The 72,089-nt window shown below is 45.8% G+C and overlaps 1 pseudogene; it reads left to right on the top strand.

Moving 5' to 3' along the window:
- Positions 1-24,157: 24,157 nt before the first annotated feature.
- Positions 24,158-58,824, top strand: LOC138246822 (epidermal differentiation-specific protein-like; annotated as a pseudogene).
- Positions 58,825-72,089: the final 13,265 nt, after the last annotated feature.

The raw sequence follows: 72,089 nt of genomic DNA, 5'->3' as shown, positions 1-72,089 counted from the left end.
CCTGATTGCGTGATTTTGTCCATTGTCAATGGATGCTCCCTGTATCAACATACAAGTAGAATGGGCTGGGCTTCAATGTGGCATTTTGTTTACGGCTACATGTGGTAGTCCATACAACAATGTGTTTGGGTGTGATTGGCCTGTTACACCAATGTGTGTGTTACAGAATCAACAACATGCAAATGTATTCACGTCATGCATATGTATGTATATGTGAAAACAGAGGGGCATATTTATACTCCGTTTGCGCCGAATTTGCGTCATTTTTTTTTACGCAAATTCGACGCAAAACTAACTCCATATTTATACTTTGGCGTTAGACGCGTCTAGCGCCAAAGTTCATGGAGTCTGCATCATTTTTTTGCGTGGACACCTACCTTGCGTTAATGAGATGCAAGCAAGGCGTTCCCGTCTAAAAAAATGACTCCCAGGCCAAAAATGGCGCACAGGAGTGGGCGGGTCAAAAAAAATGACGTCTAGCCGCGTTAGCGTCATTTTTTAACGCCTGCTCAGGGCAGGCGTTAAGGGACCTGTGGGCTCGGAATGAGCCCACAGGTGCCCTCCCATGCCCCCAGGGACACCCCCTGCCAACCTTGCCCACCCCAGGAGGACGCCCAAGGATGGAGGGACCCACCCCAGGGACATTAAGGTAAGTTCAGGTAAGTATTTTTTTTTTTTTTTTTTGTGGCATAGGGGGGCCTGATTTGTGCCCCCCTACATGCCACTATGCCCAATGACCATGCCCAGGGGACATAAGTCCCCTGGGCATGGTCATTGGGCAAGGGGGCATGACTCCTGTCTTTGCTAAGGAGTCATGTTAATGGCGTCTGGGCGCCAAAAAAAAATGGCGCCCCATTTTTTGGCGCCCAAGCTCCATCTTCCCCTACGCCGGCGCTGCCTGGTGTACGTCATTTTTTTTCACGCACACCAGGCAGCGTCGGCGGCTAACGCCGGCTAACGTCATTGAATAAATAGGGCGCCCGCATGGCGCTTCAGAATGGCGTTAGCCGGCGCTAATTTTTTTGACGCAAAACTGCGTTAGCGCAGTTTTGTGTCAAAAAGTATAAATATGGCCCAGAGTATCCACATATGTATAGCAGTCAGTACTCTGCAAGAGTAATGGTATGTGATTGTGAATTGTGTTCACTTATGTCCTGTGTGTAGTTGTCTTACAGAGCAGACGACATACACAGCTCGTGCATTGTTGATGATAGCTAATGAATGTTATCTAGCAAATGTTACCCGACAACTGTCTCCATATGTTGATCTTGAGTATATGGTGACTTGTGTGTGGACTGCACATATGTCTGACATGTGTACATATTTGGCACGTACTGTGATTGACACACTCTGTAGGAGGCTGGCCTTGTTTGTAGTGGGTACCTTGGGTACTTACACCTTAGTCCAGGTCCAGTAGTCCCTTATTAGTGAGATGTAGTAGTGTTCTAGCAGTTTAGGCTGATAGAGGTAGCTATAGAAGAGCAGCTTAGGCTGAACTAGGAGACATGCACATCTCATGCAATACCACTTATAGTTACATGGTACTTATACTCAAGTAAAGCCAATACTCAGTGTTACCAAAAATAAAGGTATTTATTTGGGTGACACAGTATCAAAAATAATGCTTGTGGAGGTAAGTATTATACACAATATATACAATAGACACCACAATTAGACAAGTAAATAGTCATAGAACAGTGCAAACAATAGGGAATGCTATAGAATACATTGGGAGAAAATAGGTCTAGGGGCAACACAAACCGTATACTAAGAAAGTAGAATACAAATCACAATTGCCCCCCCTTGACAAGTGTAGTGTGTGCAGAATCGATGGGAGAGTAAGAATACAGTAAAGGTAAGTAAATTACCCCACCCAAGAGCCTAGAAAAGCAGGAGTAAAGTACTGCAAGTTTCCTTAGGACACACTACACCTCGTGATATGGATTATTGTAGTAACCAACCAAGTCTGCAAACAACAACTTCTGGATTCCTGGATCCGAGGACCTGCAAAAGAAGGGGACAAATTCCAGAAGTCAAAAGAAGTTCCTGGAAGGACAGGAGCCCCTGCCAACCCAGAAGAGGGTGCAAAAGAAGAGTCCCTGCTTAGTCGAAGACTACAGGAATGCACCCTAGGAAGCTCCCGGCGGGTTCCTGTGTGATGCAAAAGATGTCCCAAGACGTGAAGATGGATGCAGACATGATTTCGTGTTAGAAGTCAGCAACAAGCCTTGATTATGACAAAAGTGCGTTTTGCGTCAAAATGGCGCTGGCTGGACTCAGGAGGGACCTGGGAGCCTCACCTCTGTGTGAGGAGGAAGAGGAGGCTCTGAGCACTTTTGCGAGCCCTTAGGATGCCAGACAGCACCCACGGGAGTCCCAGGACATGGGGACAAAGGAGGTGCAAAACGCGGTTGGTGCAGCACAACAAAGGAAGGTCCCACACCGCCGAAGAACAACTTAGCGAGTTTAGCGTTGCATGATTGAGTGCTGGGGACCTGGGCCAAGCTGTACATGAAGGAATTTAGCAAATAGTGCACAGAGGCCTCAGGAGGTGAAGAAGATGCAGTACATAGGGGTACCATCGCTCTCAGGGAAGGCAAGGACTTACCTCCTCCAAAGTGCCTCAGCGGGACCTCAGGACAGTCTTGTTGATGGGGTCCGACCTCTGTGTCCTTAGGAGCGCGCTTGTCATTGTGAGAGGAGTCCAAAGGTACCAGTAGTCATCTTGGAAGGTGCATGCTTGAGCAGGAAAGTGACTATGTCACCCCACAGGAGATTTCTTCATTCCTTCTGGTGCAGGGTGAAACCAGGGAGTCCCCAGACCATGCACACTATTGAAACTGTTGCTGTTGCTGGCTGGAGCTGAAGTTGCAGAGGCAAAGTATCCCTTATGGATACTTTGTTGCTGTTACAGTGGTTCCTGGAGCAGGCTGCAGTTGATCTGAGGTCAGAGGATGAAGTAGTAGTTGCAGAGGATTCCTGAAGGAAACTTGCAAGCAGAATCTGAAGAGAACCCACAGGAGAAACCCTAAATAGCCCTGAGAGGGGGATTGGCTACCTTATCAGGTATGGACTTATCAGGAGGGGTCTCTGACGTCACATGCTGGCACTGGCCACTCAGAGCCCTCCAGAGTGCCCACACACCTTGCAAAGCAAGATGGCTGAAGTCTGGGACACACTGGAGGAGCTCTGGGCCCTAGGGTGGTGATGGACAGGGGAGTGGTCACTCCCCTTTCCTTTGTCCAGTTTCATGCCAGAGCAGCGGACACGGGGTACCTGAACCAGTGTAGACTGGCTAACGCAAGGAGGGCACCATCTGTGCCCTTCAAAGCATTTCCAGAGGCTGGAGGAGGCTACCCCTCCCCAGCCTGTAACACCTATTTCTAAAGGGAGAGGGTGTAACACCCTGCTTCCAGAGACAATGCTTTGTTCTGCCTTCCTGGGACTGAGCTGCTCAGACCCCAGGAGGTCAGAACCCGTCTGTGAGGTGGCAGCAGTTCTAGCTGCAATGCAAGCCTCAGACTGCTGGTTTGGCAGTACTGGGGGCCCATGGTGGAGCCCCAGGATGCATGGAATTGGCTCCCCAATACCAGATTTGGAATGGTCGGGACAATTCCATGATCTTAGGCATGTTATATTGCCACATTCGGAGTTACATTGTGAAGCTACAAATAGGTATTGACCTATCTGTAGTGCACACGTGCAATGGTGTCCCCGCACTCACAAAGTCTCGGGAAATGGCCCTGAACTATGTGGGGCACCTTTGCTAGTGCAAGGGTGCCCTCACACTTAGTAACTTTGCACCTAACCTTTAGCAAGTGAAGGTTAGACGTATAGGTGACTTATAAGTTACTTAGGTGCAGTGAAAATGGCTGTGAAATAACGTGTGCTTTATTTCATGCAGGATGCAATGGCAGGCCTGTGCAAGGGTTTGTCTGAGCTCCCTAGGGGTGGCAAAAGAAATGCTGCAGCCCATATATATCTCCTGGAACCCCAATGCCCTGGGTACCTAGGTACCATATACTATGGACTTATAAGGGGGGGGGCGCAGTGTTCCAATTGAAATTGGTAAATGAAGTCACTAGCCTATAGTGACAAATTTAAAAGCAGAGAGAGCATAAGCATTGAGGTTCTGGTTAGCAGAGCCTCAGTGACACAGTCATGCATAACTGACAACATACACATTAGGCCATAAACTATGAACATTGGGGTCTTGGCTAGCAGGATCCCAGTTAGACAGGCAAACACACTGACATATAGGTTTTTATCTATGAGCACTGGGGTCCTGGCTAGCAGGATCCCCTTGACACAGTAAAAATACACTGACACACACTCACAAACAGGCCAAAAGTGGGGGTAACCATGCTAGAAAGAGACTACTTTCTCACACACTCTGCCTACATTCCAACCATATCGTGGATTGAACACAATAATCAGTTCAAAGTCATTACATTTAGCATTGTAATAATAATTTTTGTGTGGTGGACCTGCAGCCCTAGTTGCATATGTTCTCATCCATTCTGATGTGCATTCCACAGACGTGTCTGTCCAAAGTGTGCGGTCCTGTGTACCCTGTGTCAGGATTGGGCCCCAGGGCAGTGGCATGACTGATTTCCATGAATGTACCTCGCAGGCTCCATTTCTCCCATTGCTTGTCATACCTGGCCTAATCATGATGACCATTGTCACCGATGATATCCCGCCCTTGTCACACATGCTCCATGCAGCAATTGCATCTTTCACACTGAGTTGTGTCAGTGGTTTGTTCAAACATTACAGTCTCACAATGATTTCACATCCACTACCTCATGTGTGGGCCCCTTGTTTACCTCCTATTTAGACCTGTTGTAGTTGAGTGTGATGAGCTATTGATGTACACGTTGTCAACATGGATGTAAATAATAGGTTGTGGTCCACAGACTGTGTCCTTCAGTTGTCACACTCAAGTGATGAGGCTTTTTGTGAAATGAGTGATGGTAGCAGTTCAATCTTATGCATCACTTGTGATGTTGCTAATGCACTCATCAGATTAGTGTTTGAGAGCATGCTCCCTGAGGTTAGACTCACAATCCTGTGGTATATGTTGTGTAAACTGAAGAGACCAAAGCCTGATTTAGTGAATAAGTAAGATGTTTATTGACAAAATCTACAAGGTGAGTTACGTGATTATTAAGTGAAGAAGTTTTCAATGATGTGTAGTTTGTGGTGTATCCCAGCAGCTGTGTTGTGCTGTTCTCCCTTATTTTCTTCTCCACCATCCTCCTCTTCCTCCTCCTCAGGCAGGTCATATAAGGGGACATATGTTTTCAGGATGGCACATGTCAAGATTATCTTGCAGACGATGTGTGGGGTATATAGAAGGCCGCCTTCTGTGATGTCCAGGCACCTAAATCTGAACTTCAGGATGCCACATGTCCTCCCCACAATAGTCCGTGTCCTACAATGTCCCTCATTATATGCACGCTCTGCTGCTGTGCTTGGGAAATGGCTGTATGCCATAACCAAGATCTGCTGCAAAAGATTAAAGGAGTAAGTTGTTGTTAGGGCGTGCAACAAGTAGGTCATGTGGCATTGCAGTTGATATTTAGAGCTGGTTGTGGCTCATATGTATTTGTCTTTTGAGTTCCTACCCTTGTGTAACGTTTCCACATCACTAGGTTGTTGGACATGACACTCTTGTGTTTGGCTCAAGGACCCTTGACACGTGATTTGGATTACTCATTGATGGTCATTATGTATGTAGCTTGCGTTGTGTAGTGCACCTGTGTCTCAGTGTGCTATCACTAGAAGGGACATGACACATCCTCACAAAACCGTGGGGTCAGATGTGTTGGCAACATAGTAGCACTACAGAGCCTGGACATCCCATACCTTTTAACATGTGTCATTGCAGATGATGTGTGACACTTAGGGCCTTTGAAATTGGTAAGTGAGAATGCACAACACGTCTCCAAAACTGGCTGCATTGTCCTACAACATTTCGACTATGGAAGAATGCCCCATGTGTGACATGTTACTTGGCAACCCTTTGTTGTCCCCTGCACCAGTTGCTCATGTGCAGCCGTGCACTGACACTACATACCTGCACTAGGGTACTTGGCTAGCTGCCTTGTGGATGTATCTGTGCAGGACGGTACACTGCCCAATACATATGCTCTTTTGATGGCCAATTGGTTCTTTCTGTGTGTGCAGCAGTATGCAGCATGCATTAGTGCCACAATCATCTGAGTTCCTAGCACAGTCTACTCCCTTATTGCAACATGCATACAGCACCTCTGGGGTGATGTTTATTGTTGGCACTTCCTCAGGTTTTAGGTGACAGCTACATGTGAGTCAGCATCATCATACTATGTATCTTGTGGTGACAGACCTGCAGCAACAAACTTTGCACATTGCTTCCACACTACATACAGCATGAGAGGGTGGCCAAATTACAATGTGGCTTCAAGTCATTATGCAATGGTCATCTGCCAAGTTGAACATACAGTGCAGGCCACGACAATGGAACTGTGGGCTGTAACATGGGTCCCTTTGTGTTCCAGAGTGGCAGCTAATGTTCGTGGCAGTCATGAGGTATCCAAGGGCGTGCATCTCATTGTCACAGGATAATCAACATTACTACTTGTGTCTCTCCTATCTTCCTAAACATTAATGTGCAGTTATACTGTCGAAACAGGCACAGTGCAGGCTATGTGATAGAGCTCAGCTACTTAGCAAATGTGTCCCTTGGCACAATGCATGTGAGGTCAGTGACGTCCTGTTTTCTTTTACTGAGTCCCACTATGGCATCCATGATCTGCACTGTCTGACAGTTACTCTGTGCCATGTTGGGCCATTTATTGTATCTGGTACAGACATGATAGTGTTGTGAGTCAGTTAGTGTTGAATGTGAGGTTGCGCTACAGTAGGTGTGGTACCACTTCTCACACATCTGGCACATGGTGTGTGATGGGCATTGATCTTGTGTTCCTATGTGTGTGAGTTGATGCATCAGACAGATGCCTCTGCACACTACAGGTAAGTTAGGTATGTGTTGATGAGTTGCAGTTGATATAGGCAAAGGTTGTGTGGTGTTCGATATTTGTTCTGGTAGTGATTTGCACAGCATAACTTGAGGCATCTGTGCCTATTCGGAAGTTACATGACATGGGCATGGTGTATGCCATTAACATGTCATGTGCTATTCTTTGTTTGGTGTACTGTCTGTGAAGTGTATGTAGTAGTCAACTTGTGGGCAATTGTATTGGTCTGTGTAGTTCTGCTGTTAGCAAAGGGTGCATGTCTGCACCTGTCCTTCCCATGGTGTGCCTGTCAAGTTGTGGGTGTGCTATGTACATGTGGGTGTATGTATAAGTGTTGTGCACTGATAGTGCTGTAGTGTAGCATGGTGCATATGTGTTATCACCTGCACATGTGTTTTACCCTGGCCATATGTTACTGTGGTGGTGTTTGTCTTGTGTGTCCGACAGGGTTTGTGTGTTGTGTGTATATTGTTAGATTTATTGAGTTACCCACAAGTAGGCCATTTCCAAATTGTCCTTCCTGGAATTGTTCATTGATCCTGCTGTGGTGGAATATCTGGGCGTCATGGACACTGCTAGGATACTTGGCCAAAATGTTTATGAATAGTCCCTGTGGTCCACTATGACCTGCACATTAATGGAATGCGTGTGCTTGCAATTCTGGTATCAGTACTCTGTTGCTGCAGGTGGTACGAGCTGGACATGGGTGCAGTCAATTGCACTGAGCACATGTGGGAAGCCATGGATTTGATAAACCCCTGTTTGTTCTCCTGCTGCTTTTGCTGGGTGTTGGGGAAGCTGATCTGGGGGGGGTGTCAGGAAGATTATAGCATCTAACAGCTTTGGCAGGAATGCAAAGAACCACGGCTGTGAGACACCAGCAACCAGTGTACCCGTTGTTTGGAAGGAACCACTTGCAAGCATGTGCAGGACAGCAAGCAGCTTTGTCATAGGTGTTATGTTGTGTGGGGTCTGCAGGCTGGCTGTAATGTGTAGCTCAATGTGGTGCAGCAGGTGTAGTATGGCTTGCTGGTTCAGTCTATAGGTCCTAATAATGTTCAGGTCCCTGAGGCCAAGGAGGGTTGTCCTGGTTCTGAAGACTCTCTCCTGCCTTCTGCGTTGCCTTTGTGGGCCGCGTTGTCGTGGTGGTGAGTGCAGAAGTTGTTGCTGTCCTCTGCTCTGTCTAGCACGTTGGATCATTGTTACCTCCATCTTCTCCTGTGAGTTGTATTGTTTCTTCTGTGTGTTCTTCTTAAGTAGTGGTGTGTTTGCCTCAGTTTAACGCCTGCCCTGACCCAGGTGTTACATTTTGACGCAAATCGGTGTTAACGTAATTCTTTGGGTCCGCCTCCCACCTGTGCGTCTTTTTTTGTCCAGGTAGATAAATATGACGCTAAGGCGTTTGAGTCATTTATTAGGTGGGAACGCCTACCCTGCATCTCATTGACGCAAGGAGGTTTCACGCATCATAAAAATGACGTTAACACCAATATTTTTACTCTAGACGTGTCTAGCATCAAAATATAAATATGACGTTGAGTTTGCGCTGAATTAGCATTAAAAAAATGATGCGAATTCAGTGTAAACAGAGTATAAATATGCCCCTTAAAACTTACTTCTTCATATGATACCAGGCCTTTGTGAAATTTTCAGATACATTTTACTAAAATAGCATCTTCCTAATCCAGGTTTTGAATGCATTTTATGCAATGTGTGAGAAATGGGGATGTTGATTGTCTGTGGTGTGAGCAACAGCCGAAGACCCCTGCAAAGAAAACCACAAAAGGTCACTAAATTATCTGTGCATTACCATTGATAGCTTGGCACAAAAACAGGTCAGGCTTCACTTAGAAGCAATACATGAAGTATTTACACAGCACACAAACATTAATAAAGTGTAAACTCTACACAAGAAAAAATCAACCCCAATTTATTAAAATGAAGAAATTATTATTAAACTATTTTATGCAAAAATGAAAAAGATCTAATCAGTAGAGGGGAAGTCATGAATTTTTAAAGTTTTAGTAAAAAGATCAAAGCACCAACTGCAAACATGTATTGAGCAAGACCATTTCAAAGTCAAAAAATATGGCCAACTGCGATGGAGAGCAGTTTGGACAGAAGTGAATTGGGCCCAGTCAGTGCTTACCTTTGGACTTACAAGTAATAAAAAGTGTTCTCACAATGTAAATTTCAGGTGAGCAAGGCTGTAGGGGGTGTCAGAGGACGGAGCATTGTCATCACATTGCCTTGGGTCGAAGCCCTTGGGATGTTTTCTATATTTGGACTTAGGGGCTGACTTATTGATATTGATAATTTTATAGAAAACACAAATGCCCAAAGGCATCTTGGCACTAAAACAACAACTGACTCATGTGATTCCGATGCAGGCAACCAAGATTAGCCAACCATATATTAAACCTTGCTTTCTGAGCAGGAAAATAGCCAGCTTTTAAGCAGTTTTCTGTAGCCTGGCCTCTCACCTGAACAGGCAAGGAGTTCCAAAGATGAGTTACCAAAAACATAAATCTTCTGCTTACTCCGCTAGATCTCCTGACTTTACCAACCCAGATTGCTCTAGTATTGGAGGATCTTAATGCTCCACTAGAGGTATACCAAGTAAAAGTTTCCTTAAAATATTCAGGAACAGCTCCATAAAGGACTTTGTGGACAAGACAGAGGGACTTGAACTTATTCCTCACCGGCAGCCAGCGTAGCTCTTTTAAAGTTTCTGAAACAGACTTGAATTTGGGAATCTTTTTCAAAAGTCTAGCTGCAGCATTCTCAAGACATTGCAATTTGTTCAACGAATACTGATGAGCTCCTAGGTATTACAGTAGTCCAGACTTGACAAGATCAGATCAGTTACCACTGTTTTCTGCAACTCAAAAGGAATATAAACCAGGATGTTCCCGATCTTATGCAGCAAATAGAAGCAGGCAGACACTAGTTTGTTTATTTGTGCAGTGAAAGACAAGCTTACATCAAATATGATACCCACGTTTTTTACAGTAGATTCTAGAGTTGGGGGGTCCCAAAAATTGAGGCCATGAGTTCTAGTTCCATGGGGGAAGGTTCTTCTCAAACAAAAGGACCTCTTTTTTTGTTGAATTGATCATCAGACTGTTTTGACTCATCCATTGCACTATAGCCTCCATACAGGTAAAAAACCTCAAAACTGTCTCCTCCCTGTTGTTAGCAATGGAAACAATGAGCTGTGTATCATCAGCATATGCAATGGGAGAAAAATCAAAGGAACAAATGGATCCTATCAAAGGAGCCACATAAATATTAAAAAGGGTTGGCGCAGTGATGAGCCCTGTGGGACTCCACAAGGCAAAGTAAAAGATTTTGATCTTAGTTCTCCCACAGCCACACATTGTTCTCTCTGCGTGTGAAAAGAGCGAAGCAACTTTAAGGCAGAGTCCAATTTCTTCCACCCACCCTGTAAGAATCTCATGATCAACGGTATCAAAAGCCAACAAATCTAACAAAATTAAAGTTGCCTTCCCTCCGCTATCCAGTAGAGTCCTCACTTGGTCAGCAGCCACCACCAAGGCCAATTCTGTACTTTGGTTAGGCCTAAAACCAAATTGTTCTGGATCTAACCCTTGCTTTATTTCCACATATTTAGAGAGGGTGACATTCGGAGGCTGGTCTGGTTTATAGTGGGTACCTTGTGGTACTTACACCTTGTGCCAGGTCCAGTTATCCCTTATTAGTAGAATAGAGGTGTTCTAGCAGCTTAGGCTGATAGGGGTAGCTATAGCAGAGCAGCTTGGGCTGAACTAGGAGACATGCAAAGCTCCTACTATACCACTTACATCACATAGCACTATATCATAAGAAAACACAATACTCAGAGTTACCAAAAATAAAGGAACTTTATTTTAGTGACAATATGCCAAAAGTATCTCAGAGGATACACTCCTTTAGGAGGTAAGTAATATACACAAATTATATGTACACAAACCAAAATCAGGTAAGTAACAGTAAGGAAAGTAGTGCAAACAATGTAGAATCACAATAGAATGCAATAGGTAGAAATAGGCCTAGGGGCAACACAAACCATATACTCCAAAAGTAGAATGCGAAACACGAATGGACCCCAAGCCTAGTGTAGGTTGTAGAGGGTAGCTGGGACTGTTAGAAAACACTAAGGGTGTCCAAGATACCCAACCCCAAGACCCTGAAAAGTAGGAGTAAAGTTACCCTACTACCCCAGAAAGACAGTATAGTCGAGATAGGGGATTCTACAAGAACAGCAACTGCCAGCAAAACACTGAAGTTGGATTCCTGGACCTGAGGACCTGTAAAGGAAGGGGACCAAGTCCAAGAGTTACGCAAGTGTCCAGGGGGGGCAGGAGCCCACTAAACCCCGGATGAAGGTGCATAAGGACTGCCTTTGGGTGGAAGAAGCCAAAGATTCTGTAACAACGGAAGATGCCAGGAACTTTTCCTTTGGTCAGAAGATGTCCCACAGTGTGCTGGAGAATGCAGAGTTGTTTCCATGCAGAAAGACCGCAAACAAGCCTTGCTAGCTGCAAGAGTCGAGGTTGAGGATTTTGGGTGCTGCTGGACCAGGATGTCGCCCCTTGGAGGAGGAGACAGAGGGGGCGCTCAACAACTCACAGGGCCCCTACAGAAGCAGGCAGCACCTGCAGAAGTACCGGACCAGGCATTTAGAAGATCTGAGGACAGCGTTCAACTCAGAGTCACAAAGGAGGGTCCCAAGACGTCGGAGTCCAACTCAGCGAGTTGGGCAATGCAGGACAGAGTGCTGTGGACCCAGGCTAGGCTGTGCACAAAGGAAGTCTTGGAAAAGTGCACAGAAGCCCGAGCATCTGCAGATCACGCAGTACACAGGATTACTGTCTGGCGTGGGGAGGTAAGGACTTACCTCCACCAAATTTGGACAGAAGGGCCACTGGACTGTGGGAGTCACTTGGACAGAGTTGCTGAGTTCCAGGGACCACGCTCGTCAGGCTGAGAGGGGACCCAGAGGACCAGTGATGCAGTCTTTTGGTGCCTGCGTTAGCAGGGGGAAGATTCCGTCGACCCACAGGAGATTTCTTCAGAGCTCCTGGTGCAGGAAGGAGGCAGGCTACCCCCAGAGCATGCACCACCTGGAAACAGTCGAGAAAGCCGGCAGGATGAGGCAATACAAGGTTGCTAGTAGTCATCTTGCTACTTTGTTGCGGTTTTGCAGGCGTCCTGAGCAGTCACCGGTCGATCCTTTGGTAGAAGGTGAAGAGGGAGATGCAGAGGAACTCTGGTGAGCTCTTGCATTCGTTATCTAAAGAATTCCCCAGAGACCCTAAATAGCAAGAAAAGGAGGTTTGGCTACTTAGGAAGGAGGATTGGCTACTGAGAAGGGTAAGCACCTATCAGAGGGGGTCTCTGATGTCACCTGCTGGCACTGGCCACTCAGAGCTGTCCATTGTGCCCTCACACCTCTGTATCCAAGATGGCAGAGGTCTGGGACACACTGGAGGAGCTCTTGGCACCTCCCCTGGGAGGTGCTGGTCAGGGGAGTGGTCACTCCCCTTTTCTTTGTCCAGCTTCACGCCAGAGCAGGGCTGGGGGATCCCTGAACCGGTGTAGACTGGCTTAAGGAGAGATGGGCACCATCTGTGCCCATCAAAGCATTCCCAGAGGCTGGGGGAGGCTACTCCTCCCCAGCCCTTCACACCTATTTCCAAAGGGAGAGGGTGTAACACCCTCTCTCAGAGGTCATCCTTGGTCCTGCCTTCCTGGGAACAGGCTGCCTAGGCCTGAGGGGGACAGAAACCTGTCTGAGGGGTTGGCAGCAGCAGTAGCTGCAGTGGAAACCCCGAAAAGCAAGTTTGGCTGTACCTGGGTTCTGTGCTAGAGACCCGGGGATGCATGGAATTGTCCCCCCAATACCAGAATGGTATTGAGGTGACAATTCCATGATCCTAGACATGTTGCATGGCCATGTTCGGAGTTACCATTGTGACGCTACATATAGGTATTGACCTATATGTAGCGCACACGTGTAATGGTGTCCCCGCACTCACAAAGTCCTGGGAATTTGCCCTGAACAATGTGGGGGCACCTTGGCTAGTGCCAGGGTGCCCACACACTAAGTAACTTTGCACCTAACCTTCACCAAGTGAGGATTAGACATATAGGTGACTTATAAGTTACTTATGTGCAGTGAAAAATGGCTGTGAAATAACATGGACGTTATTTCACTCAGGCTGCAGTGGCAGTTCTGTGTAAGAATTGTCTGAGCTCCCTACGGGTGGCAAAAGAAATGCTGCAGCCCATAGGGATCTCCTGGAACCCCAATGCCCTTGGTACCTAGGTACCATACACAAGGGAATTATAAGGGTGTTCCAGTGTGCCAATGAGAATTGGTAAAATTAGTCACTAGCTTGCAGTGACAGTTTTAAAAGCAGAGAGAGCATAAACACCGAGGTTCTGGTTAGCAGAGTCTCAGTGATACAGTTAGGCACCACACAGGAAACACATACAGGGCATACGTTATGAGCACTGGGGTCCTGCCTAGCAGGATCCCAGTGACACATAGGCAAAAACAAACATACACACAGTGAAAATGGGGGTAACATGCCAGGCAAGATGGTACTTTCCTACACTTAGGGACTGATTTATTGATATTGATAATTTTATAGAGAACACAAATGCCCAAAGGCATCTTGGCACTAAAACAACAACTGACTCATGTGATTCCGATGCAGGCAACCAAGATTAGCCAACCGTATATTAAACCTTGCTTACTGAGCAGGAAAATAGCCAACTTTTAAGCCGTTTTGTGGAGCCTGGCTTCTCAGCTGAACAGGCAAGGTGTTCCAAAGATGAGTTACCAAAAACATAAATCTTCTGCCTACTCCGCTAGATCTCCTGACTTTACAAACCCAGATTGCTCTAGCATTGGAGGATCTTAATTCTCCACTAGAGGTATACCAAGTAAAAGTTTCCGTAAAATATTCAGGAACAGCTCCATAAAGGACTTTGTGGACAAGACAGAGGGACTTGAACTTATTCCTACACCGGCAGCCAGCGTAGCTCTTTTAAAGTTTCTGAAACAGACTTGAATTTGGGAATCTTTTTCAAAAGTCTAGCTGCAGCATTCTCAAGACATTGCAATTTGTTCAACGAATACTGATGAGCTCCTAGGTATTACAGTAGTCCAGACTTGACAAGATCAGATCAGTTACCACTGTTTTCTGCAACTCAAAAGGAATATAAACCAGGATGTTCCCGATCTTATGCAGCCGATAGAAGCAGGCAGACACTAGTTTGTTTATTTGTGCAGTGAAAGATAAGCTTACATCAAATATGATACCCACGTTTTCTACAGTAGATTCTAGAGTTGGGGTCCCAAAAATTGAGGCCATGAGTTCTAGTTCCATAGGGGAAGGTTCTTCAAAAAAAATTGAATTGAATTGATCATCAGAATGTTTTGACTCATCCATTGTACTATAGCCTCCAGACAGTTACAAAACCTCAAAACTGTCTCCTCCCTGTTGTTAGCAAAGAAAACAATGAGCTGTGTATCATCAGCATATGCAATGGGAGAAAAATCAAAGGAACAAATGAGTCCTATCAAAGGAGCCACATAAATATTAAAAAGGGTTGGCTCAGTGACGAGCCCTGTGGGACTCCACAAGGCACAGTAAAAGATTTTGATCATAGTTCTCCCACAGCCATAAATTGTTCTCTCTGTGTGTGAAAAGAGCAAAGCAACTTTATGACACAGTTCAATTTCTTCCAGCCACCCTGTAAGAATCTCATGATCAACGGTATCAAAAGCCAACAAATCTAATAAAATTAAAGTTGCCTTCCCTCCGTTATCCAGTAGAGCCCTCACTTGGTCAGCAGCCACCACCAAGGGCAATTCTGTACTGTGATTAGGCCTAAAACCAAATTGTTCTGGATCTAACCATTGGTTTATTTCCACATATTTGGAGAGGGTGACATTCATATGTTTTTCAAACGCCTTTGCTACCAAGGGAAGACAGGATATAGGGATGATATGTCTCCACATCTTTAAGATCCAAGGTAGGCTTTTTCAGGAAAGGAAGGATTGAGGCTTTTTTTCGATGCCATATGAGAGGATCCTGACTACAAAAGATAAGTAACAGTGCGAGCGGAGGCACTACCCATTCCTTAATCTCATCCATGATTTTTGGAGGACACGGATCAAACAGAGCTTCTGATTTAGTCTGGTCAACAAGTTTAGTGACTCTGTGAATAAAGGAAGTCCTATTAAGGAGCAGGGCTCAAGCTGCCCCTTAACACAATGGGACAGGCAATCCTTTGAGATAATATCATTCAGCTTGCCATAACGTTCTTCAACTTTGTTTTAAAAAAGAATGCAAGTTGATCACAAAACCCTTGACCATTATCAGAGATGAAACTAGATGAACTAGATAGGTGCTCCACTTTAAAAAAAAAGCTCTTTAGAAGAGTATCTAGCCACAGGCATTTTCTCAGAGACAAATTTAGCTTTTTCAAACTTAATAATCTTGAATACACTATACTCCTTCCTTCACAGATTTTCTTGTTTTCTACATTTACGTTTTAACCCTGTAAGCTTCTGAGAGAACCACAGGGTGGAGGGTCTTACCCTACGGCTTCTAACTGATTTTACTGGGACATGCTCAGTCATTGCGGCTCCAATCCAATCTGCAAAAATCGCAACGGTAAGTAGGGTATTCTTAGTAAAAAGAGAGAAGATTGATTAAGTGTGTTCACCAAGTCTCGGATGCAAATTCTGTTCCAGCCTTTAATATTAACAAGAGGTGCAGACTTATTAGGCAGATTAATCTGATGAGATGACTCCAAACTGAAGTTTACCACCATATGATCAGACCAGGAAATTGGTATAGTCTCTTCAACCCTCAAACCTGGCATACTAGAAAAAATAACATCCAGAATGTGGCCTCCTTTGAGTGGAGGAATTCACCAATTGAGGAAGCTTAAAACAATTTATAATATCCAAGCAGGACTCTCTTTGCTGGTCATGTTGTCACAGTGAAATTTAAATCACCTAGGATAGTAAAATTTGGATAATGCATGAAAGGTTCAAACGTTTCTGCCAAGTTGGCCAGAAAGCATGCTTTAAGGCCCAGAGGTCTGTACATCAGCACACCAATAAAATGATTTGAAATTTCACAGCTAAAAAACAATGCCTGACCCCTACTAATGAGATCGGTTCACAGAGCAACACCTGGTGATGCCAAAAGATTATAGCCAGCACCCTCACCCAGTTTACCAAATCTGTCTAGTCTCTAATAGAGTAACCAGCCAGGTGAGCCTCCTCCACATCAGGGTCTGAACTCTCGTTGGCCCATGTTTCTGTTAGAAATGCCATATCTAGCGAGTGCTCTTCTGTATGATTGCAGAACTCAAATCTATGCTTGATGAGAGATTGTGTATTCAATAATGCACATTTAAGTCTTAATATTCTCCCTTTAGGCAAAGGCAGAGGACAAGGGGCCTCTGTTTCTACTTCAGGTGAAGCTGGTCTAAGCAAACCTGACAAGTTACTATCCGTGCAGTGCATAGTATCCATAGCTGATTCAGGGGAGAAGATGCTACATCAGGGGACCTACCCTTCTTTTCCTCCAACAACTGGTCTCTGGAGTACTTAAAAGGCCCCATTTGACCAGGGGTCCTGGCCCAGACTTGGTGTGGATGGGTGCAGACTGGCTCGTTATATGCTGAGTCAAGACCCAACATGGTGCCTAAGAATGGCAACAGCACTAAAGACGACTGGAATGCCAAAGCGAGAGAAAGGGCCTAAGGTAGAAAATGTGCAAGGTGTGCAAAGTAAGTAAACACACAGGAGGATGTAAAAACAAATACCCATTTGGAAAAAAAAACAATACCCTTTAAAAAGCAGCAAAAGTTGTTGCTCCTACTTGCACTTACAATCACATTAATCAACTGCAGATTTAGAGTTTGGCGGAGAGGTGGCGGATATCCCGTCCACCATTATTACAAGTTGCATAGGTAATAATCAAATTTGAATACGGTGGATGGGATATTTGTCATGATTGTGAAGGAGTAACCCCTCTACCACACTCTAAGTCAGGCCCTAAGGCTCCAAAATGGAAGTCAAAATTTTCCAGTGGATTGAGAGAGATGGCTTGCAGCTGAAGACAGGTCCATGGGGCCGGATCCCCTTTTGGCGAAGGAGCCACCAAACAGGATTTGCTGCTGTGGAGAAAAAGCCAATCGGACTGGCAAGGCACCTTGGTCTGATATGCGAGCAGGTTGGTCCCAGTCGCCTCATGGCTCTCAGGGCAGTTTTTAGTCTACACTTTTGCATTTTAGCTATCATGTCACCTTCAGCACCACTTCCAACTGTCAAGGACTTGATGGGCACCTCTTGGAAGGTCAGGAATAACTTGTATATGTGGGTCCAAGGTGAAGGGAGTCTTTTGTGTCCCTGAAGCACAGATCAGTAGGCCATCAAAATAGCCCTCTGGAGTCACCCTGGTAGTCCTGAGTTCAAGTTGAAAATTCAGTCCTTCTTCCCCAGGCAAGAGGGCAGCAGAGAAAGGCACTTCTTGGCAGAGTAGTCACAGTTCCAGAAGTGTATTGAAGAGTGGATATGAAGGTCCTATTTTCATACAAAGATGTCCTTCCTCCGGAAGGTTTGAGAAGATCCTAGAAAGGCTCTTTGAAGTGTATAACATTTCCTGACTCCTCTGCCCTTGTTCCAAGCTGGCCGCAGTGACAATGTGGAAGTGATAGGTCTTTTGGGTGAAGGAAGAGATATATACCATATTCAGTTGCAAGTGGGGCTGTGTCCACCTCCCCCCTCCATTCTGTCCGCAGATGCCCATTCAGGCACATTTAGGGCCAGATGTAGGAAACGTTTTGCATGGTGCAAACTGCGAAATTCGCAATGCACATTCCCATTTTGCGAGTCGGTACGGACTCGCAAAATGGGAATGCGACTCCCCTTCCTATTTGCGATTTGCATCGCTATGCAGAATTGCTTTGTGACCGCGAACGCGGTCGCAAAGCAATTCGCAGTTAGCACCCCTTTGTGAATGGCTCTAAAAATATTTTTTCAGAGCAGGCAGTGGTCTACTCTGAAAAAATGAAACCAAATGGTTTCATTTTCACAAGTGTATTGCAACTCGTTTTCCTTTAAGGAAAACGGGCTGCAATACCAAAAGAAAAAACTGCTTTATTGAAAAAGCAGTCACAGACATGGTGGTCTGCTGTCTCCAGCAGGCCACCATCCCTGTGAGTGCAGGGAATCGCAAGGGGGTGGTAAATTGCAACCCCCTTGCGATTCGCAGATGGTGTCAGGGACACCATCCTGCATATGGGATTGCGACTCGCAAATTGCGAGTCACTCCGACTCGCAATTTGCGAGTCGCAATCCCATTTCTACCTACATCTCGCCCATTGTTCCTCTATTGTGTGACTGTCTGGGAGAAAGTCACAAAGTCTATCAGTTGCACTCAGTCATGTGATCCAAGGTATGCCACAGACATAAAAAAGTTGAGGACAGAAAAATGGCTACTTTCTAAAAGCAGCATTTTGACAATTGTAATAAAAAACAACTTTACTATTAAATAAAAGTGTTCATTACAATTTCAAAGACACCACATATGACATAAAAATTACACCTTGTTAAATGTAATACAGAATATGCAATGTTATACTATAGGTGGGGTAAGCCTTATGGTAGTGAAAATCAAATTTAGGAGTTTTTCACTACCAGGACATGTGAAACTTAAAGTACATTTCCAACATTTTAAATAAAATGCACCCTGCCCTATGTGCTACCTAGGGCCTACCATAGGGGTGACTTATACACAATAAAAGGAAGGTGTAAGGCTTGGCAAAGGGTTTATATTGACAAAACTGAAATCAGGTTACAATGAAACTAGGTTCTGCAGGCTCACTGGTAGCATTTAAATTACAGGCCCTGGGTATGTGGTATACCATTCTACAAGTGACATGCAAGTACATTAACTATGTCAATCAGTGGTAAGCCAATCAAACCATATTTAGGGGAGTGAGCACAAGCACGTTAGAGTACTAGGGCCAACAAAATCTAATTTCAGCACCGACAATGGAGGTGAGTAGGCAAATTATTTTGGGGAAGACCACCCTAAGGCTGACAGGTCTAACACAATGTAAATGTATAAGGTAATGTTCCATTATCAGGAATGCATGTAACTGTTGTTAAAATGTAAGGTGCCCTAATACGTATGTTGTGCAGAAGCAATAAAGTAAAACATTAATTAAGTGAAATTCCATAATAGACAAATTTTGAACTTCTATACGATATTAATTAACAGAAATAAATACATATGGTCACATCATAATTTATGACCATGCTGATCTTACTCTAGATTTTATTTGCAGAGGACTTTGTTTAGGAACAATGCCTTTGGAGACTTACGGGCTTATTTAAACTATGGTGGGAGTTCTGTCCTTCTACAACAGTGTCTCTGCTATCATGTCAGAGACTAACATAGCCATTTTTTAGTTTCCTCTCCTGGTGCATTTTGATCTAAGAGCTAGGCTGACATAGATGGGTCACTTTTTGCAAAGATGTAATGCCGGGTAGGAGACTGCCATTTAAACACTTACATGGAAGCAATGATAGTGTGTCCGCTAGCCATTTTATTGACAAAACAATATTTGGAATATGTGGAAAGATATAAAAAGGACAAAAGTGCACTACTAAAATGACTCATTTGGCACTAATGAAAAACTACATATCATACAATGAAATTTGCTCATTCATTGTGAATCTATATGGAGCAGTTCATTTGCATTTTAGCACTGGCACTTTCTTTTGACCACAAATACTGTACTAATAGATTATGGGGGGTCATTACAACCCAGGCGTTCTTTGACCACCAGGGCTGTTTTGGAGGAAGCACCGGCAACAGGCTGGCGGTGTTTCCAGGGGAATTACGACCGCGGCGGAAGCGCTGCGGTCGCTCCGCCGGGACCGGTGGTTTCCTGCCACTTTAGTCCCGGCGGATTTAATCCTCCAGGGCAGCGCTAAGACCCCCCTCCCGCCAGCCTTTTCATGGCGGTTTGAACCACCATGAAAAGGCTGGCGGAAAGGGGAGTCGCACATCCACAACACCGCTCCATTTGGAGCCGGCTCCCGTGTTGCAGCCGAGATCCCCGCTGGTCCAGTGGAGATCTCATGATAGACCCCGCAGGAGTGCGGTTCAACCTTCGTGGGCGGCCTCAGCTGCCCGCCAAGGTTGTAATGAGGGCCTATATATTTTAATACACTCTTCCTTTTTCCACCCCCTTTGTAGTCATTTGCAATCCTACCTTTAGTAAAAATATGCAAGATTATATTTCATAGTTACTTTGATATTCTATTTATTATCTAGAATACCATACAGTGCAAAATAAAAAGTTTGAAAAACAAGGCCAAATAGCATTACAATGCATTCAAATAAACTGGATTTAAAGTGAAAACCTTGCTTCCATTTGAATCCCTGTACTAAATTACTACTTTGACTTCCTTCCCTATAGTAATCAACTGGTAGGTCAAACTTAGTAAAAACTGTGGCATTGCGTTATGGATCAGGTAATCTTGTTATTAATGGTAGAAGGTATCTCTTCTTGATTATTGTCCATTTCTGAGCCCAATGTAAATGCACACTCTCAGCTTACAGCCTTTCCCAGGCACTAAAAATAATGGTGTTGCCACAGGTAAATCAGTTGGCAAATAAGTTTAAAGATACTGATCAAAGTTTGTTTTCTTCCTTAGTGCATCGATTTTCCAGCTCCTGACGGGCCCAAATCAATGCAGCAGTTGCATCTACTATGGGAATGGAGGAGGAGCATAACAACCCTCTTGAACAAATGTGGGTTTGTGGAAATAGATCCACAAAACAATAGGCAGGTCACAAATATTCTTTGGCTCCATAAGATACCAGAGAAGGCAGCTTCAGTGCAGTTTCAGGATTTTGTGAAGCTGAATTGAGTTCCTAGAGGCAAATATTCAGGTTTCCTCCTGCACAGAGTAACAGGGACTGCCTTGATATATGTCCGGTCTACTGTTTCAAACATCATGGACTCCTGAGTTCGAGATATCAAACGTCATGGACTCCAAAGATTGAGCGCTTTTGACGTCGCTCAGTTTCTCAGACATTTTGGGCCAGATTTATCAAACATTTTATTGCGATCACAAAAATGCATTAGGGTATGTATCAAGTCCAATTTGCGATTTGGTAACTTGTTACCAAATCGCAGATTAGATTTGCGACTACATACCGATTCAGTATTAGGAAGGGGCTTGTCAAGGGCGTCCCTTCCCAACACTGAATCACAGAGGTATGTACGATTGTTTTGTGACTATGAATGCTGTAGCAAAACAATAGCAGTTACCATAAATTTCAAATTGGTGGTAACCCATAAACAAAAGGTGAAGTGGTCCATATGGGACCCCTACCCCTATGTTAATGCATGCGGAAAAAAAAATTAAGAGCAGGCAGAGGTCCCAAGGACCACAGCCTACTCTTAAAAAATGAAAAGAAAACTTTTCATTTTTCTTTTTTAAATGCATCCCATTTTCCTTTAAGGAAAATAGACTGCATTAAAAAAAATGCTTTATTTAAAAGCAATCACAGACATGGTGGTCTGCTGAACCCAGCAAGACATCCTCCCTGTGATTGTAGCCATTTGCAATGCGTCCCAAATTGCTACCTACCTCATGAATATTAATGAGGTAGGTCTGATTGCGAGCTCTTGCGAATCGCTATATGAAACTTCTGAAGTTTCAAACATTCCAATAGCGATTACTTATTTGTGATTCATAAAAAATCGCAATTTTGTAATCACTATTGGAAAGAATGACACATCTGGCCCTTTATGTCTTCCATGAAAACCCCAAATCTCTGATAGACTCGAGAGGACTGCGGGGGTCAGTAGCGTTGCTGATTTGGTTGGAGTCTTTTCACTCTGTACTTAAGGCATCAGTTGAAATAGAGCAGGCATCAACTAAATCTGAGAAGGATCAAACTGGGTCTGACAAGGATCATGCCGGTCCCCACTCCTCTTTAACGTCTACCGTCAGACTCTCCACCAGCTACTGTACAGCTTGAGTATCAGTTTCAAAAACTATGCTGAAGTCACTCAAAGAAGGGGGGCGTGGCTAGCCGGGCAAACATGGCGGACGCTTAGTTCGAGAGCTCCGTTGAGGCCTTAATTAATCCTGCTGTAATCGGCTACCCACCGGGAGCCAGGACTGCGATTTAGGGGCGGGGGATCTGGGCTTCCCGGCGGGGATCACCCAACCGGGTTTGGGAGAAGTGAGGAGGACACCGGGAGACGCACGAGAACCGGCACGAGCAGGGCCCTGGACCAGACCGGATCTGAGTTGCGCTACGCAAGTAGCGTCATGCCGAGGTGAGGAGAGCCTGACGGCGGGGAGTGACTCAGGCCTCGGGCTCCGCCGGGGCTGCGTGCTACCAGAGAGGTGAGGGGCTCCCCTGGCTCCTCCCCTGGCTCCTCCCCGGGGGCGGCGGCCCGACTACGAGTGCCTCTGGGAGGAGACCTATCGGAGCGGCCCTGGCACGGACTAAGCCGGAGGCCATATGAGACGGAGGTGCGCGGAAGAGTGCTACGGCCGGGCTGCGCTGCGGCCTTGACGCGAGTGGACACCTGACGCTGAGAGCTCCGTTGACCAGCTGGAAGGGGCTGCCTGATTGAAGGGGCTCACCCCGCTAACTTTGAGGCCGGACGGCTGGCTGTGGCTCTGCCCAGGGCCTGGGTGAGGGCTTGGGGCCGCGGGGTCGAGCTCGGCAGGTGACCTGTGGTGCATTGCTCGGTGGTGGCTGCGGGGCTGCCTCCCCGCCTGCCGGGAGAGCGCGGATCGAGCCAGGACCTGGCTGAGGAGAGAAACAACGGCCTGGAGGAGGGTGCCTCACCAGCCCAGCACAAGGATCGAAGGTAGGAACACTTCGCTTGATCGCTGAGCGCTATCCAGGTGACATAGGAAGCCCGCCTTGACTGACCGGAACGGAGTGTGGGGGTTGCTCCCGGTTCTAAGGACGCCAGAATCTGTGGTAACTGGACGGATGTGCTGGGGCTGGGCGCCCTGATATATGTACAAGTGACCTAGGGAGGACCAGCAGACAGGGTCCTGCTGGGATCTGCAGCCTGCGAACGCCTGTCGCTCCGTGGTGGTCGCTAGGCGCTTTTGGACCGGCGTGGGAGCACGGTTGCTCTCGGTGGTATCGGCGATCAGAACCGAGGCGATAATTACTTACCTCCAACGCTGGGCCTGGATGCGGTGCCCGGGAAGGATACGGCACTAAGGAGTGCACCCGCAGGGAATTGAACAATGCGGGCCCACGGGGGCTGGGCGTGGCCGGGGCCGGGGGGGAGAGCTGTGGTGAGTCCTGTGACCAGTGCTTAACGCAAGGACTACCTGCAATCCAAAACCCTGTATGGGCTCTACTGACTGAGTGTACTAACTGAAACCTAATCTTGCACAACTCAACACAAAGCTGTTGTCTTCTTCGGATTCATGTGCCTTCCTGGATCCTTCCCCCTGCTAAATAACTCATCCAGTTCCGACCGAAAACGGACCCGTGGTAGCAGCATAGACAAACTGTGCTTGAGGGGAGAACAAGCACACCTGTACCCCAACGGTGAATAGCCCACCGCTCTGTTCGACACCTAGCTCGCAGCGATACGGGTCCCGAATGTCTACCAAGGGCAAGACCAGAAGTAAAGCACTGCATCGTAACCCTACTAACGCATACCAAAAAGAGACCATGGGAGATCTCACGCAACCAACAGTACAGGCAACCCTCGAGAAGATCCTAGGGGCCATCGAAGACACACAAAACCACTTTACGGCAGGACATTAACCAAGTGGCAGTGGAGCTGGGGTTGCTGAGGGCAGACCACCACAAATTGGCAGACAGAGTGAAAGAAACAGAAACAACGATATCAGAACTCACTCCGAAGCACGAAAACCTCACAGCATAAGTTCTGCATCTGACAGACCGCGTACACCGCCTAGAGCACCATGTTGAAGATGCAGAAGGTAGGAACCGTAGGAACAACATATGGGTGGTGGGCCTCCCGGAGGGCGCAGAGGGGTCCGACATGGTGGAGTTCCTTGAAGGATGGCTGCGCACGGTCGTGGCACCGGATCACCTTATGCCCTTTTTCTCACTGGAGAGGGCGCACGAGTACCCTCAAGACTCCTGGCGCTGGGGAGGCCACCGCGAGTGGTGGTAGCGAAGTTAAAGCACTATAGGGACAGAGACTACCTGCTCCGGAGAGCCAGAGAAGCTGGGCCCTTCGCGGTGGAAAATGGAGAGGTGACGCTGTTCCCCGACTTCACTTTGGAGGTCCAGCTGAAACGTGCCTCATTCTTGACTGTGAAGAAGACCCTCCGTGAGGCAGGAATCCAGTACTCACTCCTCTTCCCAGCTAAATTAAGAGTGATCCTAGATGGCAAAACTACGTTCCTACAATCTTCAGGGGAAGCATGGGAGTGGTTGGAGTCGAGGGGCCTAGCGCAGGGCCGCAGTGGCCGGGGTGAACGGGCTGCTCGCACGGACCACAGAGGACGGAAAAGGCAGCGCAACAGCCACCAACGGAGCCAACAAAGGCCCAAAAAGAGCTGGCAAAAAAGGAGGCTCTGGTCGCGGCGGACTCCGTGTGTGGGAGTGCGCCCTCGCCAGACAATAGTGCAAAGGACTCGGATAGGGCGTCTGTGTCCTCAGAGGAGGGCTCCAGCTATACCGGAGATGCTCCTAGGGTGACTCCCCAAACGGCTGATGACCTGGCCTAAATATCTCCCAACCCAGCCCCGGGGGAGCTAGGAACTTTGCTGAAGATGCCTCGACAACCTCGCAACCACCCCCTCTACTGGTTTCTCGACCACTCAAATCAGAATGGCGAGAACTCTAATTGACTTGTTGTTATTACTGCATTGTTGCAATGTTTGCTGGGCAACCTACAGTTTGAGAGGTGCTCTGGGGTTTGGGCGTTGGGGTTTACAACTTAGTTCTTTGATGGTGACACTGGGGTTACGAATTATCCTCATTAAGCTCAACGAGAGGGGGGAGGAGTCCTGGCGCTGGAGGGAAGGAGGGAATTGGTCTGTTTACCACACCCCGAAATGGCTATCTATTCCTTCCTGACTTGGAACATTAGGGGTATGGGTTCGCCCTCTAAGAAGCATCGGGTGCTCTCGTACTTGAGACGGAGGGGGTGCATGTCGCTCTATTGCAGGAAACTCATCTCACCGCTACTGAAATAGACAAACTGAGGCGTAGATGGAGGGGTCAGATCTTCACCACTAAATATTTAGCCTATGCCAGGGGAGCACTGGTGTGGATAAGGGCGGGGGTTCCTTTTGAAGTTAAATCCACCAATATTGACCAAGAGGGCAGATTTGTGATAGTGGGGGCCTCCTCCATGGAGTCCCAATTACCTTATACAGTATATACGCCTCTAACCAGGAACAGATCCCCTTTTTGCAGCGACTGTCTGGTCATCTTACGCGTCAGTGTGGGGAAGAGCTGCTCATTGGAGGAGATTTTAATAGTGTAGTAGATGTGGACATGGACCGCTCCTCTCCGCCACTTAAGGGGGCAGTAACACATAAAATAGCCAATCACTCACGGGAATGGATGCTGGGTTGGGGACTGACTGATGCCTGGCGTGCTCAACATCCGACAGACAGGGACTATTCATATTACTCTAGCCTGCACCGATTACACACCAGGATATACAGGATTCTATGTTCCGCAAAGGTTGCACAGAATGTAAGTCACACTGAATACTTAGGGTGCACCCTGTCCGATCATAACCCCTTATTACTCATATGGAAGGCAACTGAGGACAGGCCCCCATCCCGTTATGGAGGTTACGACCAGCTGCCTTAGAGGATTAAGTATATCGAGAGACACTCCGTTCCTATCTCACAGACCATATCACTTTTAATACTGGGTCTGCGTCGTCAAGGGGCATAGAGTGGGAAACCCTTAAAGTGGCAGTGAGAGGCCACTGTATGAGTCAGACGGCCGGAATCCAGCGCACACTAGAAAGGGAACTGGTTGAGTTAGAAAAGATCATTCACGAAGAAGAAAAGAACAGTAATGGTACAGGAACAATGGGGGATAGACTAAAGGAGGCAAGGACTTCGCATTCCAGGAATTGAATAGCAGTTGAGGTTCCATAGCGCGCAGAGATATTGGGCCTCAGTGCAAGCAGAAGAGGGTAGATCTGTGAAAATGCTGGCGTGGCTGGTGAGGCCAGGAGGCGAGGGGACACCCATAGTGAATGTGCGAGATATGGAGGGGAAGCTTAAATGTACACCTGAAGAAGTTAATGGGGCCTTCCAAGAGTACTACACCTTTCTATACAGGCAACCAAATACGATGGGGTTAGAGCAGGTCCAGGCATATTTACACCCACTACCACCATCTACAATGACGGATAGCTATAGGGACAGTCTGGGGGGCCCGGTGACTCCAGAAGAGGTGCAGGACGCCATATCACAACTAGCGGCCGGGAAAACCCCAGGCACCGATGGTCTACCGATAGACTTCTATAAAAAGAACTCGACACTACTAGCTCCCAGACTGGTAGAGATATTCACAGAGGCATTCCAACAGGGCCTTCTTCCCAACTCAATAAGAGAGAGGTGCTAGTAGTCCCCCTGCCCAAGGGGGACACAGGCGAGCTCTCAGTGACTGACTTTCGCCCATTATCAATTCTAAATTGTGACTTTAAATTTCTCAGTAAACTCATGGCCAATCGGATCCTCCGCCATGTCCCCAGTCTAATACACCAAGACCAAAATGGATTTATTCCGGCACGGAACACCTCCTTGAATTTAAGACGCCTGTTTTCCATCTTGCACATGCCACACACTGAGAAACCTCCCGGGGCAACCCTCCTAGCAATAGACTTCGAGAAGGCATTCGACTTGCGGAGATGGGACTTTTTGCAGACAGTGATGCTCCGAATGAGACTGGGAACAAACTGGGTACGTTGGGTAGATCTGTTATATGCATCCCCTTTGGCAAGAGTGAAGACCGGAAGATCGGTCTCGGAAGCATACCCAGTTCATAGGGGCACTAGACAGGGATGTCCTCTGTCCCCACTATTATTTGCCCTAGCTATCGAACCCCTGGCCGACCGGCTCCGTTCAACTGGGTCGGGCAGAGGGGTAGAGTGGGGACAGACTGAAAATATCATCTCACTCTACGCAGACAATATCCTAATATATTTGAGGGGTGGTGAGACAGGATTACCCTGGGCATTGGAGGAATTGGACAACTTTGGAACCCTCTCGGGACTCCGTTTGAACAGAGGTAAGACCTTTGTCTTCCCACTGAGAACGGGCGGAAAGCGCCCATCAACATGCCCTGAGGATGTGGTGTGGGCTCCTCGCACCTTTAAATACCTGGGCATCCAAGTGTTCCATGACCTGAGAGACCTACACGAGGGTAACATAGGTAAGGCACTCTGCGCACTCCGGTCCTCAGTGAGATTTTGGAGATCCCTAAGACTGACCATATCAGCTAGGATTTCCCTGTCAAAGATGATTATGCTCCCATGCCTCCTTTACTTCTTTACCAACTTACCGGTAACGGTCGCCTCAACATGGTTCCACGAGTTAAACACGCTACTCAAAGATCTTCTATGGGATGGAGGCGGCAGGCGTGCCTCGCTTCCTGTCCTGTGAGGCTCACGGGGGCCTCAGTGTTCCGGATTTCGAATCTCATTACTTAGCCTGTCAGTTACAGTGGATTGCTAGATGGTTCGCAGGGGGAGGCCGTATAGATAGATACACAGTTAGCTGAGTGAAAGATGAAAACTGGATACTCATACATATGATTACCCGAGCGGGAACACGTAAAGAGGAAAGTATCCTGCTGAAAATTCCAATAGATTACTGGAAGCGATGTTCACGCCGAGTGGGAATAGGGGCAGCATACTCCCCGGCTCTTCCTTTGGAGTGGCTGGTACTCCACCCGTTGGACGGGTCAATGACTAGCGGTGGCCTGGGGACCTGAACGAGTAAAGGGGTGAAGACTCTCGTGACTTTTTCCAGAACGGATGAGAAAATGTACATAAGGTTAATCATACACCATAGCTGCTAGGCATCTGTTTATCTTCATTATGTTGCCATGTGCTCGACAAACCTCCTGAACTTTGATGATTGACCTTGTGCTCACAGCCTTGGGCTGCAATCTGCTTATCGCTGCCATATTACTTTTTCCAATTACAGTTCAGAGAATTGTTGTGCTTAATCAGTAACTGCCAGAACAAGTTTGTACAGGTCGTTGCCACCTCCTGCCAGCTGCATCTGTACCTTCTCCCACCACACGTGTATCCCTGAAATATTCTGAAGGCCATAGCAGAGGAGCTTGAATGTGCTAGGGGTGGAGTTGTCCTCTGACTAAGCAGTTTTGTGTGTATATAAGGTTGGGTGCCCCAGAGTGAAGGGGCAGCCTCCGTAGGATAGTCACTTGACTGTCCTGGGACTCTGTATTAGCTCAAGCTATAATCCATGTAATGAACTTCTCTTTATTCCTCCAGTTGGTGACTCCGTCTGATTTGTGAACTCCCTGCTAAACTGACCCTGAGGACAAGGGTGTCCCTCCACCGCTGGGAAGAGGACCCTGGGTGGGGGTCTAATCTTTCCTGGTTCCTCAGTTGGCGCCCGAACAGGGACTTGAGTCAGGCATCCAGGGGACCGACCAGGTGACGGAGGACTCACGATTGGATTTCCAAGGGAGGCACCCCACACCAGATTCTGAGCTTCGTTCTTTGTCGTGGACCTGCGGATCTCCACTGTGTGTCTTCCAGCCGGCTCGACTTCTCCTGGCGCTGTCTGAATTCAGGTCTATGTTTTCCGTGAACTACTGGAGTCCCCAACTGTTGGACTATAACAGAAGTGTCAGGTAAGGACGGGAATTGAAAGATTCCTGTCTAAAAATAGGTCTGTGAGTATTGTACGGTTTCTATCGCTCTTTGCAAAGATCGATGTCAGTGGTAAGACTGACCTCAGTTGTCATTTAAGTATATAGGAAGCAAAAGGCATATTTGCCACTCATTTGGTGTATTCAAACCACTGGTGTAAGATTTTTTTTTTTTTAAATACTGGAAGAATACCAGTGTTCAGTTGTTTTAGGAAATTGTGTTGTTGTCTTTGCAGTACGGACTCCCGTCTGGAAGAAACATGCCCGCTCCTCCGGCCGGGACTCCAAATCATGATATATATGTTAAATATGGCAGAGGTCCGATTATCTGGTCTGATATATGGAGAAAAAGAACCAAAGGTAGTTCTGATTTGCAATGGCCTATTCATGGGACATTTGATAAAGATAAATTAGACTATTTACAGGAACGTTTGTTTGTAACAAAAAGTAGACCAGGGATGTTTGATTCACTACGGACTTGGCAGAAAGAAGCAGACCAAAGACGTAGGAAGGCAGAGAAAGAATTATAGAGACATAAGACCAGGACTGTGACTGAAAAGGTATATGACTCTGACGTAGCTGAACATCAACAGAAAATTTTAGAACATGACGAAGGCTTCACTTACAAACTGATAAGTGTTACCCTTCCAGGACAGTAGTGGATAAGCCACAAGAGGAAGACCCCCTTTTAAACTATATGTTAGATAAACCCCCGTTATATACTCCACCAATATATCCTACACTACATCCTCAACCTGCACCAGGTGACCCTATTGTGCCACCCCCGGTTGGATCTCAGGCGAGTGCTCCGCCACCCACCACCACCCCCCCTGTCACCAGACCTATAGAGGATACACCCCGCCCGACTGTACCCACCCCTCGACTGGCCCCCATTTGGCCCACCCCTGACTCCTGTTCAGACACCACACATACCCCCCCCATCCCATGACCCCGCGAAAGCGCACCCTGCGCGGACACTTGTTCTCTAATTCACAAGAGGAAGATGTCATTGAAGAAATGACACGGAGGTGGATGACTAATTGGAATGACTATGGGGTCAGGGACATTGTCCACACTATGAAACAATGGGATAGTTTAGTTCAGTTACATGCAGCCACCCTTATGTGCAACATTATAATACAAGAATATGAGGATGATGGTTCCTCAGCTCCAGCGGGACTGATGAACCTCCGAAAACGCGCCTTTACTGGACTGCTGTTTGGTTCTGGTCTACATGATTATGTTGTTACTCTCCTCGCATATAGGAACCGCCTGTGGATGTGTAGTCCTTCTGTAAAGGCATCCATGTTTCCCAAGAGAGAGGTTCCACCGGTTTGGCGAGAACCGGTGACGGATGACGCTGGCCAAGTTATTACCGCAGGGCATTTTCAACAAATGTGGGTACACACCCCATGGAAAAGATCTGAAACATATACCCTAAAAGCCACCTTACCTGACCCCCGTAAGAACCCTGCAGAATATTATAAAGAATTGCAACAAATTCTTGAATCCTGTACTATGACATTGTCCGATATTGACATGTTAATGGCAGCAGTAGTCCCGCAGGAAGTATGGTCAAAAGTACGGAGGCACGACCATGCTGAACTAGGGGGCACGTGGGACCAATTGCAAGCAGCAGAAAGGGACAGGGTTGGGGGAGCGAAACCAGACCCACTTATATTGGCTCTCCCTGTGCGTATTTTGGATTTAATGAAGACCATACTTGCACCACACAGGATAAATTGGGATAAATTGGCCGCCTGTAAACAGAAAAAGGACGAGGGTGTTTCAGACTTTTATAAAAGGTTTGAGGGTGTCTTTTCTGATTACAGCGGCCAAGACATGACTACTGAAGGGGGGATAAGACTCTTTGTTGACAAATTTTTGGACAATTTATTACCAGACATAAAGGGATAATTGAAATTGTGTGAAAGTACGTGGCCAGTCTCTACTGCCACTGGAATACTGACAATGGCACAATATTATGAGAACAGGGAGATAGAAGAACAAGAAAAGAATGAGAAAAAAACGAAGGAGTTGAAAACGAAGGTGTTATTTCAGCAGGCCTACCCTCAGCCCCGTCAACAGCAGTCCAGATCAAGGTCACAAGGACCTCCCAATGACAGAAGGCAGTCCCAACGCCCTCCCCGTTCTTCCCTCTCCTACAATCAGTGCGCCTATTGCAAGCAGGAGGTCCACTGGAAGAATGACTGCCCCAATAAGGACAACTCTACAGGCCGTCCCATGCCCCCACTGCGACAGGACAACAGACCACGCAGTAGGTCTGGTCTTGCAGACAGACCCCGCCAGCAGGCCTCTCCGTGGTCCCACAGTACCCCCCGCCCGAATTATTTTGATGCTTCATCCCAGCGTCAATATTTTAATGATGATTATGATGCGTATGAAGGTCAGGGGTCCTCCTTTGACTAGGACAGCCTTCGACAGAGGGGGGTGGGACCAGTTTCTATTCCTGTTAGGCAGAATGGCCCTCACATTGAGGTACAATTAGACGGTACTTCACATGATTTTTTGGTAGACACTGGGGCCACCAAAAGTTCTGTTAAACGGGAAGAGGTCCAAGGTGTCCATCTGTCTGGCAATATTAACGTCTCTATGGGTTTTTCTGGTGTTCCGGTGGCTAACCCCATCTCCCAGCCGCTGCATGTTGCTATAGGTCCTTACACTATTAGCTCCCCTCTCATTCTTACTTCGTCCTGTAGTGAGAATTTATTGGGTTTGGACTTATGAAAGAAATTGTACGCCACCATTTATTGCTCTCCGGATGGAGTTCATGTCACTCTAGGTCCAAATATTTCCCCGTCACAATTTTCGTTAAAACCACTTCCACCCGAACTTCGAGATTTGCCAGACATTTCATGGGCCACACATAAGGACGATGTTGGATGTCTGGACATACCACTGTATGTCATACGCTTGAAAGCCAATGCCAAATTGCCTCGACTTCCCCAATACAAATTATCCCAACACATTTAACAACAACTCAAAAATATTGTGACCCAGTTGATTGATTTGGGTGTCATTGAAGAAAAGCGTGGTAATGATTGTAACAGTCCTGTCCTTCCTGTTCATAAAAAATTATCTGATGGCACCGCGTCTCCAGGACTCCGATTTGTTATTGATTTACGGGCGGTCAATAAGATTGTAATACCCCAGTTCCCTGTTGTTCCTGACATTACGACATTATTAACAATGATACCTGCCTCCGCTACTTGGTTCTCTGTTATCGATCTTAAGAATGCATTCTTTAGCATTCCCATTCATTCAGATAGTAGACACATCTTTGGGTTTTCACTGGGTGGTCGCAGTTTCCGGTTCTGTTGCGCTCCACAAGGCTATACTGAATCGCCTAGCATTTTTAGCCAGGCCCTCAAGGGTCAATTAGATGGCCTTGTTTTTCTTTGCTCCTCGACGCTGGTTCAATATGTGGATGACCTTTTAATAGCATCCACTTCAGAACAAAATTGTGAAACAGATACTGTAGCCTTATTGAAACATCTTGCACACCATCACCATAAGGTCTCCCTCTCCAAATTGCAATATTGTAGACAGGAGGTTATATACCTAGGACACCTCCTGTCTAAGGAGGGACATGCGTTAACGGCTGAGAGAATACAAGATATATGAGACATACCGGTTCCAAGGACACAGAGAGACGTTAGGGCCTTTATAGGTATTACCTCCTTCTGTCGTCAATGGATTCCTAATTATTCTCTTTTGATAAAACCATTTTTGCATCTCACCCACAAAGATTGTCCTGAAAAGATTGAATGGAATGATGATTTTCAGTTTGGTTTTGATGAATTGAAAAATACACTCTGCACAGCACCTGTACTGGGTACACCTGATTATCGTAAAGATTTTCAGTTATATGTGAGCGAGAGAAATGGATGTTCTCTATCAGTGTTAACCCAGGAGCATGGCGGCAAACAACGCCCCTGTGCTTATTTTTCGGCCCTACTGGATCCAGTGGCCCGTGCACTCCCGAGCTGTCTACGGGCAGTAGCCGATGCAGTGGTCGCAGTGCGCCAGTCGGCCGGGATAGTCATGGATTCACCCCGCACCCTGTTGGTCCCACACACTGTTGACGCATTATTGAACAAAACAAAAACACAGCATCTTAATAATGCACGATTAACTACTTATGAACTGACACTTTTAGCTAGTCATATAACATTAAAAAGGTGTAACACGCTCAATCCTGCCACTTTATTGGCAATTACTGAAAAAACTGAAGATTCTTATGATGACATACATGACTGCATTCTCCGGACGGAGGATGAAACAAAAGGGAGAGTGGACTTACAGGACACTCCACTGAGAGACCCTGATGGCATATTATACGTAGATGGCTCATGAATCAAGCTACCTGATGGCACTACCTCTGCAGCCTATGCAGTTACAACAGCTACCATGTTAGTTGAAACAGCTAGAATGCCACACAACTCTGCTCAGGCCGCAGAATTAATAGCTCTAACACAAGCCTGTGAGTTAAGTAAAGGACTTAATGTGAATGTTTACACGGACAGTCAGTATGCATTTGGCGTAGCACACAATTTTGGTCGCTTGTGGGCAGAACGAGGATTCCTCACTTCACATGGGACACGTATTCAACATGGGACCCTTATAACTAACTTACTTTCTGCCCTGGCGTTGCCCAAAACAATGGATATCATGAAGTGTAGTGCACACAAAAAGGTGACAGATGAAACTGGACAGGGCAACGCCCTAGCCGATCAGACAGCAAAAGATACAGCGTATGCAAAGACAGGACACATGTATGTGGTAGATAGTACAGAGAAGGTTTGTCCCCATGAAATATTTGGGAACACGGTAGAGAGTGTCAGGAAGATACAGGATGAGGCAACTGAACAGGAGAGAAAGGAATGGGAAGAATGGAAGGCCAAGTTAGATGAAAATACGCTGTGCTGGACAGATCTGTCACAGAGGGAAAGATGGATGTTACCCGATGCATTCGTTCTGCCAGTAGTGACTATGGCCCATGGTCCTGCACACGTTAGTGCAAAAAGTATTTGTGATTTGCTTGATCCGGTTTGGTCTAATAAAAATATCAGAAGAGTAGCTGACCAACTGGTTCAATCCTGCATGATTTGTTTACAACATAACATAGGGAAGGGTGCCTCAGTCCCCGCTGGGCATTTTTCACTACCAACGTATCCCTTTGAAGTACTACTAATGGATTATATTGAGATGGAAAGGTGTAACAACTTGAAATATGTCTTAGTTGTGGTATGTATGTTTAGTAAGTGGGTAGAAGCCTACCCTACTAAAGATAATACTGCCCTTACCACCGCAAAGGTACTTCTGAAGGAGTTCTTCTCACGGTTTCGGGTCCCAAGGTGTGTCTGGTCAGATAATGGGAGTCATTTTGTAGGGCAGGTGATGAAAAGGGTGTGTGAAGGGTTGGGCCTCCGCCAGAAGTTTCATGCAGCTAACCAACCCCAGTCAGCAGGACTAGTTGAAAAATATAATGGCACACTTAAATTGAAGATGTCAAAGATATGCGCAGAACGCGGTATACGGTGGCCGGACGCGTTGCCCCTGGCTTTAATATCTGTCAGGATGACGTCTCACTCTAGATCAGGGTTGTCACCCCATGAGATAGTGATGGGAAGGCCAGCAAATGTCTGGGGGGTCCCTCGACCTCACAAGTACTCAGAACTAGAACATCCTGTTTTGATGGACTATTTAAATGAACTCACTAATTCTTTGCGTTCTATTCACCAACAGGTGCGTGAAGCACTTCCATCTGTATCCTCTGATCCAGGCCACAAGATACTACCTGGAGACTGGGTCCTCACAAAGAATTTCCAGCGGAAAAAGAGTCTCGAACCTCGATGGAAAGGTCTGCGACAGGTCATCCTTGCTACTCGAACAGCAGTTAAAGTCGAGGGAGCTAAGAATTGGATACATGCATCCCACTGTAAGAAAGTACCCCTACTCGTACCCTCTGATGAAATAAAAAGTGGTGACCACCCGACGACTGAGGACCATTTCAGAAACACTACGCGGAGTGATAAAAAACAGAACGACTGTGTGCTGCAGGAGGTTCCCTCAGATTTTGGTCACACTGAACAATTGTTTCCTGACCATACCATACCACAGTCCACAAGATACAATTTCCGCCCACGAAAATAAGAAAATTAACAATGAACTGATTGCTTGTCCCCTGTATTAAGTCTGACGATAGCTGCAGGGCCATGATTTTGACTGTCGGGGTGGACCAGAGTGTGTCAATAGGACTGCTGGAATCACCCCACAGTGAAGCAACCACCAGTCACGGGTAGCACCTAGGTTGAACTGAACTGCTAGTGGGACTGTGAGAAACTGGGGCTGATTGCAGAGGCCCCCTAACTTTTTGCCCCCATTTTCCACTTTATGCTGGTGTTTTCCTGACTCTGATGGTGCCCTGGGTACTGCTAACCAGTCCCAGGGCCTGTGCTCTGTGTAAAATGGATATGCAAATTAGGCTAATTATAATTGGCTAAGTTAACCTACCTATAAGTCCCTAGTATATGGTAGGGCATGTAGGTTTAGGGACCACAGCATAGGTGGTGCACACCTAGGTGCATTGCTGAGGTGCCCAGTGTCATTTTAAAAGCAAGCCTGCCTTGCTGGCTGCTTTTAAATTAAAGTTATATGCAAATTCGACTTTGGAATTAAAGGTACTTCCAAAGTCTTAAACTACCTTATTTTTACATATAAGTCACCCCTAAGGTGTGCCCTATGTGCCCCTAGGGCTGGGTGCCATGTAACTATAAGCAGGGACTTTATAAAAATAGATTTATAAGCCCTGGTGAGGTAAAAACAGCCAAATTCGTTTTTCCCTCATTGAAGTAAATGGCCTTCATAGGCTAGAATGGGCAGACTTTATTTTACATTTTAAAGTCTCCTTAAATGTTAAATACCAAGAATTTGGTATCAAATTGATTGTTATAATAAATCCCACCACTTCCAGTTGTTGGATTTAATATAACTAGTGCAGGTAAAAAGTTTAGACTTTACCTAAAAAGTTGCCAATTTCAGCTCTGCATTGTTTTTGCTGCTGTGCTCTGATTGGCCAGCCTGCAGCAGCTTCTGCCAGGCTACTTTAATGAGGTGTGAAGTGGCCTGACTTTACACAAAGGAATGTGCTTGGGGGAGAGAATCTCCCCTCAGCAGATGGGGAAGCAGGAAGGGGGAGGGCTGCCAAACTGGTCTTCAAAGGCAGAGAAGGACATCTGGAGCACCCAGCAACACCCCCACATCCTGCAAACCCAGACAGCTAGGTGCCCCCTTGATTAGATTAGGAGAGGGCAGGAGAGGGGTGTGTTTATGATTTTTAGCCACACCAGTGGGTGGGCTCAGCCAGATCTCTCCTCCAAAAATCAGATTCATCCATTTTGGATTTTTAGAGACTGTTGCCTTCTGGGATGGATTTTTGCCACACTTCCCAGGAAGTGGTCATCACAGGGGGACGACCCTGTCCCTGATTGGAGAACCAGGGCCCCCCTGCTTTTCACCCAGGAGCAAGGATAAAACTGGCAGACCTGCACCCACGCCTCAGATCCCCACCAAATTTCAAGAAGAAAGAACTACAAGGAGAAGAAGGACTGCCCTGCTGGACCCCTGGCCTGCACCTGGACCCTGCACTCAGAAAGACTGCACCAGCTGCACACTTGGGCTTCACCACAAGAAGGACTTTGCCTGGCTTCCACTGGTTCAAGGAGGGACTCCCTGTTTGCTACAGGTGAAAAATTGCTAACCAGAGTCCCCTGCACCAACTCCTGAAAAAGTGACCAGCTGACCACTGCCCAGTGGCCAAAAAGGAGTTTGCGCCAGGTGCACTCTGGGAGTTGAAGTCCGCACTTCCCAAGGACCATCACAGAACTTCTGGACCCTTGGGGTGAGCTGTGGACCCCAAAAGAACCTTAAAAGAACATCTGGGTGAAGCCCCAGAAGTTTGGAAAAGATTGGAGAAATTTTAGAAAAAAGCTCCATAAAGTGACCGACTCGACGCGGAAATTCTAGCCGGCTTGCCTCAACCGCGACCCGGCCTGACTTCGTGGTTCGTCCCGGTCAAGAAAAACATCCGAAAAAGAGACTAAGTCCGAACGTAAAAAGTTGACCGGGACCTTCCAGCCATCGTATCCGAGAAGGGCTCCACGGACGTCGGATCAAGATCCAGGTTTACCCCGGTCGAAGGATTTTCATCTCGAAAAAACGACTAAGTCCGAAGGTAGAAATCACCACCGAGGAAACCGACTTCGCGTATCCGGACAAGGGCTCCAGGAGGTCGGATCCAACTGGCAGGTTCGTCCCGGTGAAGAAAAACTTCAAAATAAAGACTAAGTCAGAAGGTAACTTTTTAACCGAGGCTTCCCGCGACCTGTATCCGAGCAGGGCTCCATCGCGGTCGGCCTGAAAGTTTGACTTTGTCCCGGTCCTGGTGCAACCAGATGACCCGATTGGCGCTTTTTGTTTCTATGCGCTAGAAAATAATAATACTTTAAAAATTCATATCTCCGGTTCCCCTGAACCGATTTTAATCGTTTTTGTGTCATTTTAAAGATAAAAATATAAGCTATTTTTATAAATTGGTTTTGGATTTTTAAACTGTTTCCTGTGTTTTATTTAATTACTGTTTTGTGATATTTGAATGCTTTACACTTTGTCTCCTAAGTTAAGCCTTGACGCTCGATGCCAAGCTACCAAGGGTAGAGCTGGGATTAATTTACTGAGACCTAACTGTACTTTTGTGGAGGTTTGTGGCTTGTTGCTAGGTGTAGGTACCTACCTGCCCTACCAATAACCCATTTTCCAACATAATTGGAAGCAGCGACGGGATCCTGTACTTGTGTTCAATATCACGTTACAGTTTTAGATAAAACAAATTAAAAATCCTTTAAATTGTCCTAGTGCAAAAATTGTTTTTAATTTTTAATTTTAAATTTTTTTTTTTTAAATTAATTTGGATTAATTTCAATTATTGAATTTTTGTAATTTTTCAAAATTCTTGTTTCCAATTTTTGCAAAAAGTTTTTGTTGACACAAAACTAGGGAACCATGGAGCTTGATCTGGCTAGCCTACCCACACTGACAGTAGTCCAGCTTAGGGGGTTGTGTATTGAGAGAGGGTTGCCTGCAACCCCTGATCTCAGGAAGCAAATCCTGATTAAATCCCTGACAGCATGGGCTGAGGCACAAGAGGTAGAGACAGAGGAAGCTCCAGAGGAGGAAGAAAAAGAGGAAGATGCTAACTCTAACCACTCAGGGGAGGGAAGGCATCAGACCCCAAGTGAGGGAGAGGAGGAACGGTCCTCAATGGATACAGTCACTAGGGGCAGACCCAAAGCTAGTGGTAGGAAGAGGGTCCTTTCAGGAGGAGAGAACCCATCCATCAGGGAAAGAGAGCTGGAAGCCCAGCTAGCCTACATAGCTTTGGAAGCAGAGAAGCTGGCCCTAGAAAAGAAAAAGTGGGCATACAAAGAAAAAAGAGATGGAAGCAGCGATAAAGAAGCTGAGGTGTCCATGGGTGGGGGAGTTTGCCCCAGATTACCCAAGGGGGTGGTTCCTGCTTATGTAGAGGGGGATGACATAGATAAGTGGCTAGGGGCCTTTGAGAGGGCACTCCAAATGAGAAGGGTTAAGCCTCAATACTGGGGTTCCCTTTTGTGGGAGTTGGTCCCCAACTCAGGGAGGGATAGGCTTCTGACCTTAAGGGGGGAGGAGGCAGATTCATACCCTAGTATGAAAAGGTGCTTAGCCAAGAAGTTTGGTCTGACCCCAGAGCAATATAGAATGAAGTTCAGGGACACCCAGAAGGTCAGTACCCAGTCTTGGGTTGACTTTGTGGACACCTCACTAAAGGCACTAGAGGGCTGGATTATTGGCAACAAAGTAAATACTTATGAGGGGTTATACAATCTGATCATGAGAGAGCACATCTTGACCAATTGTATCCAAGAAAGGTTACGCCAGCATCTAGTGGACTCTAAGCTGACCAACCCTAGAGAGCTAGGGGAGGCAGCTGATGAGTGGTTGAGAACCAGGGTGGTTGTCAAGTCCCAGGGGGGAGACTCCAAGAAGGGGGGGACAGGTCCCCAAAAACCTAAGGAGGGAGGTGGTAAGCCCACCACAGAGACTCCCTCTGTACCCCAGAACCCGAAGAAGGAGGAGAGTAAATCCCACTCCCACTCTGACATGCAGAGACAGGGAGACCCAGGGTTAAAAAAGCTCTTGGACAGTAGGGCTTGCTTTGACTGTCAGCAGACAGGTCACTTCAGAGGAGATGCAGCCTGTCCAAAGAAGGTGGTTAGCACTGGGCTGTCCAGTGTAGCCATAGAGGAGGATTCCTCAGATGATGAAGTCCTCCTAGCATTGTGCTGGGAGACAGGACCAGATGGAAAGCTGGTGATCCCTGAGGGTGGGAGTAGGCACTTCCACCACATTCAAGTGAATGGGATCCCTACCACTGGCCTGAGAGACACCTGTGCCAGTCACACTGTAGTGAGTGACCGGTTAGTGACCCCAGACATGTATGTCCCAGGAAAGACAAAGAAAGTCAGGATAGCCACAGGGGAGGTCACCTCCAAACCTGTAGCCATAGTGCCCCTAGAGAGGGAGGGTATCCTTGACTGGATTAGGGTGGTAGTCAGTGCTGACCTTCCCCTAGATTGTATCCTGGGCAATGACCTCCCAGAGGTGAGTCTGGTCACAGATGGGGTGGTCGCCCAGGGCGCCCCCCCAACCCAAAGTCCTGGGGAGTCAGTCCCTACAGTTAGGAGACAGGGGTCCCCAAGAAAAGGAAAGAAGAAAAGGAAGGATAGGCCACTCTTAAAGAGAGTTCCAGGGAGCCAAAGGCCTTCTGCCCCAGTAGGGGGGGAGCCCAGAGTTGGCACTGGTGAGGCCTCACCTGACCCCAAGGAAGTCCTGAGTAGTCAGGCAGCTGTCCAGATGCAAGGTGTTGCCACTGCACTGACAGAAGGGAGAGTGGAAGGAGGGTGTCTGCCACAGGAGGTGGTAGCCCCCCACTCTAGACAGCAAGAGGGGTGCCAGGACCCCAAAGATGCCCCTAAAGCAGCTCAGCCACCTGTCAGTGGAGAGCTTAGGGTGTGGTTCTGGGTACTGACAGCTGTCAGTAGCCTCTGCTGGGTGCTAGCCTTCCTGGCAGCACTGTACTTGGCCTGGGAGGCAGACCCCAGGGCCAATAGCAAAGTAGGCCCCCTGACCCTATTGGTCATGGTGGGGTTGCTCAAGTGTTGGGTGACCTCTTTGGGTAAGCTAGGTGTTGCCCTAGCAAAGTTTGGAGTAGGGGAGGTGGGCACCTCACTACCCAAGTTGGCAGAGAGAGAGGAGGAAGACCCCCCTAGAGGGAAGTTTCAGTTTGAGTTGGGTCCTTTTACTGTTGGGATGGCTTCACTACCCAGAGGGAGTGACCCTGACAGGGGGATGTAAGGCAGAGTAGGCCCTGCAAAGGGACAGCCAGTTTTCTTCACTGTCTTCCTCGCCTAACAAGCCAGGAAGACTCTCCCAGGGTTGGGCTGAGTCTCCTGGGCGTGTGGGCTGGGGGGGGGTTGTGTGAGAAACTGGGGCTGATTGCAGAGGCCCCCTAACTTTTTGCCCCCATTTTCCACTTTATGCTGGTGTTTTCCTGACTCTGATGGTGCCCTGGGTACTGCTAACCAGTCCCAGGGCCTGTGCTCTGTGTAAAATGGATATGCAAATTAGGCTAATTATAATTGGCTAAGTTAACCTACCTATAAGTCCCTAGTATATGGTAGGGCATGTAGGTTTAGGGACCACAGCATAGGTGGTGCACACCTAGGTGCATTGCTGAGGTGCCCAGTGTCATTTTAAAAGCAAGCCTGCCTTGCTGGCTGCTTTTAAATTAAAGTTATATGCAAATTCGACTTTGGAATTAAAGGTACTTCCAAAGTCTTAAACTACCTTATTTTTACATATAAGTCACCCCTAAGGTGTGCCCTATGTGCCCCTAGGGCTGGGTGCCATGTAACTATAAGCAGGGACTTTATAAAAATAGATTTATAAGCCCTGGTGAGGTAAAAACAGCCAAATTCGTTTTTCCCTCATTGAAGTAAATGGCCTTCATAGGCTAGAATGGGCAGACTTTATTTTAAATTTTAAAGTCTCCTTAAATGTTAAATACCAAGAATTTGGTATCAAATTGATTGTTATAATAAATCCCACCACTTCCAGTTGTTGGATTTAATATAACTAGTGCAGGTAAAAAGTTTAGACTTTACCTAAAAAGTTGCCAATTTCAGCTCTGCATTGTTTTTGCTGCTGTGCTCTGATTGGCCAGCCTGCAGCAGCTTCTGCCAGGCTACTTTAATGAGGTGTGAAGTGGCCTGACTTTACACAAAGGAATGTGCTTGGGGGAGAGAATCTCCCCTCAGCAGATGGGGAAGCAGGAAGGGGGAGGGCTGCCAAACTGGTCTTCAAAGGCAGAGAAGGACATCTGGAGCACCCAGCAACACCCCCACATCCTGCAAACCCAGACAGCTAGGTGCCCCCTTGATTAGATTAGGAGAGGGCAGGAGAGGGGTGTGTTTATGATTTTTAGCCACACCAGTGGGTGGGCTCAGCCAGATCTCTCCTCCAAAAATCAGATTCATCCATTTTGGATTTTTAGAGACTGTTGCCTTCTGGGATGGATTTTTGCCACACTTCCCAGGAAGTGGTCATCACAGGGGGACGACCCTGTCCCTGATTGGAGAACCAGGGCCCCCCTGCTTTTCACCCAGGAGCAAGGATAAAACTGGCAGACCTGCACCCACGCCTCAGATCCCCACCAAATTTCAAGAAGAAAGAACTACAAGGAGAAGAAGGACTGCCCTGCTGGACCCCTGGCCTGCACCTGGACCCTGCACTCAGAAAGACTGCACCAGCTGCACACTTGGGCTTCACCACAAGAAGGACTTTGCCTGGCTTCCACTGGTTCAAGGAGGGACTCCCTGTTTGCTACAGGTGAAAAATTGCTAACCAGAGTCCCCTGCACCAACTCCTGAAAAAGTGACCAGCTGACCACTGCCCAGTGGCCAAAAAGGAGTTTGCGCCAGGTGCACTCTGGGAGTTGAAGTCCGCACTTCCCAAGGACCATCACAGAACTTCTGGACCCTTGGGGTGAGCTGTGGACCCCAAAAGAACCTTAAAAGAACATCTGGGTGAAGCCCCAGAAGTTTGGAAAAGATTGGAGAAATTTTAGAAAAAAGCTCCATAAAGTGACCGACTCGACGCGGAAATTCTAGCCGGCTTGCCTCAACCGCGACCCGGCCTGACTTCGTGGTTCGTCCCGGTCAAGAAAAACATCCGAAAAAGAGACTAAGTCCGAACGTAAAAAGTTGACCGGGACCTTCCAGCCATCGTATCCGAGAAGGGCTCCACGGACGTCGGATCAAGATCCAGGTTTACCCCGGTCGAAGGATTTTCATCTCGAAAAAACGACTAAGTCCGAAGGTAGAAATCACCACAGAGGAAACCGACTTCGCGTATCCGGACAAGGGCTCCAGGAGGTCGGATCCAACTGGCAGGTTCGTCCCGGTGAAGAAAAACTTCAAAATAAAGACTAAGTCAGAAGGTAACTTTTTAACCGAGGCTTCCCGCGACCTGTATCCGAGCAGGGCTCCATCGCGGTCGGCCTGAAAGTTTGACTTTGTCCCGGTCCTGGTGCAACCAGATGACCCGATTGGCGCTTTTTGTTTCTATGCGCTAGAAAATAATAATACTTTAAAAATTCATATCTCCGGTTCCCCTGAACCGATTTTAATCGTTTTTGTGTCATTTTAAAGATAAAAATATAAGCTATTTTTATAAATTGGTTTTGGATTTTTAAACTGTTTCCTGTGTTTTATTTAATTACTGTTTTGTGATATTTGAATGCTTTACACTTTGTCTCCTAAGTTAAGCCTTGACGCTCGATGCCAAGCTACCAAGGGTAGAGCTGGGATTAATTTACTGAGACCTAACTGTACTTTTGTGGAGGTTTGTGGCTTGTTGCTAGGTGTAGGTACCTACCTGCCCTACCAATAACCCATTTTCCAACAGGGACAAGCAATAAAGAGAAATGGATGTTATAGAAGAAGACAAGAGGAAAAAGAAGAAAATAAGTAATTTAAAAATACTATTGGGCCCACGTATCGCTTGTCTCACCATACCAATACTATTTTTGGTACTTCTGTCCTGCATTGGGTGGGTAATACATGATTCTGACTCAGAGGTCTCACCAACTACGCCACTGCCTCCAGAACACAGCCATGTTTCCTTACCACCCCATGAGGAAGGACGACGTAAGGAATATGAAAACAATACCTTCATATCTATGTTACATCAACATCAGCTTGCTGTAAATAGAACAAATTGTTGGATATGTGGCTTGCTACCGAGTTCCGTGCAAAGAAGGTTGCCATATATTTAATTCCCTTTTTTTTTTATGGCTCCTGCAGCGCTCAGTATGAACTATCAGCCATTTGGGCTACCTAAATGGATGTTACTAATTCCGGACTATTGGTCACCCACCTATACAGGTTATGCTGGCCCACTGGAACGAGAGTTTATGGAACAAATGAAGAAAAGTCAGAATATGCTGACCGACGAAATAGGTCTACTGACATATATTTTTTATCCTTTAATACCAGACCCCGGATTGGCCGAAGATTTTTTGTAACACAGGTCAAGGCTCCACTTTGTTTTCAGAAAAGTGGTAATAGAAGTGTAGGTGCCAGTAACTGTAATGCTACAGTAATGTTGAATGGAACTAATTGGCCTACCATGATACCATCGCGAAACTCGTATTTTGTTTGTGGTAATAATGCCTACACCTCCTTGGTACCCACCTGGACTGGCACGTGTTACATTGCTTGGTTACTACCACCAACTTACACAGCTGGCCCTCAACACCACAGGACTCTGAGAGGGGTAATATCTGCAGAAGATACCTCAGCACAAGAAGCATTGGACTACTTTAAAGGAGTCCTTCCATTTTGGGGCCCTATGATGAACAGTAGGGATATCAGACATCTCACACGAGTTGTGGAAGCAACAATAAATGAAACAGCAGGAGCTCTGAGTAACATCACTGCAGAACTCACTGCTGACCGCCTTGTTACTCTTCAAAATAGAATGGTTCTTGACATTATCTTGGCAGACTGTGGTGGAGTTTGTACTTTGATCGGATCGAGCTGCTGCCTTTCTATACCAGACAATGCCCCTTCAGTGTATAAAGCTATTCAAAGGTTGCACATGATAGCTTCCACAATACACCAAGACGAAGGAACATGGTCCTTGACCGACTGGTTTTGGGGCTTGATTTCTCAATGGGGCTGGAAGATACTAATATTCCTTTTTGTGCTTGCTGCTGTATTCCTCACCTGTTGTCTTTGTGTACAGTGCCTACCTGCTTTGTGCGGTTGCTGTATGGCATCCCTTGCCCCCTGGCCTGTTCGCCCTCCTCAACACACGAGTATGCTGTCCCTTGAGCAGGAGATAAAATACCTTATGTCCATTAACATAGACACTGAATGACGTTCAAACTTGCCTCACAATGGCAAAAGGAGGGATTGAGAAAATGTACATAAAGTTAATCATACACCATAGCTGCTAGGCATCTGTTTATCTTTATTATGTTGCCATGTGCTCGACAAACCTCCTGAACTTTGATGATTGACCTTGTGCTCGCAGCCTTGGGCTGCAATCTGCTTATCGCTGCCATATTACTTTTTCCAATTACAGTTCAGAGAATTGTCGTGCTTAATCAGTAACTGCCAGAACAAGTTTGTACAGGTCGTTGCCACCTCCTGCCAGCTGCATCTGTACCTTCTCCCTCCACACGTGTATCCCTGAAATATTCTGAAGGCCGTAGAGGACCTTGAATGCGCTAGGGGTGGAGCTGTCCTCTGACTAAGCAGTTTTGTGTGTATATAAGGTTGGGTGCCCCAGAGTGAAGGGGCAGCCTCCGTAGGATAGTCACTTGACTGTCCTGGGACTCTGTATTAGCTTGAGCTATAATCCATGTAATGAACTTCTCTTTATTCCTCCAGTTGGTGACTCCGTCTGATTTGTGAACTCCCTGCTAAACTGACCTTGAGGACAAGGGTGTCCCTCCACCGCTGGGAAGGAGACCCTGGGTGGGGGTCTAATCTTTCCTGGTTCCTCACGGAGTATTGAGATCATTCACGGACTTAACTGAAAGGAATAACGTACCGACTGGGCAGTTCTTATCTTATCAGCATCTGACTCACCGTATCAAGACACACTGGGGTACGATTAATGCAGAACCGGAGACACACAACATCTTGCATCTCCTCCTGACCCTGGGCGAGGATACCCACCTGGTCACTAAGTTGTACAGGACCCAGAATGAGTGCACACTGACCCCCCTTCAGTCGTTACGAGAGAGGTGGGAAAAGACACTTGAGAGTACCCTGACAGAGGCAGAGTGGAAGAGAGTCCTTGCATGTCCTAGGAAAGTATCTAGTAACACACGATTGAGGTACATACAATTTAATTACTTGCATAGAACGTATCTCACACCGCATAGGCTAAACATTATCTATGGGGGTGACTCCAGAACATGTACTAGATGCAATGAGCCGGATGCAGACCTGGACATGGCTCTGCCCGGGAATCTGGCGGTCCTGGGAGGAGGTCTTGCGTGAACTGGAGAAACCGTTGGGAGTCAGATTGGCGCAGACCCCATCGCTGTGCCTGCTGGATCTCCGTTCGGGACTAGCGGTGGGGACTGTAGCTGCCCGATTCTTAGATTTGGCATTAGCACTTTACAGGAGACAAATTGCGCTGGGATGGTAATCTCCCGGATGCCCCCCATTAGAGGTATGGCATCGCGAAGTCACGAGGTGGGCTAGAGACGAGCTGCAGGTCCTGGAACATGAAGAAATGAAGGGGCTGCGCCAGAAACCCATTGCCCCCCTATGGGAGGAAATCTTAGAAAGGTGGGAACACCAAGATAGCGGAGAAGAAATGCACCAGGATTAGCCAGGATGCCCACTAGCTAGGAACGGTAGAGCCGACACTTACACTAAAACGCAACACTGACTGCTGACAAACAGTTCGAGGATCTCCCACGCCAAGTAAAAAGTGGTCGAGGGAGGCAGTACTCGCCTGGTGTAGTTCACCTTGTCCCGGACTGGCCAAGACGACACCTCAGCGCACCCACCCACTAGATAAAAAGTAATCCCCCAACAGGTACAAATTAAAGTGAGTGAGACACAGGAGGTCTGCACTCACAGGGCACTCGGACTTAGCTCCACCCTAAAACCGACACTTACCCCATGTTAATCACCATCATGTATATAGTTCCACAGGAAACTGGTTAAGAAGTTATATAAACTGAAAGCACGCAAGAATAAATACTGTTTAGTCATTTTACAGATGTTTTAAACAAATCGGAACAGTATAACATCTAATGGAAATATCTGATGCTTTCAATTGTGTACTTTCTATTTGTATTGTCAATGTACGAGAATAAAATGTTAATAAAGTATCTTAAAAAAAAAAAAAGTCACTCAAAGAATAGGCTGTATGTCAGAATAACGACGACAGTAATATGACCCGGCATGAGAATTATGGTTTAAATGTTATTTACAGAAATATAGCTCCATTGACTGTATATTTCCGTTATTGACTCCAATGGGGCTATATTTTCATAAACAATGTTGAACGAACAATACACTTGTGAGGCAATATTTAGGCCATGACATTCTGGTAACGTGCCTGAATGGAGTTAGAGCCTACACCGAAGTGTTCACCACTATTAAGCAATGAATGACTGAGAGACAGCTTTAATATTTTTCAAACTGAGTTCCTGCTCATCAGTTCATCGGCTAGAGCACTAAAGCCTCACTATTTAATGTTGGGTTACAATAAAAAGCTGGTAAAAAGATGTGATCGCTCTTTTTTGGATGAGTATTTATGAAAGAAAGCCAGATTGAACAATCATACAATTATCATCTTCATATCTTAGAAAGATGCACCATCTTTGTATTGGAAGAGGATCAACCATTCTGTGAGCCTTTAATGGTGCTACAATGCTATAATGGCAATGCCTAGGAGGAAGGAAGTTCACAGGTCAATGTCAGCAAATTGCAAAGTCTGTAAAACATTACAGTGGGAACAGTTCATTGTTCAGCTAAGAAAGCCAGTATCTTTCATGCCTCACAGGACTTCCTCTGGCTCCTGGTTGCCACCTGAATCACATTTAAGAACAGCACACAAAACAGTGGTAAAGCCTCTCCTTATTTAAAACAAAGCCTGATTTCTGAATGACATCAGAGATCAATCAGTGAGTATCTGTTGGTGTCTAACAAGATCACAAGAAAAAGGGCTTGGGGAAAATCCTTCCAGACTATCGGTGCTCTTTGTGGAACTCTTTACCGACAGCTGGTACCATCTGGGATAGCTTAAAGACCCATTTGAGTAATTTCCTTCCAATCTTGCATTAACATCTAGACCCCATAGTGATTTATGTTCTCTATTAATTTATTAAATATTTAAAATATTTTTTTTTATTTTTCTTATTACTTTTATAGTGCTACAGCTATTGTTAAACTGGGTATTCTGCTGCTTAACTAAACAAAACTCTGACAAAGAGAAGTATATAGAAATCCGAATTTAGGAAATCCCTCAATCCTTAAATGCCTTGAGTTTCTTCATATCTTCAGGTGACTGAATGTACTCCTAATGTCTGGTGGTGCAGCATTCAAAGCATTGGAGGAAAGCACAGAAAAGAAACGTCCTTCACTTCTGGTCTTGATAAACTGTTGAATGTTGAGTAAGCAGTGAGAATAGGACCTAGGTTTCCCTGCAGGAGAAGGAGGAGCAAGATTTTGAATAAACCCAGGTCCAGCAGACGTAGACATGACATGCCATAAACAAAGCCTTCAAAAGATTACACCAATGCCAGCCTTACCGCTGGTGGCACCCTGTTTGACAATGCTTGTTGGCCCACCCCCAGTGACCACCTCTGCCGCTGATTCCCTTTCTACCACCCTTTAATAGTGCCCTCATGTCTCCATAACCACTCTCTCTCAGATGCATTTAATTAGTTTTGTCACACAACTCATTTCGGTGTAGGGTGTCAGAGCACTTAACATCGTAGACACATTACACTGAGACAATCAATTGTAAGGGTGTAAATCGGTGTATAAGAAATGTTAGATAAGATAGAGCACTAAAAGTTGTAGGGGACACGTGTCATCCATACTGGTAGGCTGTATGGTTTAAGAGTGCTTAGTCTAGAGAAGCACAAACTCAGAATTTAATATGTACCTTCATGGTTGGGGTTCTCTTTAATAATGAGAACTGATTTATACCCAAATGAACCCTTTTTGCAACATTAGGATAATAAAGAACTCGGGAACAATATAATAACACTCTAATCTATACCTTGAGGAATGCATGCAGTTCTTTGATGATAGTAGGTTACTATTCTATATTAGGATTTTAAGTTATAAACTATAAGCAACAAAAGGGCCTCTGTTAGAAATGGGGTTTCTGGTTGGCTAGGGTATGCACCTCAGCCAGCAGAACCTACCCACTCTAGTCAGAGCAAGAGAGTTACACGTCCAAGATAACCCCTGCTCACCCCCTTGGTAGCTTGGCACGAGCAGTCAGGCCTATCCCAGAGGCAATGTGTAAAGCATTTGCACAACACACACAACACACGTCAGGCACTATCTCCACCACAAAGGAAGCACAACACGAGATTATATAAAAATATACTGTATTGTACACATCGTAATTATTAGACCAAACATCACATATCAGTACTATTCTGCTACCTTACCAGTTGTCAGAACGTTCCACATCAGTTACTCTGCAAACTAGCAGTAGTCACATATAACACACAGGTTACTCAATATTCTGCAACATAAGCAGTAGTCAGGAAACACGGTTTTACACCACAACACTTGTCATAAGAATATCATAAATGCCCATAGTAGGAACATTAGAAAACATATGGCAAGTCATCAAAACATATTAGTATGTTATGCCCATGATAGGAACGCATTCATACCTATATAATGCATCAAACACAGGTAGGCAATATATGAATTCAAGTCTGTAGAAAGAACTCTGAATTAAGTATACAGTTCCTAGTAGGGAATACCTGATTTTTGGATGGGGCACTTCTAGTGCCTAGAAAATGAGAAAATGGGGCCCCGGTGCTCCTCTGTGCAAAAACGGGGGCCTCCCTTATCCTTGGGCTAGAGGAGGGCGGCACGCACCTCCTCTCTTTTATGGACGGGCCCCTCTGGGGACCCTTGATCACTGGGGGCACCCAGGCCTCAACTGGCCCTCCATAGGGGGGCCAACATCCTCGAGGTAATGGGAGAGGAGGGGGGTGCCATGCACCCCCCCCGATTTTGTAAGGGGCCCCTCCAGGTGCCCATGATCTCCTAGGGTCTCCCCCGGGCCTGTCCTGGCCATCCGCTGTGGGGGAGACCACCAATGCCAATATTGGCCCGCACGGGGCCACACCAGGAAGTCTGGGGTGTCGGGGAAGCAGGGGGAGCCTTCAGTGAGGCTTCCCTTCCCCCTGCCCGGCAGAAGTCATCCAGAAAGGGGACTCGTGGGGCAAGGGAGCCTCCGATGAGGCTTCCTTCCCTGCCCACCGGCTCCCACAGTACTCGGGCGGCCCGTCCGGCCGTCGGGAAGGGGGCAGGCACCAAAGTCGGTGCCTGCCAGTGCCCCGGAGGCGCTTCAGAGAGCACGCTTCACCCCGGGGGTACGACAGGAGCGCTCGTGCTCCATGTGTACTGTAAAAGGATTCTTCTGATGCCCCAGGGACACAGAACAGCGCGCTCACTCACGCTCAGGGCAGCAACGTCCCCCGGGCAGTAGCAGTGATTTCTTCGTGCAACAAAGAAATAGCGCTTTTAACAGCGTGAAACACCAGCAAGGGGGAGCGCTTCTAAGCACTGAGAAAATCCCCTAAAGGAGCGCTTTCCCAAGCGCTTAGCTCCTGAGCACGGTGAAGCACCCCTCGTGCTTCAGGGTCAATGCAGGGGTCAGGGGCCACAGCACCCTGCCCCTCAGGAGCAAAGTTGTAAGAAAAGGCCCAAAGGTGGAGGGCCCAAAAACAGGCCAGCACAAGGAGTATGCAGCAAGTGAAAAGTCCTCTTCAGTGACCAAGCAGGTCACAGGTCAGCACAGCAGCAGTAGTCCATGGCAGTTCCTGTCCTTCCAGCATTTCTGTGTCCAGTTCAAAGATGATTAAGAGTCTCCAAACTGTGGGGAACATTCCACTGTACTTGTACTCAGTCCTTACAATGTTTTGCAATGGTAGGGAGAGGAGGCTCCAGCCAGTTACAACTGGTTCTGGGAGTGCCCCCTCTCTCCATTAGCACAGGCTCCAAACATCAGTGGGGGGATAACAACCCTATTGTGTGAGGCCAGGACGCAGCCTTTACAAATGTAGGTGTGCCCCGCCTCTCTCTTCTCTCAGCCCAGGAAGACTATTCAGTATGCAGATGCACCTATGTGACACCTCCACCCTCCCTGTGTACAGGCTGTTTAAAAAGTATGCACAAAGCCCCAAATGTCATTCTGCCCAGATGTGGATTGGAGTGAAGCTGCAAAACACCAGAGTCATTAGCACAGATAAATGCGCACTTTCTAAAAGTGGAATTTCTGTAATAGTAATAAAAAATACACCTACACCAGTAAGCAGCATTTATTACCACCATCATAACCATACCAAACACCGCTATGCTACCCCTCATAAATCAGACAATATACCTTATACATAAGGTAGGGCATTTCTAATGCAATCCTATGAGAAGGCAGCACTCACAGCAGTGAGACACCAAGTTAGGCTGTTTGTCACTACCAGGACTGGCCACGCAACCTGGCACATGTCCTGCCTTCTACATACATGGCACCCTGCCCATAGGGCTAGCTAGGGCGTACCTTAGGGGTGACTTACATGTAGTAAAAGGGGAGTTCTGGGCCTGGCAAGTAAATTTAGATGCCAGGTCCCTGTGGCAGAAAACTGTGCACACAGGCCCTTCGCTAGCAGGCCTGAGACAGGTTTGAAAGTCTACTTCAGTGGGTGGCACAAGCAGCGCTGCAGGGCCACTAGTAGTATTTAATTTACAGGCTCTGGGTATAGAGATACCACTGTACAAGGGACTCACAAGTAAATTAAATATGCCAATTAGGTGTAAGCCAATCATGCCAACTTTAGATGGGAGAGCACTTGCACTCTAGCACTGGTCAGCAGTGATAAAGTGCTCAGAGTCCTAGAGCCAACAGCGAGAGGTCAGAAAAACCAGGAGGAAGGAGGCAAAAAGACTGGGGATGACTCTGCATAAGGAAAAAAGTCCAACAGACTCTCTGATAAAAGCAGTAATCCACTGACCTATTTGCATGATATGCACTTTGTTTCATGTTCTTTGCAGGAGGCATATTAACCCCCTCCTCTACCTCAAAACTTCCACTAGAGAAAACTCTGAACTCTCTCCAGACAGAAGATTAATCACTAGAGTTATCTTGTTTTTTTTATTGTTGCTTGAAAATTGCAAGGAACGCTGCAGCAGGGGCTTTTAAAACTATAATATACTTGTGAATAAAGTGCCCTTTCCCAAAGTCAGCATCGGGTCGGGTGCGGGTGCACAGGTCGCACTGTCCTAAGCCGACCCTGCATCACACATCATAAAAGGCAGCACATTTAAGGCTGAAAGATAAAAAGACGGTTGTATGATTGAACCACGCATGTTGGAACAATGGATGCCTTAACAACGCGGTAGGAACTACAAATGTATTGTTTCCACGCATGCCTTTACCACTCATGCCTTTACAATGAATTCCATTGTAAAAGCATGCTTAGTAAAGGCATGTGTGGAAACGCATGTGACACAGCATGCGTGGTTCTGTCATGCAATCCCCCACCAGCCCTGAGGCCCAAAACTACCACCACTCTTAACACCCAAACTACCCTGATGAACCTTTAAAAAAACAATTTTAACCCCGCCCCCACCCCTATTAACTAAAGAACCCTGACCCACCCGCCCTGAATCCTAAAAAAAAAAACTAACCTGACCCCCACCCCATAAAAGTAAACTACCCGACACCCCACTACCTGCCCTGAGCCTTAAAAAACCTATCTCAACTGCCCGACCCCTGCCCCTAAAAAGTAAACTACCCCGACTCCCCACCCGCTCTGAGCCCTAATAAAAAAACCTACCCCAATCCCTCCACCCCTAAAAATTAAACACCCCACCTGTCCTGAGCCCTAAAACCTTCCCCCTAAAAAGTAAACGTCCTCGACCCCCACCCACCCTAAGCCCTAAGTAAAACTATCCCAACCCCCTACCCAAGTCCCAAAGAAACTAAATTACCCCGACCCCCTCACCCTGATCCCTAAAAAAAAATACCCCTGCCCCTAAAAACTAAAGTACCCCGACACTCTCCACCAACCCTAAGCCCTAAATTCACCCTACTGCTAAAAACTACCTCCCAACCCTTCCCCAACCCCACTTACCTCACTGCATCCTCTCCCGATCCTTCTTCCTCTTCTCTCTTTCCATCCTTCTTTAAACCTTCTCACACCCATTTAAAAATAAACTACCCCACCCCCACCCTAAGTCCTAAATAAATAAAATACCCAACCCCCCTACTCCTGCCCATATAAAATAAATAGCCCAACCCCTCCATCCTAAGCTCTTAAAAAAAATACCCAAACCCCCACCCCAGCCCCTTAAAAAAAAAGAAATAGCCCATCACAAACCTCCCGCCGACCCCATTCCCGTAATCCCCCCCTGCCCCAGACTCACTTACCTCACATCCTCCGTGTCCTCTCCCGAACAATGCATGTTTTTTTCTGTGCCTTAACTACGCATAGGCGTAGTTCAGCACATGCGTGGTTAAGGCACAGAAAAAGCCATGTGTTGTTAAGGTCAGTGTGGTTATGCATGCTTGGGAAACATCTGCATTCTTAAGGACACGTTGTTAAGGACGTTTCCCTTAAAATAAATATGTCTTTTACTTAAGACTAGCATGAGCCTGGCAGTCAAATGCCATATGACTTGAAGTTTGTGAATCAAGTCAAGTGGTACTGGCAAAGTTTCAGGAGACCCAGCCGCTGCAGGAGGAACAGTATTTGGGGTTCAGGGAGGAACTCAAATCCATCAATACCACCCTGGTCACCATTGTAGGGGTGCTGAAGGAACTCGTGAACACCAGGAGGGACACTATGGCATCACAAGGGGCCCCTGACACTAGCCTGGAGCAGCGTAGATTTACATTAATCTAGCATTCAGGAAATTAAAGAATTAACAACAGTTTTCCTAAAATAAGGTTGCAAAGCCAATGTCTTTCTTAACATCTTATGTAGAAAGATGTATCTAGAAACCAGCTAATGTATATGTTCAGAAAAAACTGAGTGCTGAGCCCCTTAGTTAAAGTAGGCAGTTCAGCTCCCTAAGGCTCCAGCTAAATGCTCTAGAGCTCTTTTCTGGAATTCATAATGTACTGTAGCATTGCTGTGTGCTAATGCTGAAGGCTGGCCATACCTCCAGGATAGTGAAGGGTCACCCACAGTGCTTCAAAACAGTTTGACCAGCTGTTCATCATCTACACAGGAATATGCTCTTCATGGCTGTGATGAACCCTTTCCATCCTTTATGCATCACTGCTTTCATAGACTGAGTGGCATATTTACTAATCATTCATGCAACACAGGGCAGCAAGTAAAATTGCTGTGCTGCATTGCGTGAATGTGAAAGAGCATACATTCTCCATATATACTGTGTGCTGCCTAGTGGCAACTCAGGCACCCTTTCAACATAGTGCATAGTTTAGTAGCTTTAGTAAATCTGGGAATGCGCCAAAATCCATGAGTAGATGCATTTGAAGGTCCATGCTTCACCCATGGAACACTTCCCAAATTTAAATGTAAAATAATGCAGTGCAAGCAGATGCATTGTGTTACATTTCTTTACAAAGCTAAGCAAGGTAACGCAAATCATGCCTTGCATGGCTTTGTAAATTCCAAAAAATCCATTGTGTTCTTCATGCAGAAGGGCGATGCAAACTCTAAGTAACTCTAGGCCTAAGTCCTACATGGATATTGTTGGGGAATCTGCCAGTTAGTAACTCAGAAGTAGCCTGGTGCCAAATCAAACTTCTCTAGCATCCCCAAATAGTGGGGCCTATCTTCCCTGATGGGCCTGGGTCTATCAAAAGTCCTCATAGAGGAAGTTCTTTGTTTCTGCCTAACCCCTGTACAGTGCTACATACGGCCATCTCCTCACATCAGAACATTAAGCCTTTGTTTTATCTACGCAGGATTATGGAACCTCAAATTCCCTCTGTAATTGACAGGACATTTACACTGTCCAGAATGCTGTGGGTCACCTTTTGATGGCAACTAGCAGGTTGGTGTATTCTACATACCTCTTTAAGCAATGATATTTGGATTCCAGTGACAATGCATGTGCAGATCAAGGGTTTTTTCCTTCTCCATAAGTTCATCTATGGCAAGACTTCCATTTTCATTCTCAGAATATTGTCTCCTACCGACTAAATTCATCTCTAGATCAGAACCTGCGCTATTTGATATCACATTCTGACCAAGAATGGAGATATGGCTATTTTCTAGGTTTTGACTCCCCCTGTTTCCTTTTGCAACCTCAGCAGCTTTCAGTGGCATAAAGTGCTCTACAGATAATATAAAGAAATATAATAAATAATATGGTTTCTGGACCTGATGGAAGACAATAAATACAGTTGTGATGTAGGATAATAGCTTATTTCTCCCAGCTACTCTTGGAGGATGAGGAACGTGGGTGTGCTGTGGTACAAGTTAGCACCAAAAGCAGATATACTTCCCCAAGGTGGGTAGTTTTCATATACACATTGAGATCATGGCTAAACCTTAATATCTGCAAGGAATTGCATTGTACTGACTTACATATTATATGACTACTCAATTTGAATGCATGGTTTATATAGTGTCACTTTATAGTGTGACCTGTCAGGGAAGAGTTGAGGGTTCATGGATGTAGTACAGTGAGGTTTTTCAGTCATATCACTGTGAACTTGTGAGTGTACGAGGTAAAGAACACAGACATGAGAGAGATGCTTGCTCTGCAAATACTTACCATCTCATTCGTAATTGAGTGGGAGACTATTGTACTTGTTGTTCTTGGTTGATTTGTTGTAATGTTGTAATGCATACATGGGAAGTGTTGGTTGTATGTGAAGTTTAGGAGATGTGCTAGGATCATGATATGGTGATCATCTTGTCATGCATATGTAAAGTGTGCGGCAAAGAAGTGTAAGATAGATGGATGCACAGGCTACATACCACCTTTCTTTAAACTTACCTGGACAGGAGCAGGTCATCTATTTCAACTCAGACACTGTCCTGAATGCAAGACTGCTATCGATGATCTTTAGTCTTGCCAAGAGTGCTGGCCCTATGTTTTAGTCCTCAAAGGTGTGCTATGCTCACACCAACCGCAAGGGAAAGCTATCCTGCCCAATGAAAGAAAGTGACTCACTGGTTTATGAGTAAGAGGGGTCGGTCGATAGACTTTCCTAGGGAGATCATAATAATCAGAAGAACACCAGGGATTTGGTCGGAAAAAGGAATCTGCAGGGTGGTGTCGTGATGATGTCGCAGTCGTACAAAGGTGCCACCCAGGCTCGCTGACGTCAGTTTCTTTTCACAGCGCAGAGCCATGAATAACACTGGAATTGGTGCGCCAGCGCTAAGGGCCTGAATGGGGAATTCCTGAGCCTAGAAATCAGTTTGCAAGTGGGAAGGACGGGTGGGTCAGTAAGGAATCTGCAACTAGAATATGTCTCTACGAGATAAATCATTACCAAAGGTAAGTAAATTGTTCATCTGACAGAGACTTCTAGTTGCCGATTCCTTACCTTAGAATAGATGCCCAAGCAATACCAGGTGGGCTGAGAATCAAAATCTTACTAAGAAGTCCTGCAGGACCGAATAGCCAAAGTAGCCGTCTCTGCGGACCTGACTGTCCAGGCAGTCATGTCTTGTGAACGTGTGCCAGGGGTCACAAGGGGCAAGCCAGGGGTTGCAGTAGCGACCCCTGGCAATCCCTAAATGACCTCCATGAGCACAATGAACTTTATTGCATTTTGCACCCTGTATGCCTATGGCAGAAAACGTTTTCTGACCCCTATGAGAATACTTTGGGCAAGATGTATCAAAATCACATTTTGCATTCCCTAAATAGCGAATTTTAAGAAATCGCTCTTTAGGGAATGCAAAATGCTATGTAACAAAATAGTGGTTCTCTCATAGCAATTCCTACAGAATCGCAATCGCTCTTAGGGAATCACTATTAGGGTTTGCGACTCTATTCATTCCTACGCGCCTCAATGCCCGTAGGTGTGAATGGTTTTGCATTTCCTAATTTGAGATTTCCTATTAGGAAGCTGCAAATTAGGAAATGCAAAACCAAGTGTGCCAAGGGTCTAAGGCCCCCATTGATGCACCACATAAAAAAAATATGCACATGTAAATGCCCCTGGGGCATGTGTGCGCTACATGACACTTTAAAAAATACATTTTTAATGCATTTCTTAAAATTGCACTTGGTTACAATCAGTTTGGAGTTCATATTAATAGCATTTCCTAAATGACCAATTCGCATTTAGGAAATGCTTATTACATGTGCATAGGGAATCGCAAACTGGAATGCCCCAATTGTGATTTCCTATTTAGGGGATTGTAAAGTGTGATTCCCTATTTGGAATCGCAATTTTAGCGAATTGCAAAACATTGTGATTCCCTAAAAATGGGACTTCAATGCCTTTCATACATTGTGAAAGGTTATTTTGCATTCATAAACGGTTAAATTTACCGATTTGCACCGTTTATGAATGCAAAATATTTTGATACTTCTGGCCCTAATTTTCATAGGGTGGCTTTTGAATTGCTGCAAAAACTAAAAAAGTTGGAGATGTGTGTTGTCGTGGGAAACTTTGTAATCTCGCCCCGAGAATAAGAAAGAGATATCCTGAAGTATAAATCTCCCCATTTTGTTTGTTAACGTGGGTCCTGTAGGTTGGGGGAACTTTGTGCAGCATCCTCTCTGTATCTCAGATGTGTTATGCTCAGGACTGTTCTGTTTTATTCTTTGTAGTGTATTTATATTACATATTTTTATGGAATGTTTTATGAATGTTACTGTTTATTGGAATTGATGTTATATTGATTGAATGTTTTCTTTCTGTGTACTTTTATGGTCCTTACATTGTTGATGTATTCTTCTTTGCCAAACTAAGATTGAGTTACTGAGCTTTCTAATAGAATATTTGTTCGCTTTCCATTTCATACAACTTTATTAACTAACACACAGTTTAGTATGTTGGTGCTCCAGAGTAGCTTGCACTTACTTCTGCGCTGCTTGAGAGAGGAGAAAACAGAGACATGTTATGATTATTTGAACTAATTTTGTTTTATGTAATTTTCAAGATTACATTGACTGCAGATGACAATGCTATTGACACATACTGCGATTATGTTATGAGTAGGTAGAAGCATTTTTGTTTTTGTTACAGTGTCAAAGCCAAAAGATTCTGGCTCATCCAGTGACTTCTTCAGACTGTTCCTTTTGGGCTTGTTCCGTTCTTCACTGCTAATGAACCTTGGAAAAATGCAGCAGCAAACTTCTTTATCCGTGGTGTCCTGCAATTATTGGGAAATTAAGCTCCTATTCTTGAAAACCATTGCTCAAAATGTACAGCAGAATGCATCATTCTTGGTGATGAAAGCTTTCTTTTGATAAAAAAATAACCGTGCTGCAAATTTGCATAAAATCCTGCTTTATCACCACTAACTGATAACTGGCTTTTAATTTGTGTTACAGCATCAAAATAGGGACCACACTGAAACCTCCATAGCTGTTGACCATGGACTCAATCACTATCTGTAACGGGTGTTTGTTTGTTGGACTCAATAGGACGTTTACTGCAGATGTTCTAAATCTGGTGAATGAAAGCTTCAATGACTGCACCTCCTCTGTGAAGATCGTCGGGCAGCCCTGGATCTTGTATGAGCATCCACACTATGAGGGACGGTGTGTAGCCTTAGACGAGGGAGAATGCTTAAGGTTTGGCTCAGGAGACCAATCTAGTGTCTGCAAACATGCATGACAAGATGAGCTCCACAGGGTCCAGAGTGGAGCATGGCTTCTGTATGAGGATGTAAACAGAGGTGGCAGGTGCATTGTAGCCAGGGCAGGTGAATATTTACCAGATTACTGCAATATCGGTTTTAATGATCAAGTCTCCCAAGTGTATCCCCTGTTTGCTGGGACATGCTCTGTGACAGCCACAATTCTGTGAAACTAGAAAAAGGTACAGAGTGAAAGAAACGTTCAGATAGATCAGTACCTTTACACCAACAACATAAACGTAGATCAGTAGTTCACTACCAATTCTTCCAAAGAGTTTGAAAAATATGTCTCCCATAGCTTCGAATTCAGCAATGAGACATCAATCAAGGTGGGGACATCCTTTACCTTGTAAGGAGTGGTCAATATTGAGGTAGAGGTGTCCAACACCTTCACAGTGACGAAAGGTGAAACTGAGGCATTCACCACGAGGAAAAAACAGAGTTGAGCATTCTGAAGAAGGCCCCACCACATACAAAACTGACTGTTAATTTCCTGTGCAAAGAAGTCACAATCTCAGTGCTGTTGGAGCTGAAAATCATCCGGGCCAATAAAACGTATGTCGAAACTGGAACATACCGATGTGAGTCTGGTACAGAAGCCTGCATTGATCTGCAGTCCCTTCCCATAAGTTGATCCAAGCGGGAGTCACACATTTTCTCCATAGTGGCCATATTCCAACATTGATTTGCTAATCTTTCACTGATTATAATTGTATTTTGCTGAAAACTGAGAACTTTGAGAATTACCCTTTCCTTTAAAGATGACATTTTCCCAGACTTTACTTCAAAAGTCAGTAATGGACAGAATGCACCTTCCTCTTACCCAACTCTTTTTAAAATCCCTTCAAGGGGTTTATTCTGTAGAGTAGCAACAAGCTGTAATTCCCTACCAGAATCTCCTCCAATTCCCTATCTGAATTGGGGACGGGGGGTCATTGCTGATTAGTCTACATACTGCCCCTTCGACGCAGAGAACCAGTGCCACACTCTAATGGGCCACCAGATCTATCAGAGGCCCAGTGAGGGAGTGTTCTCTGCATAACCCAAGCCAAACCTGTACTGTGGTTGGCAAAGGTTATATCTGCTGCTCTCCTCAGGTCATTAGAATACTCCATAGTGATGCAGGTCACTTACTGGCAATGCTTCAGTGGTGTGAGACTGGGTTTACTGCTGCATCGGTTTCTGTTAATTGCTGTGCCAATATCATCTGTCCACTGGGTGTCAATGCTGCAGCAATTCTGTTTCTTTCAGAACACGGGACAAGGTAACAATATGAACATCCAACAAGTGTCTCTGCACAAGATATACCTTTAAAAATGCCCATCTAGCAGACATTCAGTAGAAATAATTGTTTCAGAAGATGTAGTCCGATGAAGCCTGACTGAGCACGGCCATCAGTATTTTATTTAGTGATGCAACTATGACGTGTGTGGGTACAAAGCAGGTTTGTGGCAAGGACTGACCAACTGCATAGTCTTTCATGACCTATGGGAAAGATCATAAGTTATGAACATGAGTTACATGTAGTAGTCTTTCATCACGGATGGACAGTTCAAATGTCTTGAAATTGATGCATACCTTCATGAAATGACAATGGCTAAGACACAAAAGCTGTTACTATTTTGTTGTGAAACTTTTCTTGGCCAGATATTGAGCATTAGTTAAAAACGCAGGTTGACTTGTTCCAACTGTTTATGTCTGTGATGGGTAAATACATAAACTAGATGAAGCCTGAGTGGGTAATCACTGTAAACACATCTGTGCACAAGGTTGCAATGATAGAACTGAAGGTGCAAGCTTCATTTACATCTTTAATGTGCTTCAGTATCTTTTAAGCCAGAAACATTTATGTGCAGCTCTATTTTCTGTGCTGAATTTTAGGTTTGTTTTCAGTTTTTCTTTTTTAATGTTTGCTTTAGTTATTTTGCAGCTTAAACTGGTACATGTAGGGTTTTTGTCTTCTTATTTTAAGTCTCGAAAAACTAACCATAATCTCCGATTTCTATCCAACCCACCATTGGGATTAAGCTACCAAAGATAACTAATGTTGTAATTAAGGGTTACATTTGGCAAATCAATGATCAGGGTTTGCTTTCCAGTATAACTGTTTTTGTTTGGGTTTATAACTAAATAAATCTCAGTTATAAGCAGCTCCAGCTTGCACCTGTCTCTTGTTTTCACTCGCATTGGAATAGTCAATGTCACCATCACAGCACTGGCAGATGTTGGCAAGGATGGTTGGGGGAGCCCAGTTTCCTGCTAGCTCTCAGTGACTGAAACTTTCACTACACAGCGACAGTCTAAGAGCAGGTAACAGATGCCAGTCTCGAAAAACACCTATCCGAAATAATCTATGTCCAGTTTCCACATACTGCCAACCTTACTTTTCAGACACCAATGTAGTCTGGATAATGCTACACCAGTCCCCCCTGCCGAAAAGTCCTTGTGGGCTACATATAAGAACACTCACAAACACACCCGCAAATACTTGCACGAACAAAACAAATGCACGAACCGCACAATTAGTTACACATCTGTAGACACACAAGGAAAAATGTACACCCACACTGACATGCAGCCAGAAACTTACACACAGACTGAGCCCTTTGTGACAAACACACACACACACATAGAAAGATATGGAAATGCAAAGGCATAAAGTACTAGTATACATATTTATTCACCCAAACAGACATACACAAATAGAAGGAGACCAAACACACATAAAACACCAAGCACAAATAGTCTTAAAACTATGAACAGGTTTTGAGTTGAGATTTGAAAATAAATCCCCGAAATCCTACATAAGGATTCTGTGCCAACAGCTTAACTAAACTCGTTCCCTTACTACAGAACCTCCTAAGATTGTTTACGCAAGGAAAGATGGATTTGATTTAGACAGGTTTTTATTCTGTTTTTGCACAAACATAGTGACACATCACAAGACTTTCCTTCCTGGTTTTAGACAGTGTTATACCTGCCTTTTTAATTACTTTGACAGTTTTAAGATTGTTTTAAGCCAAGGTAAAAAAAACTAAATTTGGTAAATCAGATGCTTAATTTTTTATAGTGGGAAGGAATCTAATGAAAAGTCTGGTTTACAGAGATGTGTTTCTGGCATAGGAGAATTAAAAACAGGTTGGACCTGATTAACCCCGGTTTTTCGCCATGCTTAAGATAGTTAAACCGTTTTATGCCCTAAAAGACAATCTTGTGTCTGCCGGCAGCGTTTGTAAACCAGGCCTAATAGCCTCACATCTTTCTGAAGCCCTACAACAGTCTTACCCCTCTAAGGTCAGACCCTGAAAGTTTTATTTCTATCAAACTTAATTAAAGATGTTAAAATAAACGTAGGTTCTCAACAGTATATTTCGAATTCACTATGAGTTAATTACATCGTATTACTACCATTTATGCATTTAATAAAAAAACATGTGTCAAAATTATGGGGCAAGTATTGACACCTCTGCATTGTCCTGACAACAGAAGACACAAGCAGTGGAAAAGCGGATAGGTCAGCTCGGGGGTCAGCCTTTTGGCAATTTTCATGTTGTTTTTTTTCATGTTTTTTTTTGCAAGCATTAGTATTCAAGAAGCTACGTGGCCCTCATCAATGTAAAATAAAACAGTGTCTGAAAGGCCAAACTGTGTTAGCACACAGCACTGCAGTAATAGGTGATACTGAAGGGAACTACTGTGTGTGTGGACTTGTTCCTTGTGAGAGCCCAGCACGCTGTAACTCAAGGTGAACTCAGTCACTGGCTTAAGCGCACTGAAGCACTGCCCTCGACAAATGTGACTGACACGACCACAGACCAATGAAGGAATTCAGACTGAAATCTCCTATGAGTAATTATGTAATATACATAATTCTACAGAGAACAACATCTCTTGGTTAACACAGAGCTAAAAAAGCAGATCACTTGAAAGAAAGAAAGCACAAATGAAAGAAAAAGAAAGAGGAAGGCAAGAAGTAAAGAAAGAGAAGAAAGAGAAAGAAAAGGAATGAAAGAAAGAAAGAAAGAGAGAACAAATGAAAGAAAAACAAAGACGAAGGCAAGAAGTAAAGAAAGAGAAGAAAGAGAAAGAAAAGGAATGAAAGAAAGAAAGAATGAAAGAAAGAAAGAAAGAAAGAAAGAAAGAAAGAAAGAAAGAAGGGAAGAAAGAAAGAAAGAAAGAAAGAAAGAAAGAAAGAAAGAAAGAAAGAAAGAAAGAAAGAAAGAAAGAAAGAAAGAAAACACAAATGGAGGAAAGAGAAAGCCAAGAAGTAAAGAAATAGAAGAAAGGCAAGAATGAAAGTTAAAGATAGAAGAAAGCAAGAAAGAAAAAAGAAAAAAAAAAAGAAAGAAGGACAGAAAGAAATAAAGAAAGAAAGTGCCAGCATGTACAGTTCTGATAGTGCAGCCTCTCATTTGATCCTTTCTCTAAATCCACAGTGTACTGAGGTCCCGGGTGCCAGGGGTTGCCGATCATATCCAGGTAAAATGCCCAGAGGCGACAACTCGGTCACTAGCCAATGGGCTAGTTGGCCCACTCCTTTTTGGTATCACATTTACGGTGATGTGTGGCACCTGGCAATCTGAGAGTGCAATAACCGTGCCATTTTGCAGATGTTGGGACCTTTCCTCGACTCTGAGGAGCTTGGTAGCCCATCCTAGAGATGTGGCTACCTGTGGGCTACACGCTCACAGGAAAACCTGTTTGAGCACTGGCTTTCCCTCTCTGGTCCAGTCTCAGCTAGTTTGAGTGAACAATAAACAGACTCTCAGGCGTGTCATGAACATTTGCCCTTCAAAGGTGGCTTCCCCTTTGGAGCTCGCCTTTTGAGCTAAAACCCTGATTGACTTCCTCAGAGGGGAAGTCACACCTTGCTCTGGCAGCAAATTCCTTTGTTCTTAAGCCTGGGAGTTGTCCACACATTTCCCCAGGTGGCTATCTGTTGTCCAGGGCCTATGTAAGTGCACTGAACCAGCTAGGTCACAGAGTTCCAACCTTCAGTCACAAAAATGTTTATTTAGACCATTAGTCTTTAAACAGTATAAACACATAAACATTGATCATCTTGAATAAACACATTCCCTAAAGTGACATACAGATTTTAAAATATTACAAACAAAGCAAAAAAAAAAGTAAAACCTAAATGTCCTTAAATATGCATTGTAGATTCATTGGGTAAACGTATCTGCGGCTTGAGTTCTAAATGCGAAAACTTGCACATTCGTATAGATTGTCTAAAAGTTTTGCCCGTTCGGAAAACCATTTTATGCCCTATTTTAAAAAAAATAAATAGCGTTAGTAATCGCATGCAAGCAGTGGCACTTTTAACTGACATGCACTTCCTGGATGTAGCATGTGCCATTAGAAGTATTTATGGGAATATAAGAAGGCTAGTTATTTTTATTCACTTTAGGAAGAGGTGTTGGTGCTAAATTCACAAGGCCTAGGTAGAGACTCAAAATACTGTGTATATTTTATGACATTTAGGCTCATATTTATACTTTTTTTAGCGCCGCATTTGCGTCATTTTTTTATGAAAAAGCGACGCAAACTTGCAAAAAACAATTGTATTTTGTACGTTTGTGCCATTTTTGCGTCAAAAAGTGGCGCAAATACGTCACTAAAAAAGTCTAAATATGAGCCCTAGGTTTTACTGGGTTTTAAGTATGGTTTTTATTATTTGAATTCCTGTATGTCATTCTTGGGGATGTATTTATTCAAGATGATCAATGTTTGTGTGTTTTATATTGTTTAAAGTCTAATGATTTTTGTCTTAGACTGTTTTCCTTTTCAGGTCTTCTACCAAATGTGGGGACTGGGATGCTTGTAGGAGGACTACATGGACACTGGTACTAACACCTACATTGTCTGGGGGGCGGACCAGTGGTGAGGATTGAGCACAATAGGTGTTGTTCCACTACCACTATTGCACTCCCCTCCCATGGGTACAAGTCTTAAATTACTTTCCCCAAATATTTGTGGCCTTAATTCCCCGAACATAAATAAACCTGAGTATATATCCTACTTCATGACCCAGACATTGTCTTCTTATAAGAGACCCACCTCTGGGGGACAGATAGAAATAGAATGGCACATCCTAAATATCTCGCGTGACACTGGTCGTTTACGAATTCTAAAACACTGGGTGTGGGGATACTTTGCAATTCCCACCGTGGATCCAATGTCACTAAAGTGGCACGGAAAAGTGACGGTCGGCTTTTGATACTGCATATGACCCGGGAGTAAACTGAAGCTCAGGCTGCTTAATATCTATGCCCCTAAAACATAACAAGATTTCCATCTCCAGTGAGTCTTTCAAGAACAACTATGGGGGGCAGAGGGAGACATGATTGTAGGAAAAGAATCAAGTTTGATATGGGCTCCTGCCATGCACAGAACCTCCTCATCGTAGCAGGGCATGGTGGCCATGTCAGCTCAACTGAAAAGGGAGATAATAGACCTGGGATTCATTGATGCCTGGCACTATAAGCACCCCAACACTAGGGATTACGCCTTCTATTCTCATTTTCATACTTTCTACTTTAGGATTGATTACCTCTTCGTGTCACACCCCCGACATGGCGGACATGTATGACATCTCTATCTCGGTCCATGTATGTTTGGAATTGATGTGGACACTCAACTTTACATTCTGGGACTTTCCTGTGATGGTCCTTGCTCCTACGAGTCCTTCGTGACGAGGCGGATGTGGAAGAGATCTGCCAGGGTATAGTAGACTACTTCACACAGAGACACTACAAGATGTTACACTACACATGCTATGGGATGGGGTTAAGGCAACTATTCAGGGGGTAATATCTTCCATAGCCATAGCCCAACACAGGGAGCTATGTATTGTGGAGGGTAACTTGCCTGAAGAAATAAAAAAATGCTAAAATATCAAGACAAGCTGACACCTAACCGGCGACTCAAGAGACACCTAGCAGTACTGAGCAAGCAACTGAGGATGCAAATGATGAACAGAGCAGAGTTCTCCCTTTTAGCACTCAACCAAAAGTATTATGAAGGGGGTAACAAAGTAAGTACACTTCCGGTTCATAGATGAGACCAGGTTCAGGCAAAAGCACACATTGCTAATCTGTGCTTGAAGGCAGGGGCTTGGGCGACATCTGAACGCAATAAACAGAGTGAGTTCTCTAACTGCTATCAAGCCCTCTATAACAACATAGAGGCCCCACAGATGCTCATTCAGAAGTACCTGGCGGGCTGTGGGTGGGAACCCCTGCACCCCCAACATGCGGAGCTACTGGAGGCACTCATCTTAATGGAGGAGCTTCACTTAACACTCCGAGCCTTGTCACTTGGCAATACGCCAGGGCCAGATGGCATACCGGTTAGCTTCTACAGGCTGCTTCTCTCCAAGCTGGGCGAACACCTGTTACGCCTGCTTAACTCATTGAGGCATGTGTCTGGCCTCACTGTGTCCATAGCAACCACGGAAATCACGCTTATCCCCACACCTGGAAAAGACCGGACACTCCGTTCCCCTTATCGCCCTATTGGATTATAAAATATAGATGTCAAACTCTTTACTAAGTGTAGGAGGCTGGCCTGGCTTATAGTGGGTACCTTGTGGTACTTACACCTTGTGCTAGGTCCAGTTATCCCTTATTAATGGATTAGAAGTGTTCTGGCAGCTTAGGATGATAGAAGTCGCTATAGCAGAGCAGCTTAGGCTGAACTAGGAGACATGCAAAGCTCCTACTATACCACTTATATCACTTAGCACTATATCAAAAGAAAACACAATACTTAGAGTTACAAAAAATAAAGGTACAATATGCCAAAAGTATATCAGAGGATATACTCTCTTATGAGGTAAGTAAAGTACACAGAATATACTCACAAACCAAAATCAGGTAAGTAAACAGGTAGAAAAGTAGTGCAAACACTGTAGAACACAATAGAATGCAATAGGAGACAATAGGCCTAGGGGCAACACAAACCACATACTCCAAAAGTGGAATGCGAACCACAAATGGACCCAAGGCCTAGTGTAGTGTGTAGAGGGTCGCTGGGAGTGTAAGAAAACACCAAGGGTGTCCAAGATACCCCACGCCAAGACCCTGAAAAGTAGGAGTAAAGTTACCCTACTACCCCAGAAAGACAGTAAAGACGAGATAGGGATTCTGCAAAGACAACAACTGACTGCAAAGCACTGAAGACGGATTCCTGGTCCTGAGGACCTGTAAAGGAAGGGGACCAAGTCCAAGAGTCACGCAAGTGTCCAGGGGGGACAGGAGCCCACTAAACCCCAGATGAAGGTGCAAAGGGGCTGTCTCTGGGTGGAAGAAGCCAAAGATTCTGCAACAACACAAGGGGACAGGAACTTCTCCTTTAGTCAGAAGATGTCCCACGGCATTCTGGAGGATGCAGAGTTGTTTCCACGCAGAAAGACCACAAACAAGCCTTGCTAGCTGCAAGAGTTGCAGTAAAAGGTTTTGGGTGCTGCCAGGGCCCAGGAAGGACCAGGAGGTCGCCCCTTGGAGGAGAAGACAGAAGGGGTGCTCAGCAATACGGCGACCCCACGCAGAAGCAGACAGCACCTGCAGAAGCACCTGAACAGGCATTCAGAAGATCTGAGCACAACGGTCAACTCAGCACAACAAAAGAGAGTCCCACGAAGTTGGAGTCCAACTCAGTGAGTTGGGCAATGCAGGACAGAGTGCTGGGGACCTGGGCTAGGCTGTGCATGAAGGAAGTCTTGCAAAAGTGCACAGAAGCCCGAGCAGCTGCAGTTCATGCAGTACACAGGATTACTGTCTGGCGTGGGGAGGCAAGGACTTATCTCCACCAAATTTGGACAGAAGGGCCACTGGACTGTCGGGGACACTTGGATCCAGCTCCTGTGTTCTAGGGACCACGCTCGTCAAGATGAGAAGGGACCCAGAGGACCGGTGATGCAGAGGTTTGTTGCCTGCGTTGGTAGGGGAAAGATTCCGTCGACCCACGGGAGATTTCTTCTTGGCTTCCAGTGCAGGGTGAAGGCAGACATCCCTCAGAGCATGCACCACCAGGAAACAGTCGAGAAAGCCGGCAGGATGAGGCGCTTGGGTAGCTTGGCATGGAGCAGTCAGGCTTATCTCGGAGGTAATGTGTAAAGCAACAGCACAGCACATTTCCACAACACCCCAGCTGAACGACCCCAAAAAGAGACTCTACACAAGTCGTATGTATAGAAAAAACATATTCAACACCACACATGATTAACGCAGTTTGATTGCAATGTGAACTCAGTGTAAATGTCAATAAGCACACAACACACGTTAATATGCAATGTCAAATTGGGCATGAATCTCACTGAACAACACCACACATAATAATCAGCCTAACAGTGTTAAACATTGATTACTGTATATACACTGGAGGAAAACACGGATACCCTCCCCCCACCGGCATAAGGTGTACACCTGCTGTCAGCATTAGGCCCACCCTCACATTCCCCATGATCAGTGTAACATCCAGGATGTGCCCCGGGGTTGACAGTAGCTGAAAAAATGTATATTACAGTATATCCACACTCTTGCCTGGGCCCACGACCTCAGCTCACTAGTACGTGTGATGCCAACTTCATGAATTCCCTGGCAGAACCAGAGTACCCAGCAGCACCACAGTGTTGCCCCTGCATTCACTCGTTCTCCCTCAGACTGACTCCCTCACATCCAACCCTCACCTATGCACTGGCCTGGGAATCAGTTGAAGCAGGTATGCATGCACGCACTCTCAAACACCCTAGCTTCTGGCACCCTAATGCAATGCCCTGATAACTGGTAAGTGAATTCCCATACGTTTGCTAACCCTCTGGGTCCCAACCCGACCACCACCTGCCAAGCATCCTCCAGTTAATCTTGCCCCACTGCAACTCTCAAAGCATAAAGTACTTTCTCCTGGTCACCCAGCTGCTCCTAACTCCACAGGTGTCAGGGTCAAGGTGGGGGATCGGAAAGACAACAGGCAGTAAACAATTAAGGAAGAGACGTTCAGGCTCTCAATAGGAGGTTCACTCAGAGGTCTGCAAAACACAGAGGGATGGTCACCGGGGTCAGCCGTTAGACTTGGAGGCACCCAGCCCCGCCACATAATCCAATGTTATCAAATAGTATCCAACTTCAACACCTCCAGAATGGAGAGGCACCATCAGGGTGTGTTGACTCGAACCGCTCTCAACACTTTACCAGGTTCATGTCTCTGGACTGGAGACACCCTGTCTGGTGCCCGTGAAATTCCAGTGGCCACAGATAGGTTTGATCTGATGTAGAAAGTGCTCAGTGCCTTACCCCTCTGGATTGAGGTACTCTGCCCAGTACGCTATGACCTTAGCAGTACTTGACTCTCCGGATGAACACACTTGGTGCAAGTTCCGTCCTGCAGTACTAAGTCATGTAAAGTACTTTCTTGGGTTGTACCCACACCTCCACAGGTTCCAACCTATGAACGGGCACAGCACACAATGAGCATGCAGCTGAGGGTCACACAAGAGAAATGCTTCCCACTCAACCTCAACGAGCCCCCATCGTTGAGGTTGAGTGGAGATGGTCGCTGCCGTCATCCCTGAGGAGATCGTCACAGGGATTCAAGGACAGCGCAGACTATCAGGAGAAAACACACATGCAGGGTAAGTCGCATGGGGAATTAAAATGCACTAATGTCAACTACAACCGGGGGGAGGGATACTGACCACAAAATGCATGGAAGTCATGATGTACATGGAGTGGCATGGGTAAAGGGGTATGGCATGGGGGCATGGCCTGTACAGAGAGAAGCTGGGGCACGCCATAACACAACACCAACAACAGTTCCATGGGGGTATGCTGCCATGCCAACGATGGAGCAAAGGTAAAGCCACGCCAGGAGGGAAGGGCACAATGTCAAACCGACATCCCGTCACACATGAGCCACTACACCCCCTACATTAACTATGGCCCAATTAACAACCTCTAGCCATACCAACAACTGGAATGTAATAGTGACAACAGTTGCCACTACCACCTCCGTTGTGTGTGCAGCTCAAGCAGCCAATGGCAGTAACGTCCCCATGGATCATACACACCTAAATTAGTGGGTTGAGGATGACAACTTTAACAATCCCCTGAAACAAGGCAAATGTTCCAGTTCTGTCAATTGTGAATGCCCATAGTTGCCGCAAACATCAGCCAATGTCATCAACATGAGGAGCTATACAGCACTAAGGTCGCACATATGCTGTATATGTCAGGGTCCACCCTGTGCATGGATCACAATGCAACATCCCAAATGTCATACTGCTCAGGCAACAGCATTGAGGGGGAGGACACATGTAACTGGTCACTGAAATACACCTGCACAGTCAGAGGAGGAAACAGGACACTGCTACGACTATCAGGGCAATCCAATCTCCACACATTCCCCAACATCAGCTGTACACATTACCAATGCTAACATCCATATCGTGCCATAACAATGCTATGCATAGGATACGCGACATTTCAACTACATATAAGTGGATGTGAAAGATCAGAGACTGATGCAGGTCCAGATTGTTAAGTGTGCTGCTAGTGCCATCAGAGCACCCACAGCCAGTGAAAGGTCTCACCATGAGAAAGGATGTAGACGGAGGGTTGAGTAGGACAAGAAGGTGGCAATGCACTATCTGGCCTAAGACAACACTAGAGGAGATGATGGCGACAAGTCTAATAACTTACCACAATACATGTGACATGCAGGTGGGGCATAGGCCTGGGAGAATGCCCATCTGTAAGACTGGAGCAATGAACAGGAAACAAGATCACAATGTGAAATCCTCACAAGGCAGGCATGTCACATCACCATGCCACAACACAGACACTCTAATTGTACCCTATTTCATTGCAGAGGACGATGGATCTCCTGCGGATATGCCTGTCCAGGACTACCCTAATGAAATGGATGGCGAGCTGACAAACATCAGCCACCAGACCCTCCAAGATGTCCTTGGAACCGTCCAGACCCTACCTTCTGTCACAAGGAGGAGTACAGAACAAGCAGCCATCACAGAGGACCCACCCACAACCCCAATTGTAAGACCTGCCAGCTCCAATACAGATGAGGACTCAGATGACACAGGCACCAGATTTGAGAGAACTGTAGTCGGAGTACAGCGGGAGCTGGCCAAGGAGGTGTGGGTGGGGATGCAAAATATGGCAGCCAGCCTAGAGGGGGTGCGTTCGGGCATGATGTCAACTGAAGAACAGGCAGCAGCTATGCAAGGGCGAACAACTATCTTGCAGGAACCTGAAAAAAGGCTGAAGGAAATCAGCACAGCTGTAATATAGTTGACCCAACACCCACAACAGCAATCCTGTCAACGCGTGCACGAATGCAACATTGAACCCCTCAGGGCTGACCTGGCTGCCTACCATTGTGATGTGGCTGCTATTCTCAAGAACCAGCAGATCCTTTTTGCCTTGGAGTACTGCCCTTAAGACCTTCACAGGTAGCAGCAACCGGGATGTCTGACTCCACGTCTTCTAACACTGAGGTGTGTGTTGCCCCTTCACAACCACCACCAACAAGGACAGAGGAGGCAACACACACATCAGAAGAAGAAGACGTGGAATAGATCACATTCACACATAAAAGTACCCGGAAGCACTAGTCCCTGCCACATGGCCACCTATTACCAAGGTCCAGTGCTTTGTAACATGCCAGTCTTGCAACAACTGTACTCAATGACTGTTCTGCAAACCACTGTATATCTTGTCAGCCTGCCCAGTGCTTGTCTCTCTCTTACTCATTGGCAAATCCTGTCCCTCTGCACTGTCTGACACATCACCCCAGTATGTCAAATGCATTTTCCTTCAGCACTTATGTAGGATCACAATGGAAGATGTCACTATAATGGACTCACAATCATGGACAATGTACATATCGCACTACAGCACTGTTCAATAAATAGCACTTACACAACCACTTTGTCTCTGTGTAATGTGACACATCAACCGTGCAGTAGATCACTGAAATGTTCCTCCTGTCAAATAACATAGCTTGTCAATACAACTGTCCTGAAATAATGTAGTCTGCTAACTATGCACAGTGGCCTGGATTGCACCATACTCTGCCCTTCCTGAGGGTAATATCTGATGAAAATAGAAACCATACAACATAATGCTGTGTTGGACAGAATAATGCTTCCTCAAGCGATATCTAAGCCATTAAATAGTGGCAACTGAATGTTGGCACCATGCAATACTAACACATATAACATTGCCCACAAATCTAAGCAAACAGTCAACAAACTGCATGCATGAAGGTGTCTGAGTTTACATTCAAATAAGTAATCATGCTGAACAGTGTCACAAATTATCTATGTGAGTCATGAACACAATATTACAAGAGTGCTTACTACCACTCAGCTAATAAGGGTTTCCTTGAACATCACACTGCAGTCAGACATAACACAATGTCCCCAATCATAAATCTGGAAGCACTGTATGTGACATTGAAAACATACTTAATGAAAAAAAAACACATTGGGATCCATAGTAACTGTGATTGGTGGTTGCAATGAATGGTCTAATCTTTTCAAGGTAGCTCTGGGGTAGCTGCCAATGTTACAGCTCAGTTGGGATTTGTCTGCAGCATAGGACACAAATGTAATACAACAGAATTCAAGTACACTTATGCCAAGGCCCTGATCTACAAGCATTTCACACATACTGTGAAGGGTTCACTAGATATTTATTAAACGGTAATAACAGAAGAGAAAACTCGGGTAAAAGCCTTACCTACCCTAATCTACCCTAACTACTCATTACCCACAACTGTCCCTAACTAACCTAGGCTTTAATCATATCACAGTGAACTTGTGAGTGTACGAGGTAAAGAACACAGACATGAGAGAGATGCTTGCTCTGCAAATACATA

Source organism: Pleurodeles waltl, chromosome 7, assembly GCF_031143425.1.
Source record: "Pleurodeles waltl isolate 20211129_DDA chromosome 7, aPleWal1.hap1.20221129, whole genome shotgun sequence".
Classification (NCBI taxonomy): Eukaryota; Metazoa; Chordata; class Amphibia; order Caudata; family Salamandridae; genus Pleurodeles; species Pleurodeles waltl.
The sequence above is the reverse complement of the archived record's forward strand: the minus strand, read 5'-3'. Positions and strand labels throughout refer to the sequence as shown.